Genomic DNA, 70,064 nt, shown 5'->3' with positions numbered 1-70,064 from the left:
GGCTGCAAAGTCCGCTTGAACCAGGAGGCCTGCGATTCAAGTTCATAAGCTGCTCCTCAGAAACCCTATACAGGGTCACTATGGGTCAGAGCCCGAATCGACGACACTTAACAACAATTTTATTTTCCTAATATAGAAGTTCCCGAAGAATGCCCTATAGATTAGTTCCTTAAAATGGTTAGTTGCCATTAAAAATTAATATTGTTATCAGGACTGATTGTGAGGGTTGGAAATGTAAAGGTAAGACATTTTGTAGCAAGGAGGGAAGTGATTAACTTTTTAGTCTAGGAGCGGAGGTCCCTGGGACCATCAAGGGAGAAGAGTGGAGAGCGGGACCCTACCCAGAGAAGCAGTGATGCCTGAGATGGAGGCAGAGACGATGATGTGGAGAGATGGAGCAGCTGGAGACTCTAGACACAGAGAGGGAGAGGGGCTGTGTGCTGACGATGAGGGGTGGGGGCAGGCTTGTAGTGTATACCTTTGGTTGGTTAATGATGCATGGAAGGGATTGTAACCATGGCAATGAAATGATATACGATAGGATGAATGCAAAACTAATGTTCTCCCATAATTCACAATAAAACATTTAAAAAAAATTAATAACATCTTAAAGTTGGAAAACAATGAGTTTCTTTGTTATAGGATTTATCAGAACATATGATATACTAATGCATACCTACTCTGTCTTTCCTTTTTATTTATTGATTTGGTCTAGATATCAAGTGTCCACTTTGACCATAAAGAATTCTCTTTATACTTAATAGAGCTACATTCCCAGTGTGAACAAAAGAGAACATGTACACTTGGAAAGAACAAGCTAAGAATTAGAAGATCAAATAGCCACCCAAATAAGTAATATACAGAGCAGCAATGATGCCACCTTACCTGGTTTCCAGAAAGAGGTGAGGTGAAGTGGTGACTATGAAGGTTTCTACCAGTGTTGACATGTGTCAACCGAATCGGTTGGCCACACTTGACAGGAGTTCCTCTTTCACACACTGTGGCTGTCTTCCCACGTATCCTCCAGTAACTGTTGCTGTCATCCACAGAGGTGACACCTGTCACTGACTGCTGGCCACTACCTGTAGTTAAAAAAAAAACAACAACAAAACAGTAATCTCAATCTGATCTTTCTCTTTCCTACAAATAATGTGTTCTGCAACAAAAACAGATAGGTCAAGTGTGGGGAGGAAATTGCATGTTTGGTAATATGCTTTCTTGGAAAACATGAAAATAACTATGAAAAGTATATGGGCTCAAGCATGGCAACAATTGTGAGGTTGACCCAGGACCAGGCAGTATTTTGTTCTGTTGTGCATAGGGTCGCTATGAGTTGGCACTGACTTGATGGCATCTAACAGCAACAAAATTATTATATAAATATGGGGTCCTGGTATGGCACTGTAGGATATGCACTGGACTACTAACCACAAGATAAGTGGTTAAAACCCCCCAGTTGCTCCTCGGAAACCCTGAGTCAGAACCAGCTCGATGACACTTAACAAAATTATTGCATGATATACTACACTTAAAGAGTATGTCATATAAAATTTTAAGAATTTACATTAAAGAGCACTTTGTTATTGCTAAGTTCTGCCAAGTTAATTGTGACTCATTGGTTTCCAAGGAGTAGAAGGTGGGTTTAAAGCACCAACCCTGTGGTCAGTTGTTGTTACGTGCCGTAGAGTCGATTCCAACTCACAGCTACCCAGGTACAGGGTTTCCGAGGCTGTACATCTTTATGGGAGCAGAAAGCCTCATCTTTCTCCCACGGAACAGCTGGTAGTTTCGAACTGCTGACCCTGAGGTTAGAAGCCCGATTGATACCCACTGTACTACGAGAGCTAGTCCAGTGCTTATCTTACAGCACCATACCAGTACTCCTAAAGAGCACTGTGGTGGTGTTGATGTGCCGTGGAGTTGGTTTTGTCTCATGGAGACCCTGTACAGGGTTTCTGAGGCTAGAAATCTTTACGTGAGCAGAAAGCCTCATCTTTCTCCCGCGGAACAGCTGGTAGTTTCGAACTGCTGACCTTGTGGTTCGCAGCCCGATTCGTAACCACTACACTACCAGAGCTCGTTCCTAAAGAGCACTAGACATATAAATATGTTTCTGAAGCACAGGCAGTGCTTACCTGTACATTCTAGCCTGGATTTCACATTTTACAGTCAACTTTTTGCTTAAATCACATTTCACAAAATGGGGTAATTCTTAGCCATCAACTTTAATCCATGCAGTCATTACAGCACCCAAACTCCTGTGAATGGTCTATCAATACATATTGTAAAAATATTCTTCACTTATCTAAATATGGCTAATGCTAAGCGGGAGAAAGATGAGGCGTTCTGCTCCCGTAAAGATTTACAGCCTCGGAAACCCTGTACAGGGTCGCTATGAGTCAGAACCAACTCAACGGCACTTAACAACAACAACAAAACCTTTAAGTGGTCCAATTCTGCAGGTTAAATAATTGCTAGATAGTTGCTTAGTGGGTATTAAGCACCTACATAGTGCCAGGTACTAAGCCAAGCCCTCTGCCTGAATGCTCTTTGATACAAACACCTACCCTGTGAGGTAGCTATTATTATTACTACCCCTATTTTATACTAGTGTTAGACTGAGTAGCATAGCCAAGGTCATGCAGCTCCAACAGATAGGGCTGGAGTTTGAACCTAAGCAGCCTGACTCAAACTCACACTCTTAACCAATCCACCACATGGCCTTCCATAAAGGTTATTATTCCTTCTCCTGTTTTATTTTCTATCAAGTTCCCTCCAAACAGGTGACTTTGATATAAACCTCAGAGAGATTCTTTTCCCTAGACCTCAGCTGCTACCCAATTCTTCAAAGGCACACCATATTTCCCATACACTTTCCTCAGATACTCCTGTCTGTTCCTCTTAGCTTTGCCTTTACTTCCATGGTCCTAATGGCCTTTTCATAGCACTTTACCTCTTAGCATTATATCTAATTACCTAGGTAAATGTTTGTAAGGAGCTCTGTTAGCATAGTGGTTACGAATCGGGCTGCAAACCACAAGGTCAGCAGTTCAAAACTACCAGCTGCTCCGTGGGAGAAAGATGAGGCATTCTGCTCCCATAAAGATTTCTAGCCTCGGAAACCCTGTATAGGGTCACTATGAGTCGGAACCGACTCCACGGCACACAGCCAGCCAGCCAGTTTAATATCTGTAGTCAAACTATCAGTTCCTCCCTACTGACTACTTCGACTCAACTCATAATGACTTTGTTAGCTGTTTTTAAAAAGAAAAAAGCAATCTAACTTTCTTCTCCTTACTTCTAGCTACTGCCTTACAAGTCTCATAGCCCTCACCGTAATGCTTTTACTAAACCATGTTCCATACTTTTTCTCCTTACTTCTAGCTACTGCCTTACAAGTCTCATAGCCCTCACCGTAATGCTTTTACTAAACCATGTTCCATACTTTTTCTCCTTACTTCTAGCTACTGCCTTACAAGTCTCATAGCCCTCACCGTAATGCTTTTACTAAAACCATGTTCCATACTTTTTGCTTCTACTTTTTCGCTTTCCCTTTACCCATCCACCATTTCTCGGCATAACCTAGAGTTCTATGAGGAATCTCAAACTGGTCCATCTTCAGGAATAAAGAAAAAAGGCCCAAGAAATTACTAACTGACCAAAGCACAAATTATTGGCTGATACAGCAACCACAGGAGCCCATGCACCTGAAGTATGTGTGAACAGTATAAACAAGGGAGACAAGGGGGAGGATCTGTTCAAAAAACAGAAACTTTAAAATAAGAATGCAACCATCAAAAGGAAGTATTATTCCAGGAAGATTATTCACCCCATAGTACTTAGCCAAAGAGGAACCAAGTGAGGGACTCTCGAGCTAGGAAATAAAAATACTTGTAAAACAGCCACACAGAGTGTTTGTTTGCTGGGTTTGGTGCCCAATTTTACAAAATTGACTATAAAGCCTCACTCTCACTAAAATGAGTACAGATTGGGAGTTTTTAAGCATTCATCAGTGATAACTCATTAGTGACCTCATATGGGATAGTGACCCTAGTTCTCCCTCTGGAGACCCATCAGGTTAAGGTCCTGGTTGTGAAGTGCTGTAGAGTCATTTCTGACCCATAGTGACCCTTATAGGGTTTCCAAGGAGCAGCTGGTGAGCTTGAACCACTGATCTTGCAATTCAAACAGCTCTGCAGTCTAGTGCATTAAACCACAGCACCACACCAGGACTCCCTATGGGTAAGGTCCTAGTTGGGGGTTTATATCGACCTGCCAATTACCAAGAGGAACCAAGGCAGTATCAAGGTATCAACAATGTTTCTTACAAATTCTATCCTGGGTCCTCATTCTTAAGCACTAAACACAGTAATTCTTAAACATTTGTTGGTATCAGAACAAAAGCATTTGTATTCTTAACAAGTTTCTCAAGTGATTCAAACTGACACTAGATTAAGAACCCATGACATTTCAACCACCAACTATATAATGATGTTGCATTTTCCTCTGTTACCTCAGGCTCAGCACAAATCTCAGATTGAAACTGGTTTCCAAATCAAGTACTGGAAGTATTTTTTAATCCTACAGATTCCTACTGCCAGGTTTTTCTCCACTCCCACTCTGACTCAGTAAATCCAAAATAAGAAACTAGATTAAATAAAAAAAGTAATAAAATGCCTGACACACAGTAGGTGTTCACTGAGTGGTTGACAGAATTAAGACATCCCAACAATGACAACTCAGTTCCTTTTCTAGTCTAACTGGTCTGACAGGTGTGGGGACTATGAACTACAAGGGAGCCAACCTTGAAAGGTACTCCTTCCATTCTCAGCTAATAGCATCATTAGTCACCAAAGGTAGAATCTAGCCATCAGCTTGATGCCTCTCACATCTCACTAGCTGAACAGCTTGTTTTTCTTGTATTTTGCTTAATTGGTTCCCTAAATGTATCTCTTGTATCCAGAAAAAACTAGGAATATGATGTTAATTGCTACTGAGTCTCATAGTGACCCTGTATAGGATTTCCAAGGAGTGACTAGTGGGTCTGAACTGTTCACCTTATGTGCAGTTAGCAGTTTAGTACTTACCCTACAGGACAATGAGAGCTTATTTAATCTATGCTAAATGAGTCGGAAGTGACTCCACTTACTTAACAACAACAACAAATAAATTCATACATAATTGATTACAATGCATTTTCATTCCATATGGTAAAATGCCCTCTAAACAGTTTCTTTTCCAATTCCTGTCACTGTTTCAGCTTAAGCTCATTACAAGACAGCAGGTAACCCACTACCATGGAATCGCTTCCTATTCATAGCTACCCTATAGGACAGAACTGCTCCAGAGGATTTGTGAGACTGGAAACGTTTATGGAAACAGACTGCATCTTTTCACCCACAGACAGACTGATGGGTTCAAACCACCCATCTTTTGGTTAGCAACTCAATATTTAACTAGAAAGAGGGTAGGGTGCCAATAAAAAAGGGGCCATCGGATAGCTGAAGTTCAAACCTAAGATACAAAGGGACTGAAAGGCCAGAACGTGGACTCTTGTTCAGAACTTCATAGATACAGCACTTATTTAATTGTTTGTATATCTTTATCTCCTGCACTGAGTACCACCATGAAAACATGCTTTAGAAGTGGATAGATTTGGACTGAATCCTGTCTCTGTCATTCACTAGCTGTGTGCAAGAAATTCAATCTAAGTGCTTCTTCATCAGTAAAATGAGGATAACCATAATATCTAACTCATAGGGATGTTAAAGATCAAAAAAAGTACTTATGTAACCTGCCTAGCATACGAATACAGCTCACAACAAAGAAGCTGGTATGATGACAATACTTAAAGGCAGTCCGATGGTCCCGACCTTCCTCTGGACCTTAGGAGCCTCCTCCAGACACCCTTTACCCACCCAGACCACACCCCTTAGATTTTCTGTAAGACCCGCCTCCTCCGGAGCCTACTAGGCCCCCCGAGCCTACTAGAACCCGGTCCCCTACAGTACCTGACCCATAGCGCACGTCATGTGAGTGCAGCCGGACGTTGTGGCGCGTATTGAGTAGCTTGACCACAGAACCACATGTAACTACAGCCAGATCAGACGATCTCACAGCGCCCCACAAACCCCCGAACAACAGTAGCTGTACCACAGTCATCCTGCTTAGAAGATCTTGATTCCTAATCTTCGAAGAAAACCCGGCCCCTACCCCGGAACCGGAAGCTGGTAGAGGAACGGCAAAACAGAGGAAGTAAAGAAGCCCAAGTTCTGGACTTTATGGTTCCTTTAGCTAGAGTGGACCGAGGAATAGGCTGGGCCTGATTGCTTCCGATCCCCTTGCTCCGCTCTGAGACTTTGATTACTGTCTTCCTGAACTGTTTCAGCCAACTTTCGCTTCCCCGGACGAAAGCCGCAAGAACCAGGTGAGAGAAGAAAGCAAGGAATGAACCGCCCACACCCAGTGACAGGGGACAGGAAGTGACGTAGCACGTTGACGCGGCTGAGGGGCCGTGCGGTGGGTCCGTACTATCCTTTCCCAGTCTCGGTTCGACGACTCCATTTTCCTCCGTGGAGGTTACCGCACCAGAGAAGGTGACGGATTCTGGCAGGTAAAGCTCTGACGAGAGTTCTGTCCCCTCGCATGGGTTGAGATTGGATACCGGGATCCTAGGGTCTGGTCCGGGAAGGGAAGAGGCATTGGGAAGCCATATGCGAGAAGAAGAGGGGCCCTGGCCTTCCCTGTTCTTTGCGGGGGGAGGGAAAGCGGCGTAGTTACGCAGTCTCAAAGGTTTTCCCAGCCGGATAGCGTTGGAAACTTGAAAATTGGATCAACAGGCTTTCTGGAATCGCATCCTTCTCTCTAGAGCTTCGGAAAACTAGGCCACGCAGAAGGATTGGGAATGGAAGGGAACTGAGGCTTCTGAGCCGCGATCAGGTAATCGAATTGTTTGCCTTGGGGATGTGAATCCCACGGAGCTTTCAGCAACTCGTCCATTAAGCTAGAAGATGATGCCAAATTTCAGCTCTTTTCCTGTTTGATAGTTAAACTAGAACTTCTTGGTTACCTACCTGCATCCTTCAGCAGTTTTTAAAGACCAGAAATGCTCTAGAAGTGCCTGAAGCCCGTCGATTCCCTATTTTATTTCCTGAGACTTTTGCTAGTCGCCTCTATTCTTAATCAGAATGAGCTGTTGAGTCAGAACTTTAACACCTTCTAATTTTTGCCTTTTCCAATCATGTTCAATTCTGCTGGAGCAGTTTGTCTGGGTTGTAGCAAGAGCTGATACTTAGTTTTCTTTTGGGAAGGCCTCATCTCTGAAAATGCTTCATGGAAATTCAGTATATCAGAGGTGGTTGTTAAGTGCCATGGAGTCGCTTCCAACTCTAGCGACCCTGTATAGGGTTTCGATGTAGCAGCTCGTGGGGTTTGAACTACCGATCTTGTGGTTGAGTGCTTATTCCTACAGCACTACACCAGGACTTTAGTAACAGCAACAAGGTAGTATTAGGAGGTTTGGTTTGGCGCTGTAGAATAAGCACTAGCCAGCTAACTACAAGGTAAGCGGTTCAAATCTACCAGCTGCTCTTTGGAAACCTTTTACAGGGTCACTGTAAGTCAGAACCGACTCCACAGTACTTAACAACAAGGTAGTATTAAGCTACACCTCGACTATTAATGAACACAGAGAATGTAAACAATATGTTATTGTTATGTGCCATGGAGTTGGTTCCGACTCATAATGACCCTGTACAGGGTTTCCAAGGCTGTAAATCTTTACGGGAGCAGAAAGCTTCATCTTCCTCTCGCAGAACAGCAGGTAGTTTCAAACTGCTGATTCTGAGGATAGGAGCTGGATTTGTAACCACTACCTACCAGAGCTCATGTAAACAATATGTTCTTAAGTGCCATCAAGTTGGTTCCAACCCACAGTGACCCTACACAGGATTTCTGAGGCAGTAAATCTGTGGGAGCAGAAAGCCTCATCTTTCTCCGCGGAGTGGCTGGTAATTTCAAACTACTGACCTTGCTGTTCGCAGCCCAATTCGTTACCACTAGGCTACCAGAGCTCCTTGTAAACATTTTAGTATCTGGTTAATTTCTTCAGGAAAGTTGTAGTGTCTGAGTCTTGAGTATATTGATTGCAAAAGCATGATTGTTTTCCCTTCAGCTATAAACAGATTCCTTTTCCATGGAGTTCCCAAGGTGGTGCATGTGGTTGACTGCTCAGCTGCTAATCAAAAGGTTGGAGTTTCAAGTCCTCCCAGAGGTGCCTCAGATGAAAAGCCTGGCAATCTACTTCGGAAAAATCAGCCATTAAAACTTGACAGTTCTGCTCAGACAACATGGGGACAGCAACTGTTTGGTTTTTTCCATGACTTGTGTCCCTTCAACCAATATATGTTTTATGAAGTTGGCTTGAATGGTTACTAGACTGAATAGCATAGTATTACTAGTTCTTAATTTATGACTCTACAGTAAGCAGTGAACTACTAACCACAAGGTCAACAGTTTGAGTCCACCAGCCACTGTGTAAGAGAAAGATGAGGCTTTTTGCTCTTGCAAAGATGTACAGCATCAGAATCCCCATACAGGATCACTATGAGTCAGACCAACTTTTGACAACATCATGAAAAGATGAATCACATCAGGAAGTGGTGAAAACTAGAGATACTCAGCCACATTTTCTAGGTCTTCTGGAGGCTTCCTTTACAAGAAAGGAAGCCTACCTAGTATGATGGAAATGTGATCTTTGGAAGCAAATAAATTTGCTTTTACTCCTCTGCTCTTGATTGATTCTTTGGCTTCCTTTTCCATTATTCCCCAAATACAATCATGTTGATTTTTATACCTTTTAAATAGGTGTTCCTATCAGCACACTGATTATATATATTCTCTTATTTCTCACATCCCTTTCCAACTACCATCCCACTTATTAAATTTCCCATCGTTACTAAATTTTTTGACCTGTGCCAACTCAACTTTTCACACCAATTCACTCCTTAGGGTGCTGTACTCTGGCTTCTCTTCTGAAATTGTTTTGTCAGCATCACCAGTTGCCAAATCCAATGAATACTTTATTCTCATATTCTTTAGTCTATAAATATTTGATACAGTAATTCTTCTTGAAACTCTCCTCTCTTGGCTCATTAACACGGCATTCATTCCTGGACATTCTTCATTTCTGTGGCTCCTTAACACATTTGCTCTTTACTTTATGTTTAAATGTTGAAGAATTCTGAATTCTTTTCTCTGTATATATTGTTTAGGTGATCCAACCTCATGACCATGGTTAAGATCTAATAAATAGCAGACAACTCCCAAATTCAAATCTCTAGCCCAGCCCTTTCTCTTCTGTGTTCCAGAACCGTATATCAAAATGCCTTCTTAACATTTGATTCATTTAGATGTCTTTTAGACACTCCAAAGCTGATATAAACCTATTGCTGTTGAGCTGATTTTGACTCGTGGTACCTGGAATCTGATACACATCTAAGTGGGACTCACATCCACATGGTACCCAAACCAGACCTTTGGGAATCATCTATGATCTTCTCCCTTACAATTCCTCCTCCCAACCCCCAGGTTTTTCAAGAAGTCCTATCATTTCTACCTCCAGATCTGTTTCCCAGTCTCCTCCACTACTGCCATCCTACTGCATGCCACCATCTTTTGTTTATGCTACCACAGTGGCATCCTCAGTCTACTCAGATCCCTTCCAGCCTACATTCCAAGCAGCCAGAATCATGTCAGGTCAGATCATGTCATTGTCCTGCCTAAAACCAGTGACTTTCTATGGTTTTTCATAGCCTTCCCAGCTCTACTTGAACAGGCTCTCCCTTCTCTTTCAGTCCTCATTCATCATACTCTAGTCACCTAAGCCTTAGGATGTCACCAACAGTATGCCAAGTTCTAGCTTTTTCTGGTTCCATATGCCATAACCTACCCATTTTTCACATCTTAGCCTAAAGTCACACTCTCTGAGGTGCCCACCCCATCTAATTGTGTGCCGTCAAGTCGGTTCTGACTCATAGTGACCCCATATAGAGTTTCTGAGGATCACCTGGTGGTTTTGAACATTTGCTTTCTCTGTAGCTCTTGTAGTAAGGTTTATTTTATTTGTGGTTTGTCTTCTGTATCAGGTGAGTATCCTAGAGGCAGGGATCACATGCCCGGCATGTAGTAACCAGTTGCTATTGAGTTGGTTCTAACTCATGGCAACCCCACCATGTATGTAGGACTTTGCTCAATAGGGCTTTCAGTGGCTGATTTTTTGGAAGTAGATTGCCAAGCATTTCTTCTGAGGTACCTTTGGGTAGACTCAAACTTCCAAACTTGGTTAGCAGCCAAGTACATTAACTGTTTGCACCACTCAGAGAGTCCTATTGTTGTTTTAAGTGCCGTTGAGTCAGTTCTGACCCATAGCGACCCTGTATAGGGTTTCTGAGGAGCAGCTGCTTAGTTTGAACTGCCACTGCAGTTCAAATCAACTTTCCAGTCCAGCGCATTAACCCATAGCACCACACAAGAAGTCCAGAGAGGCATATGTTGTTGTTGTTAAGTGCTGGCAAGTCAGTTCCGACCCATAGCGACCCTGTATAGGGCTTCCAAGGAGCTGCTGGTGAGCTTGAACCACTAATTGTGGTTCAAACAGCTTTGCAGTCCAGCACATTAGCCCATAGCGCCACACCAGTACTCCGAGAGGTATGTGTTGTTGTAAAGTGCAATCGAGTTGACTCCGGCCCATAGCGACCCTATAAGGATTTCCACGGAGCAGCTGGTGAGCTTGAACCGCCAACCTTGCAGTTCAAACAGCTTTACAGTCTGATGCATTAACCCACAGCACCACACCAGGTGGTTATAAAATATTTATGGACTTAGCAAGTACTTAAGTCTCTTCTCTGATTAAACCCTACAGTGGCTTCCCAGCACCTTTTGGATAGAATCCTAAATCCCCACAAAGTTCATATAGTTTCATTTATGACCCATGAGCCAGTCTTCCTCTCCAAAACTGGGCCTTCCTCTTTCTGCCACAGCATATGGTGGTCTTAATGTTGGAGAAGAATGCTTCCAGCACCACCCCACCCCCACCCCGCCAGCTCTCAGGAAACCAGCTCTTTTATTTTCTCACTCTTTAGGTTTTTGTTTAAAGTCACTTTCTCAAAACCAGGTTAGATGCCTCTGTTATAGGCACCCCTGGTACCCTTATTCTTTAAAGACTCTGTCCTTTGAAATGAGGAGCCCTGATTGCACAATGGTTAAGCATTCGAGTCTAACTGATCAGCCCCTTCATAAGAGAAAGAGGTGGCGTTCTGCTTCTGTAAAGATTCATAGTCTTGGAAACTGTGCAGCAGTTCTCCTCTGTCCTGCAGGGTCACTTCACTCTGAGTCAGAATAGACTGGCAGGAGTGTGCTTTTGTTATATAATGTTTTTTATACTCTGTCATTAAAAAGATTCTAAGACTTATTTCCTATAACTATGTGCATGTTGTATTTCCAGGTGGATGTTATTCGTGAGCATCTTTGAACTAATTCTAGGCCCTGACACATAAATGTAGACTGTCATGTGATTTTAAACTCCACACCAGACTTCTGGTTGCTCCTCAGACCATCAGGCCCTTTCAGGCCTAAGCCTTTGTTCAGATTGCCTTTTTCTGGACTGCCGTCTTGACTCTTACTATCTCACTGACATCAGGAATCCCCTTTTCTGAGGCATTCCCCAGCATCTTGCTTTATGTTGCTCTCATAGTCTGTGTATATTAACAGTAAGGTAACGTTTATTATGCCTTGTCATCACTATTTACCAATTTTTTAAATAAGTTATAGACTTCACCACAACCAGGGATGTTGTTGTTAAGTGCCATCGACTTGGTTCCAACCCATAGCGACCCTGTATAGGGCTTCCGAGGAGCAGCTGATGAGCTTGAACTGTCGACTTTGCAGTTCAAACAGCTTTGCAGTCTGGCGCATTAACCCATAGCGCCACACCAGGACTCTACAACCAGGGTTGGAAGCTTCTTTTAATCAGATCCCAGCCAGAGCTTGACCCTAAAACAAAAACTAAATGTTGATTAAAGCTGCCAAGTGGAGGGAGTTAACTAGCTAGATCTCATTTTACTCTGGTCTCTTAATTGCCTCCTACAGCTAGTTCAAAGGGAGGGACTGCTGTAGGCCTCCCCTGTGGCAATTTGATCCCAGCTTCTTTCCTCTTCCAGAGAATGTCATGGTAACCACCAGCCTCTCCCTGGGAGCCACATCTTTCTTGTACCTCCAGCTGTGCGTCTCCCTGCACGACTTCACTCCCCATCTAAATCTATTTCTGTCGCAAATTGAGTTTACAAATCCGAATATAGAGGAAATCTCTAGAGCCTAAGTACTAAACACAAAATCCACACTACATGGGGTCACATCCCAGATAGCATATGTTAACGATAACCATATGTTGTTGTTGTTGTTGTTGTTATGTGCCGTGGTGTGGGTTCCGACTCATAGCGACCCTGTACAGGGTATCCAAGACTGTAAATCTTTACGGAAGCAGAAAGCCTCATCTTTCTCCCTTGGAACAGCTGGTAGTTTCAAACTGCTGACCCTGAGGTTCGCAGCCCGATTCATAACCACTACGCTTCATAACCACTGTGCATTATTAGGTGCCAGCAAGTCAGTTTTGCCTCATAGCGACCCTGGATAGGGTTTCTGAGGAGTGGCTGTGGTGGGTTTGAACCGCCAACCTTGCAGTTAGCAATCCAGTGGTTATCCTGCAGCACCACGCCACAGGACTCCAGGATAATCATATATTAGTACATGTATGAGTGGTTCTGTTCTGGAGTGGTTGCTTGCTAGTCTCATCCTGCAGTGCTGCTGCAGCACCCTCTATACATCTAACTTCCGCAAGTTGTGGCAAGTCAGGATTGTGCTGGCAGACCTCTTAACTGGAAGTCTTGATAATAAACTAAACTCTAGGCATTCCTCAACTATAGCACAGTGTATGTCTTACTGCTAGTTTAGAGTATGGGAGGGAAGGGAACATTGCTTTGTCTCCCAAAGCTGCATATAACACAGTACCAGCTGCCCCAGGACAGAAGAAAGCTGTTTTCATAAGCTAGGCTGTCGGGTTCTCTATATTAAGTAGGCTGGAAGGTTTCTGATCTGTAGGAGCTGGAATTTAATGCAAAGATGTTGTGGCTGTAAAAGCCTGCATTCGTGGATCTGGTAGCCTGATTAAAATAAGCTGGGGGAGGGGAGGTTTGCTGTACCCAAATCTACTTTTAATGGTTTGGTTTAGGACTGAGGAGGAACAGTGTCAAAATTAAAATTGTTCTTGTTAATTGCCATCAAGTCGGTTCTGACCCTTAGCGACCCTGTATAGGTTTTCCAAGGAGCAACTGGTGATCTTGAACCACTGACCTTGCTGTCCAGCACATTAACCCACCGTGCCATTACCAGGACTCCAAAACTAAAATTAGAGCTCCAAATTTAATTGGCAGATGTTTCAAGATGTTCACTTTTTTGGTAGTACTTAAGTTAGCTGACCTTGAGGATGCTAATTGTTAGTGCAACCCCAAGACTTCTTTTATCTATGCCATAGGGGTACTACAGTGATAGGATACAGTGATTTACAAGGTCTGCAGTTCACTCACCAGCTGCTCCTTGGAAACCCTATACAGGGTTGCTATGAGTTGGAACTGACTCGGTGGCACTTTACAACAATAACAAAAAAAGCTTTTAAAAATGTTTAATTTGGGAAAAATGAAAATATGTTTTAACATTTTGTTGTTGTTAAGTGCTGTCAAGTCTGTTCCAACTCATAGCAACCATGTATAGAGTTTCTGAGGCTTTTAAGTCTTTGCAGAAGCAGAAATTTTCATCCTTCTCCCACGGAGCAGCTAGCTGGTGGACTTGAACCACTGACCTTGTGGTTTACAGTCCAGTGCTTATCATACAGAGTCACTGCACTCTCATGTTTTAACGTAAATAACATTTTTTATTTAAACAACAACATAGTATTCAAAGTAAAAATAAATTTGGCATGGTACTTTTACAAATCTCTTTTATGTCTGACTTGTTGTAGATAGCTGAATTCTGTTATCTGCTTCTGCATTCAATCTGTTGTGGTACTACCCAGCATATAATTTCTGGGAAACTCCAGTGAACACTCAGGAGAGAATGGAGGATGAGGGAGGGGCAAACATGTTGTTGTTGTTGTTAATTGCCATAGAGTCAATTCCGACTCATGATTAACCTGTATAAAGTTTCCGAGGAGCCAGCTAGTGAGCTTGAACCGCCAACCTTGCTGTTCAGACTACTGCAAAATCATTTGGTCTGACCTTGCCAAGGCAAACACAGTTCCAGCCATCACAATAGTGGTCAGTTAATTAAATGTTTGACCAAATAATAGGCTAATTTTTAATTTGATAATTTTGTATGGCCCACAAATTATGTTATCAATTTTGGCTGAAAATGGTACCCCATCCCTGTCATGGACCATAGTTTGAGAGTCAGACCTTAGTTCAGATCTCAGCTTTTGCTGTTGATACTTGGATAGCCTTGAGCACGTGACTTTGCCTCTGAGTCGATTTCCTCCTATTTGAATGGAGAGAGAAGTGTCCTGCATCTCTCTGAACAATGTAAGGATTTTAGAATATTTGTTATATGGAAATTTATAAAATTGCTTTAAGTTCCCAGGAAAGGCCTATATTGGTTTTCGTTGGGTTTTGTGTGTGTGTGTGTATGTAAATGTTTATTTACATATTTGTTTTTTCCAATTCTGTTAATGAAGCTGGTAGTGGTGGTATACCATGGAGTTGGTTCTGATTTGTAGCAACCCTGTATAGGGTTTCTGAGGCTGTAATTCTGCGGGAGCAGAAAGCCTCATCTTTCTCCTGTGGAACGACTCATAGTTTTGAACTGCTGACTTTGAAATGTTTAATTTATTAAAAGGGGATTTTCCTTTTGACTCTTCTAGTGGCCAGATAAGGAGCCTTGGTGCTGCTGTAGTTAAAGCAATGAGGTGTTAACCACAAAGTTAGCAGTTCAAACCACCAGCCACACTTTACAGGAGAAAGATGAGGCTCTCTGCTTCCCTAAAGATTTACAGTCTCAGAAACCCTATATAGGGTTGCCAAGAGTCAGAATCAACTTATTTGACAGTGCATTCGGGGTTTTTTGTTTGTTTCAGTGGTTAAGTATAAGGGTACTTCAAAAAGTTCATGAAGAATGGAATTAAAAGACAGTGGAATTTCTCCACAAACTTTAAACCCCCATCATATAGTGTGAATGGAGCATCTGACATATAGTGTGTATGGAGCATCTGACATATAGTGTGTATGGAGCATCTGACATATAGTGTGTATGGAGCATCTGACATATAGTGTGAATGGAGCATCTGACATATAGTGTGTATGGAGCATCTGACATATAGTGTGAATGGAGCATCTGACATATAGTGTGAATGGAGCATCTGACATATAGTGTGAATGGAGCATCTGACATATTCTCAGTGCTTATTGTTTTCCAGACGTCCTTTGAGTCACTTAATCTCATGAGTGCCATTTTCCCATCTGTGTAATTATCCCTGCATTGGTATCTTTTCTCATCTGCCCATTACTGCCTCCAGTCCCCAAATGGTGAGTGAGATAAAAGTCTGATGGGTAAAGATGATACAGTAAAGTAGCCTTTTTAACGTTTCATATAAGAAGAGCAAGACTTGGAGGGATAGCAAATATAACAGCTGGAGCCCATCTGATTATTAACTCTGCCTTCCCCAAGTGAGTGGGCAAACCATGGCAGGTGGCTGAAAGGCTGTGCATGGGAAGACTAGGGGAAGGTTTCAAAGCCCTCTGTGAAGTTACATGTCTTAATTTTTTATCCTGTCTCTCCCCCTTCCCTAGTCTTCTCCAGGGTAGGAGAAGCTGCAGCAATGTCTGATTTTGTGGAGAGCGAGGCTGAGGAGTCAGAAGAAGAGTACAATGATGAAGGCGAGGTGGTGCCCCGAGTCACCAAGAAGTTTGTGGAAGAGGAAGATGATGGTGAGGAAGCCCGAAGCCCCAGTCTCACACTTATCCCCACTATTGCTACCCTTAAATACTTGGATTCTTGACTGATGATAGGCTCAGATTGAGCACAGAAGTTTTCGCATATGAAGTACCAACTTGAGAACTTTATGTCATTCCTCAGAAAATGTGTACTGGGCACCTGCTGTATGTCAAACCCAATACTCAAAACTAGGTATACAAAACAAAGACCCAACTATCCTTGTTGTAGTTAAATGCCATTGAGTGGTTTTGACCCATTGTGACTCTGTATAGGGTTTCCAAGGAGTGGCTGGTGAGCCTTAACTGTTATCCTTGTGGTTCAAACTGACTTTGTTGTCCAGTGCATTAACCTGGAGGAGACACAGAGAATACCTCTAAATAAGCAAATGTAATTTTTCCACGTAAAAAAAACTTAATCGTGTTGGCATTTTTCCACCCAATTTCCTATCTCTTTGGCCAAGCCCAACCATCAGGAACACCAGCAAAAAAATTCAATTTTATCTAAAGAATTGTGGATGAAAGAAAAAATAAAGTTACTGAGTTTATAAAGTATAAAACCAAAATTTTTGGAGGCTATAGAATCTTCATAGAGTCTGGTGTGGCATTGTGGACTAATGCTCCAGACTCCAAAGCCGTTTGGACTGCAAGGTTGGTGGTTCAAGTTCACCAGCTGCTCCTTGGAAACCCTGTATAGGGTCGCTATGGGTCGGAATTGACTCAAACAGCACTTAACAACAACAACATAGAGTCTTCAATAATTGTTTTGAAGAACGAGAGTAGTTAAGAAAACCTTGTCTAAAGATACATGGTGTATGTAGCACAGAAACAATCCTTTTCAGGTGCTGCTATTCTGAGTAGATGGTCATGTTTTGCTTCTTTAGATGAGGCCAAAGAACTAACATGACACACGGTCATTAGATTCAGAGCAGGTGGGTAGGAGAAGCTGCAGCAATGTCTGAATTTGTGGAGAGCAAGGCTGAGGAGTCAGAAGAGGAGTACAATGATGAAGGCAAGGTGGTGCCCCAAGTCACCAAGAAGTTTGTGGTTCTTAGCACATGGCCCTGCCTCACCAGTCTGTTTTACAGACTCCATGTGTAACACATAATGTGTTTTTCAGATGAGGAGGAAGAGAACCTAGATGATCAGGATGAGCAAGGCAACCTGAAAGACTTTATCAATGATGACGATGATGAAGATGAAGGGGAGGAGGATGAGGGTAGTGACTCTGGTGACTCGGAAGATGATGTTGGACACAAGAAGAGAAAACGCAGTGAGTACTCTGCCCTCAATCAAGTGAGGGGAGGATGGAAGTTGAAGTGAGAAGGGAGTCTTCCCATCACCATGGGTAACGGTACACTTTGTTTTTGCCAGCATCTTTTGATGACCGCCTGGAGGATGATGATTTTGACCTCATTGAGGAGAATTTGGGTGTTAAAGTCAAGCGAGGTGTAAGTGTCATTCTTTACCTTTGTTCCTAGAGGTGAAGGAAAGGTTCCTAATGTTCAGTGGCTCCTGGGTTCCTAATGTTCAGTGCGTGGGTGAAGAGGCACATCCAGTCTAATTGAGGAGCATTACAGAAGAGAAAGCAGCTCAGTATCATCATGCTATGGAACCTAGATTTGAACCCCAGATCTGGTGCCTATTAGAGAAAGGCCTGTCAAGGTTTCCAGGGTGGACCTTGGGACTGAAAAGCATAAACTCATTGTGTTTTTTCCTATCTCCTTTGATCAGTGTAATTGTGGGAAATGGGGGTGAGACTGGAGAGCTGACATCCTTATGCCAACTCTCACAGACCCTGATGAGGCAGGTTTTCCCATCCTTAGCAAAAGTACCGGCGTGTCAAGAAAATGTCTGATGATGAGGACGATGACGAGGAGGAATATGGCAAGGAGGAGCATGAAAAAGAAGCTATAGCAGAGGAAATCTTCCAGGATGGGGAAGGGGAAGAAGGGCAGGAGGCTGTGGAAGCCCCCATCGCTCCTCCAGAGGAAGAAGAAGAAGATGATGAAGAATCAGGTATGTGGTATCAGGCAAGAAAACTAATGCTTGGAGGCATGTTGGGATTTCCTGGTAGGAATCAGGTATGTAGTGTCAAACAGAAAAAACAATGTTTAGATGGGTGTTGGGATTTACTGGCAGGATGGGAGACCATTTTTCAGCTGTAGTTCTTTAGCATTTGACACAAACAAGTTCTTTTTTAGGAGCCCTGGGTCTGTGAGGAACTTCCCTCATTCTCTTCTCTTTGGCTACTCAATAGGAAAGCCATTCAGTCCTGGCTTAAATACCCTACCGCTAAGCACTAACCCTTCCTTCCCTGCCCAGACATTGACGACTTCATTGTGGATGATGATGGACAGCCTCTGAAAAAACCTAGGTGGAGGAAAAAGCTTCCCGGATACACGGATGCGTGAGTAGGGTCTGGTATGAGGTGGTGATGAGGGCACCTGGTGGGACCTAGTCAGGAATGAGGAGGGCAAAGGAGACCTTTTTCACAAATGGAACATTCTTAGCTTGCAGCCATTGAGTTCTGTTCTGTATTTTATCCTATTCTATCAGGATCCATCTGTTGTGGCCCTGATCAGAATGGACAGTAGTGGTAGTTTGGCACCATCTATTCCTTCTGGTCTCGGAGCAGATGAAGCCATGTTTCATGTTGGCCATTAATCCTATAATTTCTTTTGGTTCCTTTCTCTTTTGGTGCAGATGAGTAGAAACTTTTGGTTCCTTTCTCTTTTGGTGCAGCTTAGATGGCCGCTCACAAGCTTTTAAGACTCCAGACACTACTCATCAAACTGGGATGTAAAACAGAGACTTAACAAACTATATTGTACCAGTTGACCAAGTTGTCTTATGAAACTATGGCCGTAAGCTTCAAACTCAGTTAACCTCTCCCACAAGATATTTGAGTGTGTCTCCAAAGTATCTGTAACTGTGCTTCCTGTGTGCTGTATGATACAGTTTTATTGGAAGAAAGCTACCTACAACAATGTTGAAATATTTGAAGGCCTTTCCTCTGAGGGAATACTATAGTATTTGTATCTGTTGTTGCTGTTGTTGTTAGGTGCCGTAGAGTCGGCACCGACTCATAGCGACCCTATGCAAAGCAGAACGAAACAATGTCCGATCCTGGGCCAACCTCACTACTGTTGCCACACTTGAGTCCATCAATGATGCCACCTGGCCGGTCCATCTCCTTAGGGGTCTTCCTCTTTTTCTCTGACCCTCCACCTTACCCAGCATGACATCCTTCTCTAATGACTGTTCCTTCCTGACAATATGTCCAAAGTAGGAGAGACGAAGTTTGGCCGTCTTGGCCTCTAAGGAGCACTCTGGCTGCACTGCTTCCAAAACAGTGCTGTAGCAGACAGTAAACCCACTGAGCAGAATGTGAACCCATCTGCCCTATGGTATTCTTTGATCCCTGTCACTAACAGGTGCTAAAGATGGACTTTTTATCCTCCAGTAAATAGTACTTTACCCAGAGATAATCTCCCAGCTAAGCTTTTATTTCAGTGTATGTTTCTCTGTTTTACCCTTCTTCTAACCTTTTTAGTTCCTTTGGGGGCAAGTAAAGGATCTATGCAGAGACTGCATTTCTCTTCTCTGACCAGAACCTAGGCCAACTTCCCCTTGCTCTGACTCACAGGGCCTTACAAGAAGCCCAGGAGATCTTCGGGGTGGACTTCGATTATGACGAATTTGAGAAGTACAATGAGTATGATGAAGAACTGGAGGAAGAGTATGAGTATGAAGATGATGAGGCTGAAGGTGAAATCCGAGTACGCCCCAAGAAGACCACCAAGAAGCGTGTGAGTCGCAGGAGCATCTTTGAGATGTATGAGCCCAGTGAGCTAGAAAGCAGCCATCTTACAGATCAGGACAATGAAATCCGAGCCACTGACCTACCTGAGAGGTTCCAGGTGAGCAACCAACTCTGTCCTTCTACAGCTCTGTTACCACCTGCCCTGAATCTCCATGCTGTAAGGCTTGTAGCTGAGAAACCATCTAGCAGCAGTCTGACACTGAGCAATATCAGTCTGCTGTTGAGAAGGTTGATCCAGGGGTACAGGGAGTCCAGCTCTTAGAGGAGAGAAGATAGACCCCTGCCATCCTTGAGGTTTTTGAAATGGTACTGTTTTTAACATACATGTGAAGTGCCTACTTCATGCCAGGACGACACTGTGCTGTGTACTGAAAACATGTGCCTCAGGACCACATGCTTGTGTCCAGAAGTGGTGGCCTGTTTTCCCTAAGTGGATACAAGGCAAACTCAGTTTCATCCTGCTGTCTTACTCCATAGCTCCGCTCCATCCCAGTCAAGGGGGCTGAAGATGATGAACTAGAAGAAGAAGCCGACTGGATTTATAGGAATGCCTTTGCCACACCAACTATTTCTTTACAGGTACCCAAAAATAGATCCTTATGCTTTGATATGAACTATCAGCCACTTCGTCAAGATAGTTTCTTCTTCCCCACAAACATCTGTAAGCCTAAGACGTTTCTAGACTTCATCTGATAAGATCACCCTATGTCATGGAGCCATGTTTTGTGTATACTCAGACAAAGCAAATTTACAGGGCTCTGATTTTGTCCTAAAACTCCTTGCAAAAGCTGGTTCACTGCTGACTCTTTTTTCTGCTGTAGGAAAGCTGTGATTACCTGGACCGAGGGCAGCCAACTAGCAGCTTTAGTCGGAAAGGGCCCAGCACAATTCAGAAGATCAAAGAAGCCTTGGGCTTCATGCGAAATCAGCATTTTGAGGTAACACATTAATTCTAATGGCTCTTTGTTGAGAAATTCAGTTAGGGAATGAAGGGAAAAAAGCTGCCTAAATCAAAGGAGATATTCCTTCCCCTTTTTACTCCCCAAAAGTCCCTTGACTCAAAAAGTGTGAGGACCAAAGGACATCCTAGTGATGAAGAGAAAGATGCTTCCTCTGTGGAAAAGAGCACTGTTCCCTGGCTGGGCTGTGAGAGAGGCCTACTTTGCAACTGTTGCACTTCCTAGAGCTATTTATCCCTGTGGCATAGGAGATCCTTACGGGTGTTTTTTCCCTGGGTGACTGCAGTCTCTTTGCTACCCTAGGTGCCTTTTATTGCCTTCTACCGAAAGGAGTATGTAGAACCTGAATTGCACATCAATGATCTTTGGAGGGTGTGGCAATGGGATGAGAAGGTAATGTGGACCTCTGCTCCCTAAGGAGCTGTGGGCTGGGTGGGACACTACTAATATTGAGACCCAGCTCCCTGGGCTGACCCAGGGATAGGCTGCTTCGGGTCTCCTGGTAAGGATTGAAGCAGCTTTCAGTCTTTAACACAGACCACCAGCCCTCACTCTCGTCCTTCTCTGTCATAGTGGACCCAGCTGAGGATCCGCAAAGAGAACCTAACACGGCTGTTTGAGAAGATGCAGGCTTATCAGTATGAGCAAATCTCTGCTGACCCTGACAAGCCTCTTGCTGATGGTATCCGGGCTCTGGACACCACTGACATGGAGAGGTAGCCTACGCAGCGTGTTTTCCATTAGTACTAGGGGACCTGAGATTAAAGTCCAGACCCCTGGGAGCAGCGTTGCCTTGTGAAATTCATAGCACAGGACCCACACCCTCAGAAGCCTGACTTTTTGTCAGGCAAGTAATCTTTTTGACAGGCAAGATGTTAATCAATTAATTCACATTAGTATCTAAAAAGACACATGTCATTTAATTATGCATAAAAAAAATTGTGAAAAGGAATTAAATACTCATGTTTGTCGACCTGTATTTATCCCTTTGTAGGTAAAGCTACATGGGAAACCAATTTATAATCAGAAAGTACCTTGGAGAGTATGGAGTCAGCGTGGGTGGGGAGCATATAAATTTAATAGCCAGCCTGATGAAGCTCAAGGAGCTCTGGTAGTGTAGCGGTTATGAGTCAGGCTGCTAACCTCAAGGTCAGCAGTTTGAAACTACATGGGAGATAGATGAGACTTTCTGCTCCCATAAGGATTTACAGCCTCGGAAATCCTATACAGGGTCGCTATGAGTCGGAACCAACTCCATGGCACACTACCACCACCATCTGATGAAGCTGAGCTATCTATAGGGATAAGGACTAGCCCAACAACTTTGAACTCCTACTAGGGATATGCTGCCTCATCTGCCACTCCCTTTTTAACAGTTATGGTCTTACGTCTCTTTCCCCCAGGCTCAAAGATGTACAGTCAATGGATGAATTGAAAGATGTTTACAACCACTTCCTGCTATATTATGGTCGTGATATCCCCAAGATGCAGAATGCTGCCAAGGCCAGCCGCAAGAAACTGAAGCGTATAAGGGAAGAGGGAGATGAGGAAGGTGAGTCCTGGGATGAAAGTCCAGATGGCTTGATAGCCAAGAAATCTCCAAGGGTACCCCCTTGGTTGGGTGCCTTCTGGGGCCTCTCTACAAGTTTAAATATTTGGGAGTGATCAGAGACTAGAGCGCTAACACTCCCAAGATTTTCTTCCCAGGTGAAGGTGAGGAAGCAGAAGATGAAGAGCAGAGAGGGCCAGAGCTCAAGCAGGCCTCCCGCCGAGACATGTATACCATCTGTCAGAGCGCTGGACTAGGTAAATGGTAGCTTCAGCCAAGGGGAGGCCATGACAGTTACTGGCAATCACCAGTCCAATTCAAAAGCAGCCTATTATGTGGTCCCCGTCAGTGCTTGGCTTCCCCCAAGTACATCTACTTCACAGTAGTGATCCCGCCTCAGCCTGAGTTCCTGAAGTATAGGAAACTCACAGGATCTGAGTAAGAAGAGTCCATGCTACCTTTGGAAAGTTCTGTTATGAATCTGCAGCTTCTATCTTAATGTTGAACCCAGGAGTCAGATAGAAAATAATCTTCTGTTTCCAAACAACTTGTCAGTGGTTTCCTAATAGCCGTTTTTGTTTTTAATGTATATATAAGTAACAAAACATTTGGCATATAAATAATCTTAAAAAGTGTATGGATCAGTTACACTAATTATGTTCATCATGTTGTTCAGTCATTACCCTCATAAGTTCCCCAATTACATCATAAGTGTCTCCCAACTATTAAGTCGTCCTCTTTTCCCCCTCCCTCCCGCCCTGTTGTTGTTGTTGTTGTTAAGTGCCATCGAGTTGATTCCGACCCATAGTGACCCTGTATAGGGTTTCCAAGGAGCAGCTGGTGAGCTTGAACCACTGACCTTGCAGTTCAAATGATTTTGCAGTCTGACGTATTAGCCAGCCCACAGTGCCACACCAGGACTCCCCCACCCTGATAGCCACTAATAAATTTTGGTCTCTTGTCTATACTAGATGTGTCAATTGGTGTTTAAAACCAGTTTTTTTCATTTTGCTCTCTGTTTAACATGGGGCCTTGCTCATCTGTGACCCACTTTAAAGGATGTTGTTCTTCTTAGGTGCCATCAAGTCTATATTGACTCATAGCTAACCTATGCACAACAGAATGAAACACTAACCACTTCTTGTGCCAACCTCACAATCATTGCTACATTTGAACCAATTGCTGCTCCCACTGTTCCAGTCTTGTCTCACTGGAGGTCTTCCTCTTTTTCTCTGACCCTCCACTTTAGCAAATATCATATCCTTCTCCAGAGATTGGTACCTCCTGATAATATGTCCAGAATATGAAAGACAAAATCTGGACATCTTGGCTTCCCAGGAGCATTCTGACAGTACTTCTTCCAACACAGATTGCTTTGTTCTTTTGGTAGTCCATGGTACTTCTCCTCCAACACTATAACTTAAATGCATCAATTCTTCTTCAGTGTTCCTAATTCATTGTCCAACTTTCACATGCATATGACATGGGTCAGGTGCATCTTAGTCCTCAAACTGACATCTTTGCTCTTAAACACTTTTAAGAGGTCTTGTGCAGTAGATTTACCCAGTGCAGTATGTCATTTGATTTCTTGACGGCTGCTTTTATGAGTGTTGATAGTTGATCTGAGCAAAAAGAAGTCTTTGACAACTTTAGTCCTTTCTCCATTTATATGGATGTTGTTTATTTGTCCAGTGGTAAGGATTTTTTGAGGTGCAACCCATACTGAAGACTGTGGCCTTTGATCTTCATCAGTATTTTAAGTCCTCTTCATTATTAGAAAGCAGGTTGTATTCATGGCATATCGTAGTTTGTTAATGAATCTTTCTCCAATCCAGATACCACAATTTTCTTCATATAATCCAATTTATTGGATTATTTGCTCAGCTAACAGATCGAATAGCATAGTGAAAGAATACAACCCTGGTGCACACTTTTCCTAATTTTAAACCATTCAGTGTTCCCCAGTTCTGTTTGAACAACTGCATCTTGGTCTGTGTACAGGTTCCTCATGAGTACAATTAAGTGTTTCAGAATGCCTATACTTCACAGTGTTGTCCATAGCTTGTCATGACCTACACAATCGAAAGCATTTGCATAGTCAGTAAAGCACAGGTAAACATCATTCTGGTTTTTGTGCTTTCAGCCAAGATCTATCTGACATCAACAGTGATATCACTCATTCCACGTCCTCTTTTGAATCTGGCTTGAATCTCTCAAAGTTCTCTTGTCTGTGTATGGGTTGCAGCCATTTTTCTGTTCTCTTTAGTAAAACTTTACTCTCATGGGATATCAGTGATATTGTCCCATGGTTTCCACATTCTGCTGAGTCACCTCTTTGGAATAGGCACAAATAGAATCTCTTCCAGTCATTTGGTTAGGTACCTGTCTTCCAAATTTCTTAGTGTAGATGAGTGAGTGCCTCCAGTGCCTCATCAGTTTGTTGAACAATTTCAATTTGTTTCCATTTCAGTTCATCAATTACCAGAACCTTTTTCTTTGTCAATGCTTTCAGTGCACTTTGGACTTCTTTCTTCAGTATCATTGACTCTTGATCATATGCTACCTGGTGAAATAACTGAACATTGACCATTTCTTTTTGCTGTAGTGACTGTATTCCTTCTTTTGATGCTTTCTACATCATTCAATATTTTGCCCGTAGAATCCTTCAATATTTCAAGTTGAGGCTTGAATTTTTTCTTCAGTTCCCTCAGCTTGAGAAATGCTGAGCATGTTCTTACCTTTCGGTTTTCTAACTCTAGGTATTTGCATATCTCATAATAATATTTTTACTTTGTCTTCTTCAGCTGACCTTTGAAACTTTTTGTTTAGCTCTTCTACCTCCTCATGTTCCAGTTGCTTTAGCATCTGTGCTGGAGAGCAAATTTCAGAATCTCTACTGACATCCATTTTAGTCTTTTCCTTCTTAATGACCTTCTGCTTTACTCCTCTTTGATCTTGGTGTCATCCACAACTCTTCTGGTCTTAGGTCTTTAATGTCTAATAGATGAAATCTGTTCTTCAGAAATTCTCTAAATTCAGGTGGGGTATGTTAAAAGGTAGTGTTCAGAATTGCTGCTGTAAACTCAAAACCTATTGCCTTATTCTTCACTCTTTTGTTTGTTTAGATGGCTTGGCCAAAAAGTTTGGGCTTACTCCTGAGCAATTTGGAGAGAATCTCCGGGACAGCTACCAGCGGCACGAAACAGAGCAGTTCCCTGCAGAGCCCTTGGAGCTGGCCAAGGATTATGTTTGCAGGTAGGCAGGCAGCATGTGGCTGCTGGGGAGTGGCCTGAGATCCAAGATAGACACACATCCCACAACTCCAGTATTTTCTCCACAGTCAATTCCCTACACCAGAAGCTGTGCTGGAAGGGGCTCGCTACATGGTTGCCCTGCAGATTGCGCGTGAGCCCCTTGTCCGGCAAGTGCTCAGACAGACCTTCCAGGAGAGAGCCAAGCTAAATATGACCCCCACCAAAAAAGGTAGAAAGGTGAGTTGGATGAAGGGTTTTGATTCAAGATGTGGCCCCAACTCTCTATTTAACTGGTCTACATGCCCAACTGAGCCACATGCCTGGGAGCAGAGGGAGGCATTCATTCTTTTCTCCCAGGACCAAGCCCAACCTAACTGTGGACTGATGCCTCTTTCTTGATGTGTGCAGGATGTAGATGAGGCCCACTATGCTTATTCCTTCAAATACTTAAAGAACAAACCTGTTAAAGAACTAAGAGATGACCAGTTTCTCAAGATATGCCTGGCTGAAGATGAAGGACTGCTCACCATTGACATCAGCATAGATATGAAGGGAGTAGAAGGGTAAGCAAAGTCCCAGGGTGGGAACTCATTAGGGAGCCTTGGTCTGCTGGAGGGAGGAGTGCTTTGGGAATGGGAACCGCATTTCAGAATTGAGTAAGCCATCATCTCTGCTCACAGCATTCATGGATATTTAGGTATCACCTTTTCCATCCCTGACATGCCAGCTTTTTGTTTCCTTCTCCAGTTATGGCAATGACCAGACATACTTTGAAGAGATCAAGCAATTTTACTACCGAGATGAGTTCAGCCACCAGGTGCAGGAGTGGAACCGGCAGCGCACCATGGCCATCGAGCGAGCTTTGCAGCAGTTCCTCTATGTGCAGATGGCCAAAGAGCTGAAGAACAAACTGTTAGCAGAGGCCAAGGAATATGTCATAAAGGTAAGTGGAGAGTCATGGTCTCTAGTAGTATCCTTTTCTCAAACTGGAGAAAAACTGGAGGTGAGGGGGCCCGTTGTTAGTAGTTCCCTAGCTAATGGAGAAACCTTGCAGGTGGTGAGGGATAGGGGCAAATGGGAGGATAATCTGAGAGTGAGTGCAAACAAGACCAGAGGGATCACCTTTAAGACCTCCCCTTATGTTAGCCTCTTCTCTTCCTCTCCCCCAGCCACCTGTACATTCTTTATGTAGCTGCCCTCTGTCAACTCCTCTGTTTCCACAAGTTCCAAGGCTAGGAACATGTTCACTTGCTGACACACAGCTTTGCACATGAACACACATTCTGTCCATGGCTTCCTGTGTGTCTCTTCCTTAGGCTTGTAGTCGAAAGTTGTACAACTGGCTGAGGGTGGCGCCTTATCGTCCAGATCAGCAGGTAGAGGAAGATGATGACTTTATGGATGAAAACCAAGGAAAGGGCATTCGTGTCCTAGGCATTGCTTTCTCCTCTGCCAGGTAACTGCCCATTCCTGCCTGCCCAGCTCCACCCCTTACACATCTTAATCCCATTCATAGCTTCCTGCTGATGATAATTGCACTTTTTCTGTCTGACAGAGACCACCCTGTGTTCTGTGCCCTGGTCAATGGTGAAGGAGAAGTGACAGACTTCCTCCGGCTGCCGCATTTTACCAAACGGCGAACGGCCTGGAGAGAGGAAGAGCGAGAAAAGAAGGTAAGTGGCTAGGACAGGAGTTTCCATGTACATCTTGACATCATGAGTATATCTTATCATTTAGTGGGAATGAAAGTTTATAATCTAAATAACAGCCTATGCATTGACCCTTGTCTCTTAGGGTAAATCTAGCTTCCATGGGCAGTAGATGGCACTCAAATTATCTGGTATGAAATTGACTTCTGGCTTGAAGCCAGTTCTTAGGCTTTGTGTGTTTCTGGGAGCTGCTGTTATTGACTCTGTTCCTACCAGCATCTGGGTCAGCCTGTTCCAGGAGCTGAAAGCCACTGAGGCGTTAAGCCAATCTTTTCCCTGCTTTAGTCTCTCAGTGTTTCTTTTTCCAAAGAGAGAGATTTAAATTCATCTGATTTGTACACGCACTGGTTTTGCCGTTGTTGTTCTAATGGCATCGTTTTAGTACTATTGAGAAAGCACCTTTCTTAAATAAAGTGGTTTTGGTTTTTGTTTTATGGTAAATATATATAACAGAACATTTAGCATTTCAGTAATCTTCATATGTATGGATCAGTTATACTCATTATGTTCATCATGTTCAACCATTACCCTCATAAGTTCCCAAATTATATCAGTGTCCCCCAAGCATTAAGTCCTCCTTTCCCCCTTCTTCCTGCCCTGATAGTCACTAATAAATTTTGGTCTCTTGTCTATTCTAAATGTGTCATATAAGTGGAGTCATATAATATTTGTTCTTTTGTGGCTGACTTATTTAATTTATTATAATGTTTTTAAGGTTTGTCCGTGTTATAGCATGTGTCAGGACATCATTACTTTATGGCCAAGTAATAGGCTGTTGTCTGTGTGTGCCACATTTTGTTTATCCATTCCTCTGTGGATGAACATTTGGCTGTTTTTAGATCATAGGCAAGCATCCTAATGAATGTCATCAGCTCATTGTAGTTTTGATTTGTATTTCCTTAATGATTAATGATGTTGAACATCATTTCACATACATGTTGATAGTTGCTATATCCTTTGGTGTGAAATGGCTATTTAAGTCCTTTGCCCATTGTTTTGATCCAGTGAAATTTTTTTGTTGTTAAGTTGGGAGAGTTCTTAAAAGAAGTATTCCTTAAAAGCAGCTGTTAAGAAAAAGAAAAATTTGAAACTAGAGATTAGTTCTGACTGCCAGGCAGTAATTCATATAAAAATAGACTTGCTGTGTTTTAGTTAGAAACCCTGGTATCATAATGGGGGTTATGCATTGTACTACTAACGACAAGATCAGCAGTTCAAATCCACCAGCCACTCTTGAGGGAGGGGGGGAATGAGGCTTTCTGCTCCAGTAAAGATTTATAGCCTCAGATCCCTCCATCTGGCCACTATGGGTTGGGATTTTAGTGAGTTGTTTTAGGTGACCACAACCCAATTATCTTAGAAAATATTAACAGATGTATAAAACTCAAACTATAAGTCCCAGTTCGTTTTTATTGTACTCTAGTCAGATAGCATGTAATGCCCTGTGTTTAGCTTTGAGCTTCCTATTTAAAGAAAGTCAAGGAATTTGTTTAGGCGCCTGCTCCATTGGGCATAGGATTATGCAAGAGGCCATCTATACATAGTGCAGCTGGATTGGTGAGATGAGAGAAGTATGTTGAATTCTATTTGAGAAATTAACAGGGTATTTGAAAAATGAGAGTGTCTCAAAGAGAGGAGAGATGTTTGGAGTTCAGGAAGAAGAAAAATAACAGCATTATGGATGGAGACCAAGGAACTTGAAAGGAATGTCAGCAGTGAGAAGCTCCCTGTAGCCCAGATAAGGCTAATAATTAATCTTGCATTCTGTGCCATGTTCTCTTTTGTAATACCTTTTTATTATACTCATAGTTTCAGCATGAATCATACACCAGAAATGAACTAGATATCAACCAACTATACTAGTATATCTAAGTGGGCAGGGTGTTGGAAAGTGAGCATCTTTAAAGTAAAGAAAACTTAGGGAGACATACTTGCTATCCTTTTATTTGAAGCGTTCTCGCCCAGTAGCATGCAGAGATGAGTTCCTAACTCTCCTGCCCAGTGCTTACTAGTAGCACTGGAATAAGGTTTTAGTTCGTGGGTTGATTAAGCCAAAGGAAAGGGGCAGGAATGGATCCTTGGTGGTGGCTTGGACTAGACATACCCTTTAAGGACCCTTTCAACTTTTGCTATTATCTTAAAAGGTTTCAAGCTGCTTAGGGATAAAGAATTGCTTGAGATTTCCCTATCATTAGTGCCTTCATCTCTAATTTCCTTCCAATCCAGGCTCAGGACATTGAAACTCTAAAGAAATTCCTTCTTAACAAGAAGCCTCATGTGGTGACAGTCGCAGGAGAGAACAGGTAGGGCCACCCAAGGATTGAGCCAGATCTGATTTAAGACTGTGACCCAATAATCACTCCCCCATTATTGCTGAGTTTGGAATACATCTGTAATAGTGGGTACCCTGAATTCCGAGACCTGTGGGTATTCTGCTGCTTCATGGTTTCCTATTGTCCGTAAATGTTGTCTATCTTTGGATTCCAAAGCCCTTTCCTTCCTCTCCCTCCCCCACATCCCAGCCTTGAGATGATCTATCCCTCAGAAAATGTCTCTCCAGAGACATCCCTAAACAACACCCTTCATCCTCTAGGGATGCCCAGATGTTGATTGAGGATGTGAAGCGCATCGTACATGAACTGGACCAGGGCCAACAGCTGTCCTCTATTGGAGTAGAGCTGGTTGACAACGAATTGGCCATACTCTATATGAATGGCAAGAAGTCAGAGGTAATGCTGAAACTATCCTTAGGGTCTTCCAGGCAACTACTATCAATCCCAGCAAGATTAACTAAGAAAACAAGTTATTGGGCACGGGGCTACACTTGTTCACTTACCCAAGTAGAGGTTTTCCATTTTGTGAGTCATGGTTCCTATTGGGAAGGAGCAGGTCCCAGATATTAAATTGGACCCAGGAAAAAAGGGTCTTGGATATGAAAAAGTGATTTAAAGTCACGCTGTTTGAATTTCCTCTTGATATTGATGCTGGAGGAACTTTCAGTCCCTGCTGACCCTGATTTGGCTCTAGGCAGAGTTCCGGGATTATCCTCCAGTGCTGAGACAGGCCATCTCCCTGGCCCGGCGCATCCAGGATCCCCTGATTGAATTTGCCCAAGTGTGCAGCTCTGATGAAGACATCCTGTGTCTCAAGTTTCATCCCTTGCAGGTGAGTAGGATTTCATAAGCAGACCCAGGTGGCTGAAAAGACATGCTAACTTTACAAACTATCTGTGCATGTTGACAGGAACATGTGGTAAAAGAGGAGCTGCTCAATGCCTTGTACTGTGAATTTATCAACCGAGTCAATGAGGTTGGGGTTGATGTCAACCGTGCCATTGCCCACCCTTACAGCCAGGCCCTGATCCAGTATGTCTGTGGCCTGGGACCTCGAAAAGGGACACACCTCCTGAAGGTAGGATTGGGTTGAATCTGAAAAAGGAAAAAAATGTATATATTTTTACATGCCTGGAATTTCAAAAGTATGGGTAATATTCTTTGGTTTTTTGTTTTTTTTTTCAATTAGATGGGTGATGGGTACTTGTTTGCATATTTTATTATTAACTGTCTAACCATTAATTATGTATAGTCTTTGATAACTTTTTTTTTTTTTTTTTTCATGAAAAATAAGATGGTATAGTGCTCAGTTAGATACTGGGTTGGAGGAGGGAACATAAAATAGTTGCCATCTTAGTAAATTTCCCAGAGACCTGAAAGCTGGTGGGGTCTGCTTATGCTCTAGCTCATTCCAGGCCTCTCCCCTAGATCCTGAAACAGAACAACACCCGGCTCGAGAGCCGGACACAGCTGGTCACCATGTGCCACATGGGTCCCAAAGTCTTCATGAACTGTGCTGGCTTCCTCAAGATCGACACGGCTTCCCTGGGGGACAGGTGATGCCCTCAGCCTAGGTGGACCAGAAGGAATCCCTTTGGGTTTTATTTTGGGGCTTCAAAATATTAGGACTGTCAAAGGGCCGGGCCACAAGTCATTTAAAAGAAGAAACATCTTCATACAAAGTGAGAAACTTGTCATATTTAGTCAGGAGTCACTGACCTATGGAAAAGATCAGTTTAATTATGTAAAGCTTTTTTTTTTATGTGTATGAGAGAAACATAAAAACCAATTTCGTTAATTAGGAACCTTAAATACAAGTTCGTTATTATAGTTCATTGTGGCCAGATAAGAGTGGGAGTAGCAGGGTGAAGAAAAAGGAGGGTGGGAGAGGAAAAGTCAGTGTGCCTTGAGATGATGTTATTGAGAGAAAGTTCTAGTCACTTGAACTTTGGACTTCACTATTGACCTCTTCCTTTCTAGAAGTTATCAACTTTGTCTTTGGAGGACCTTTTCCATGGGCACATAGCTCCTCATTCAGTAAAGGAAATCAGTGGGGAAATAGGCATTAAGTTCTAAAACTTCATTTTCCACCCAGCTTTGCTGTAACACTCCATGAATAACATAGGTCCATGTGAATGCACGGGCAAGACCAGCCTGGGAAGGCTTTATGGGGGAAAAGAACTATCAGCAAATTTTCAAGTGTCAATTCCCCCTTCTCATTTGATCCTATTGAAAGATTTATATGTTTGCTGTATAAAATTCAGCATATAGAAATATTATAAAGAAAGTGGATAGTTACCAATTTAGAAAAAATATGAGGTCAGATGGTTCAAAGTGGTTTGGTTTGTAGTACATTTTCATGTTTCAATATGTCATGACCATCTCTTCATGTTAGCACACATAGATCTACGTTATTCTCTTTTAATGGCTGTATATTCCATTGTATTGAGGTTCCCTGATTTATTTGAACAGTTCCGTATTGGTGGACATTTGGGTTGTTACCAGAAGCTTTTTGTTCTATATCCTGCCTCTTTTCTACCTTTCATTTAGCACTGACTCATACATTGAAGTACTTGATGGCTCCCGTGTCCACCCTGAGACCTATGAGTGGGCTAGGAAGATGGCAGTGGATGCCTTGGAGTATGATGAATCAGCTGAGGATGCCAACCCTGCAGGAGCCCTGGAAGAGATCTTAGAGAACCCTGAGCGACTCAAGGACCTGGATCTTGATGCCTTTGCAGAAGAACTGGAAAGGCAGGTGGGTGGCAATGTGGAAGGCTTGGCACAGATACTATCCCAAGTGCCTAGTTGGTTGGCCAACAAATCTACAGAGAAACCCTGATACTCGTAGTGTGGAGGACTTGATAGACTTGATCCTTTCATCTTTTTGTCTATGCTCAACTGTGTTTTTCAGCATGTTTTCAGTCCACTTGTTACAGAACCCAGGAAGTACCTCAAAGACTGCTATGGAAATTTTGGGATTAGGGAGCGAGTTGGGAGGTATTAGTAGAGATTTTTTTTCTAGGCCCACTTTCCCCCTTTCTCACAGAACAGCTTTGCATTTATCTATTTTATACATTGGGATTCCATGTTGTTGTTGTGTTCCGTGGAGTTGGTTCCGAATCATAGCGACCCTGTACAGGGTTTCCGAGGCTGTAAATCTTTCTTTACAGGAGCAGAAAACCTCATCTTTCTCCCATGGAACAAAACAGCTGGTAGTTTCGAACTGCTGACCGTGAGATTAGCAGTCCTATTCGTAGCCACATGCTACCAGAGCTCCTTAATGAATTTTAGTTACATAAGAATGTTCCATGACTAAGTTTTAAAAAGTGTTTCAGAGAAGAACTTAAGAAAAGATTCAAAAGGAGCCAATTGACCTACTCTTTTCATTGAAATCCTCCTTTTGCTCAGGTTGCGTTGTGGTTATAAGATTCTTAATGGCCTTCTTCCATAGGGCTATGGTGACAAACACATCACACTGTATGATATCCGGGCAGAGCTGAGCTGTCGGTATAAGGACCTCAGGACAGCTTACCGCTCCCCCAACACAGAGGAGATCTTCAACATGTTAACCAAAGAAACACCAGAGACCTTCTACATTGGTAAGTTTGGGGTCTATTTTATAGTTAAAAAGAGATATAATCAGAGTGGGGGTGGATTTACACATTCAAACCAAGTATCCATTGCAGCAGAATGGGGCAGTTTGTATTATAGGTGTGGTAGACCCAGATGAGCTTTTTAAAAAAGATTATAAAGCTTCTGGGATGCAAGTCAAAGTTAAATTTAATATCTAATCTGCTATGAAGTCATCTTATGATTACTTTCGTAGGCCTTAGTCTCTCTACTGTCATCAAATCAGATCTCTCTTCTCAAGTACATGAAGGAAATCAGGAGAGATAGATGGAGGGTCTGTAAAACAAATGTCTGTCACTAAAGAGTTGGTGGAGTGAATCTACCTGTCTACTTTACTTAGCCTCTTTCCTGTCCTCTTATCTTCCTGTCCTCTGCCCTTCCTCCAGGAAAGCTCATCATCTGCAATGTTACTGGCATTGCCCACAGGCGTCCACAGGGTGAGAGCTATGACCAGGCAATCCGCAATGATGAGACAGGGCTGTGGCAGTGTCCCTTTTGTCAGCAGGACAATTTCCCTGAACTAAGCGAGGTATGTGTTGCAGTGTAATCATGGTCAAACAAATGCACTAAGAAAAGGAGGAGGGACAGGTGTAACAGAGGTTCTGTCTGTGCTGGGTAGAATGTATCTGTGTATGTTACTTAATCTTAGCTCGGTCACCTCAGCCTTTAACCACCCTTTAGAGTTCTGGCTCAACCAGACTAGGAAAATGTGGACATTCATCTCTTACCAAGTAGGTACAGTGGCCCTGTTCATGCTAGCTAAATGTTTTTTCACCCTCCACACATATTTATAATTTTTTCTACATTTCCCTAAGCATCGTTTGCCTTTCTGATGATCAGAAGTAATAAAGCCACACTGATTGATCTTTCTGGGTTAGGCAGAATTCCCAGGCATGCAATTGCAAAAGAAATAATTCTGCACTCTGTCTAATTGAAGATAGATAATTGTCATTTGTCAAGGTTTTATGGAAACCGCAGAGTGCCAGGTGCACTGAAAAGAGTTGTTTTGAGGAGATTAACATATTCCTTATGCCCACTGGGGATTAACAAAATGAGAGGGGACTCAGCTATGGCTTGAGGGCCATACAAGTTAGATAAACCTAAAAGATTTATCTGATGTCCAGTGGCACCAAACACCAGCTATAAATTAAGAAAAGTTTTGGATATTCATCTTCTATCTTGGCAGGTGGCTAAATTGTGCTCTTGGACCAAGATGCCAGGTGTAAATGGTAAAAAAATGCCACCATTCTGGCAGCTTTTTTCAGAATGTAGGATTCCAGAATCTTTATGTGCTTCTCTTCTCTTGCCCTCTTCAGGTCTGGAACCACTTCGACAGCGGTTCTTGCCCAGGCCAAGCCATAGGTGTCAAAACACGATTAGACAATGGTGTCACTGGTTTCATCCCCACCAAATTCCTCAGTGACAAAGTGGTAAAGCGGCCAGAAGAACGAGTGAAGGTAGATGAATGATGGGGCTAAAGGATCCAATGCAATGTTTAGCCACTCAAATTGGGCTATCCTTAACTTCACGATACTTCCCCCAATACACTGGGCTCTGTTCCCAGTAGCTGCTGTGGAGAGAGTTTTGGGGGAGGATTTTTAACTAGTTGGAAGAAGCTATGGCCAGAAGCATCTGAATGAGTGGCTGCTTTTGTTCACTGTCTTTGTGAAACTTCATCAAGTTGCCAAGCCCTTCTTGTATGGGAAGCTGCAGTGTAGTTCCGCCAGCAGGAAACGGCACATTCTTACATGCTGAGAAACAGAAAGGTTCCACGTGTTCTACTGAGGCCAGGAAGTACTATTCTATTGTCTTAAGTGTTATCAAGTCAGTTCGAACCCATAGCGACCCTATATAGGGGCAGCTGGTGAGTTTGAACCACTGACTTTGTGGTTCAAATCAATTTTGCAGTCCAGTGCATTAGCCCACAGTGTCAAACAATTACTACTCTAGAAGATGGAAAAGCTGGCATTGCACAGACCCTTTGCACAGGATGCCTGTCGGGGGTTCTACAAGCAAAACAAGATGACACTTAGAAGGAACATTCAGTAGTTTCCACATGAGCATATTTGGAATAAATCTCTGTTTATTTTGTGATTTGGTATTCTCCTGCCATAGCTGCCATAGAGTCTGTTATGGTAAACACCTAATGTGTGACATTTACGTGTTATCTTTACTGTCAACAACCCAGTGGAGTTTCCCCTGAAGCGTACTGACTCTTAAGTGTTGTAAAATCTTGAGAGCTGGAGAAGGAAGTTTTTAATAAATGAAACTGGGCAGTTTCAAAGGAAGGACAAGCCATGCAGTCTTTTACCAGTGTTTAGCTAGTTTGGGTAAGAGGTGGAGAATGTCCATTATTTAGACTCCCAGGAGCAGTAACTTAACCACTTTGTGGAACAAGGGAATAATGCCAGTGGCGGGGTGAATCCCAGTAAGCGTCAGTTGGTTTGTCTGCCTAGAGTGGGAGTACAGTCAAGTCAACAGATTAGACCAGCCTCACCCTGAACTCCTGGTTTGCCACTCAGGAACTGGGTGACTTTGGGCAAGTCACAACGTGCTTTTCTCATATGTAAATTGGGGCATCAGGCTAGATCATCTGTGTCCCTTCCAACTCACATAATCTGTGGCTCTAGGTGGGAATGACCGTACACTGTCGCATCATGAAGATTGACATTGAGAAGTTCAGTGCAGACCTGACCTGCCGCACCTCAGATCTCATGGACAGAAACAATGAATGGAAACTGCCCAAGGACACCTACTATGACTTCGATGCTGAAGCAGCAGACCACAAGCAGGAGGAGGACAGGAAGCGGAAGCAGCAGCGGACCAGTGAGTGTGCCTCGCATCAATCATCCCTGTGTCCCCTGGATTGGGATGTGGGCTGCAAGAGGCACAGGTCCTTATTATGCCCCTTGTCTCAGCCTCCTTGAGTGAGTGAGTGACTGCTGAGATGCAGAGGAGTCAGGAGGGAAACTGGGGGAAAGACTAGAACCTAGTGTCTCTTGGGTCGCTTTTTCTTTGTTGAGACTGTGTAACTCATAAAGCTTCACTTTCTCAGCATCTTAGGAATCCATGTTAACATATTCACCACATCAGAGTCCAGGCTCAGAGAGTCTCAAAAAGGTTCCGCACCATCTCAGAATCCCATGCTGCTGCTGTTTACACTGTTGAGTCAGTTTCATCTCATAGCAAGCCTGTATAGAGTTTCCAAGAAGCAGGTCGTGGGTTTGAACCACTGACCTTGCAATTCAAAACAATCTTGTGTTCTAGTGCTTATCCTACAGCGTCACACCAAGACGCCCATGTTGTTGTTAAGTGCCATCGAGTTGGTTGCAACCCATAGCGACTCTGTATAAGGTTTCCAAGGAGCAGCTGGTGAGCTTGAACCACTGACCTTGCAGTTCAAATGGCTTTGCAGTCTGGCACATTACCCCACAGCGCCACACCAGGACTCCAAGGCTCCCATTGTTATTGTTGTTGTGAAGTGCTATTGACTGGATTCCAACCCATAGCGACCCTGTATACACAACAGGGTCCAAGGAGCAGCTGGTGAGCTTGAACCGCCAACCTTGCAGTTCAAACAGCTTGGCAATCTGGCGCATTAACACACAGCGCCACAGTGGGTCAGAAATTAAGCCACAGTGTCCCTTTATCACCTACTCCATATGTCTTTTCTGCCCTCTTCAGCATACATCAAGCGAGTGATTGCACACCCATCTTTTCATAATATAAATTTCAAGCAAGCAGAAAAGATGATGGAGACCATGGACCAGGGCGATGTGATAATCCGACCGAGCAGCAAGGGTGAGAATCACCTGACAGTGACCTGGAAGGTCAGTGACGGTATCTACCAGCATGTGGATGTGCGAGAGGAAGGCAAGGAAAATGCCTTCAGCTTGGGAGCTACCCTGTGGATCAACAGTGAGGTGAGAGCCATGTCCCATCCTACTTCTGCCAGAAACAGGCTGTTTGTGACTACTTTCACCTGATATGAGTCCCTTTCACATATTATTTGTGTTTTAGTTATGCAGAGTAATAAAATAGTAAATTGGCATCCATTTTTACATTGAAGTCTATTGGGAGAAGCAGAGATAATATACATATGTGTACACACAGCAGGTATGGTACCAACCACGGGGTCAGTTTGAACCGCGAGGTTGGCAGATCAAAGTCACCAGCTGCTCCTTGGACACCCTATGTGGGGTCACTATGGGTTGGAACCAATGCAACAACTATATGTACATCTGTGTGTGTGTGTGTGTATGTTGTTAAGTGCCATCGAGTCAATTCTGACCCATAGCGACCCTGTATAGGGTTTCCGAGGAGCAGCTGGTGAGCTTGAACTGCCGACCTTGAAGTTCAAATGGCTTTGCAGTCTGGTGCATTAACCCACAGCGCCACACCTATATACATACATACATACAAATATAGTGCTGTCAAATTGGTTCCAGCCCATAGTGACCCTGTGTATAGCGTTTCTGAAGCTATAAATCTTTGAGGGAACAGAAAGTCTCAACTTTCTCCCACAGAGCAGCTGGTGGGTTTGAACTGCTGACCTTGTGGTTTACAGTCAAGTGTTTATACTACAGAGCCCTCTCCTCTTGTGTGTGTGTAGTACTGTGCGCCAGTGGCGCTGGGCTGCAAGGTCAGTTTGAACTGCAAGGTCAGCAGTTTAATCATTCCTCTGAAACCCTGTACAAGTTCACTGTGAGTCGGAACCAACATGATGGCACTTAACAACAACACACATATATCAAGATTCTCTTTCTTGGTTTCAGTGAAGAGAATTCTTTAGTTCCCTATGGCTCCCAAGCACCAGGGGAGAATCCAAGTTACAATTTAAAGGACTTTGTGCCTCCTTCCTGTATGCTAATACGTCTGGGCAAAGTCTAATAGATGGAAGAGACTGAGGGACTGTGCAATGGAGTGGAGCTACAGCAGAGCTAGAAACCCTGGTCTATGGTTTTTCCTCTCCCCTGGTATCTCCTCAGGGTAGATTTGGTCATAGACTAGGAGTCTCAGCTCTGACTCTGACACATAGGGCCTTACCCTCCTTCCCACAGGAGTTTGAAGACTTGGATGAGATAGTTGCCCGCTATGTCCAACCCATGGCATCCTTTGCCCGAGACCTTCTGAACCACAAGTATTATCAGGACTGCAGTGGTGGGGACCGTAAGGTGAGCCCAGAGCCCTCCAAAGGAAAACACATCCCCAATAACATAGGATTTATGGTCTCCTTCAGTATAGGGATGGTCACGTGGTGACGGCGGTGTACGTCATGTATGCACCAGACATTGTGTACCAAGCATGCTACTATCCCAACTTCTCCCCCTCGTTCTACCCCCAGAAATTAGAGGAGCTGCTCATCAAAACTAAGAAGGAGAAGCCCACCTTCATTCCTTATTTCATCTGTGCCTGCAAGGAACTGCCCGGCAAGTTCCTACTGGGATACCAGCCCCGGGGTAAACCCAGGTGAGCACTGGTGCTGAGAAGGTGCTGCCACTGGGGTCCACAGATAAGCTAAAAGGGGAGCTAGGATCTCCCTGGTTCTGCTTGACTGCCTTTCTCCTCTTAGCAAAGAATGGAGGTGGAGGTCGGAGGTGGGAAAAAAGGGTAATGATTAAGAGGCAAAGGCAAAGATTCTCAGAAGATGAGTATTCTCACCAACCCTATAAAAAAGTTCATCTCCTCTCCCTCCAGGGAGTGGAAGTGATCACCAGACTCTTGCTGCCTGATCAGCAAAGACTGGGGACCAACACATTGGTTTCCCCTTTCCACTCTGCTTCACTCATTCAGCACACTGGCTCATATTGCTGTGGTGTGCAAACTCTTCCTGTACTAAAGGGGTGGGTCAGGAGAACATCTCTTCTTACTGTCACCTGTTCTGCTCCCTTCTGGGTATGACCCACAGACAGGAATTCTTAGGATATTCTTTTATCTGTGTCTCTCTAGTACTTGCCCTGGACTTAAAAATTTCTAGGCCAATATCCTGCTTTCTATATGTCGGTTAGAAACACCAGCCTTGTAACACCAGCCTTCTCTCCTTAAGCCTGCCCCCATCCTCCTCTGGGCCCTTGGCCAAAGTGTGTGCATTTCTGCTGCTTTCACTGTATTAAATGTTTCCTGTACAGCTTAGAGGATAAGACTCTAGTCACTGGACCCCGTGCTGTCCAAGGCATATCAGGAATACTGTGATTGTTTTTGGGAATCCCTCTGTAACTGGTTCTTCAGCATCCACCCAGAGAATGCATACCAGGATTGTGTGGGTCCTGATAGCCTGTCCACAAGGAATAGTTGAGGAAATGGGGGGCTTTTAACCAGGAGCAGGAGCACTGTGATAGCTTCCTGTGGAAAGAGAAGCAAATGCTCCTAGTGTTCAGTATTATTTAGTCTGTAAAGCCGTTTGACTGCAAGGTCAGCAGTTCAAGCTCACCAGTTGGTCCTCAGAAACCCTATACAGGGTAACTATGGGTCGGAACTGACTCGACGGCACTTCACAACAACAACAGCAGCTGGTTAATGATAGCCTTTAATACTTTCAAATCAAACCCTATTTTAAGTTTTGATCAGAACTTTACATACACTGTTTCATTGAATTCTTATAGCCCTGCTATGGGCTTACATGCTGTTACATTCAGTTTAGAATTGAGCAGGGTTTAGTAATTTGGTGCAGTCACAGAGCTGGTGAATGGAAGAGCTGAGCCAGGCGTGAGCCAGAGTCCAGCCTCTTAGCCACTCTGCTGCTCTATGAATGTGTTAAAGAAGGGCAGATCCGCCACCTTCCAGGGGTACTACAGATTTTTGCTGTTAGGGAGCTGTACTTTGCTGCTCTGGGAAGCCAACCCTGACGTTCTGTGGCCTAGATCTTTCCCTCACCTGGGGTATGCATCCTTCATGGTGGCCAAGCCTCCAAGCCTTCCTCATCCTGCTGCTGACCACCCTGCTTTGACTATGCTCTCCTGTGCCAGTTGCCTCCCCAACTGGAGTACAGCCAACCTTTACAGGGTCATGGCCTGGTCTTCCGTCTCTCCTTTCTCCCAGCACCTGATCTGTGTCCCATGGTGGAGATTTCTTTTGGCCACTCACACAGCTGCCCCAAAGTGGTATCTGATGCATGTTTCCTTCCCAAACTACAGGATAGAATATATAACGGTGACTCCAGAAGGATTCCGGTACCGGGGCCAAGTCTTCCCAACTGTGAATGGACTTTTCAGATGGTTTAAGGATCATTACCAGGATCCTGTACCAGGCGAGTTCACCTCTCCTCTGACTTCTGGATGTGGTTGGAGGGACACCTGGAGCCTTGCTCAAGTTAATCACTGACCTTTTAGGGGAGGGGCAGAGGCCTGGACAGTCATCACAGTTGCCTTACTCCAAATTTCTAGCATCAGGGAAGTTCTCCATCCAGTTTGTCTATACAGTTTCCCTTTCTCCTGCCAGCAGCCCTCAAATAGTAAAACCAGAAGTAGGTCTCTGGAAGGAGGTATAACTAACTCTAACCATTTCCTACAGGCATCACCCCCAGTAGCAGCAGCAGCAGGACTCGAACACCTGCCTCTATCAATGCTACTCCAGCCAACATCAACCTTGCAGGTGAGGAGCTCATGCTTGGCAGTGAGGGACTGAGGGTCCCTCACTGTGGAGCTAGAGGACTTTTCTCCTCTAACACTCTCATCCCCTACCTCTGTGTGCTTACAGATCTTACACGAGCTGTGAATGCCCTGCCCCAGAACATGACTTCACAGATGTTCAGTGCCATTGCTGCCGTGACAGGCCAAGGACAGAACCCGAATGCCACCCCAGCCCAATGGGCCTCCAGCCAGTATGGCTATGGCGGCAGTGGAGGGGGCAGCAGCGCTTACCATGTATGTGACTCGGGGAGGCGGCTTCTTGCAGGGGTTGGGGAGGCGAAGTCAGAAAGAATGGTCATCCTTCATCAACTTTGACCCCTGGCCGTACCCTCCACAAGAGGCTTCTTATAGAGGGAGGCTTTAAAACAGTTTGTGGCAGAATGGGCTTTTTAAATATTGGAGCATTCTGAAGCCCCCATGTATACAGGTGGGCTGCCACAGCCTTAGGACGGTCTCCAACAGATGCTCCTTTTTCCCTGACACCCATTGGAAGGGAAAGGCTTAACCTTTCCACAGATTTCTCTGAGAACTTGAGGACCTTCAGAGCCCTAGAAACCTAACATAGTCAGAACTTGTGGGCCTCATAGTTGGGCCAGTCTCCTCATAATGGCCAAATCTGCTACCCTGCCTCTACTTTTCAGAACCACATGCTGTCCATGAGGTCACCTGGGAGGTTTTGTGCTGATCCCCACTTCTCAGCTTGCTGGAAATTCCCAACAAGACCTAAGTCCACCACCACTTAATTCTTTACCCATTTCAGGTGTTCCCAACGCCAGCCCAGCAGCCCGTGGCCACACCACTAATGACTCCCAGCTACTCTTACACGACCCCAAGCCAGCCCATCACCACACCGCAGTACCACCAGCTGCAAGCCAGCACCACTCCCCAGTCTGCCCAGGCCCAGCCCCAGCCCTCCTCCAGCTCCCGGCAACGGCAGCAGCAGCCAAAGTGAGTATCAGCTGGTTATTATTAATAGGGATTTGTTGTTGTTGTTAAGTGCCATCGAGTCGGGTCCGACCCATAGCAACCCTGTACAGGGTTTCCGAGGGTGTAAATCTTTATGGGAGTAGAAAGCCTCATCTTTCTCCCGCGGAGCGGCTGGTAGTTTCGAACCGCTGACCTTAAGGTTCGCAGCCCGATTCGTAACCACTACGCTACCAGAGCTCCTTATTAATAGGGATAGTATTGTCAAAAGGCCAAGGTGCTGAGAATAGGCAGGTGCTCTGGATCCTCTGAGAGCCTATGACCCAGGTGTTACCCCAGGGAACGAGTTTCTGGGAAGGACAGGAGGTCATGTGGCAGTGAGCCACTGCTACTACCCAGCTACCCAGAGGTGTAAGGCCCCCTGTCTGTAAGGGTGAGAACTCCCTAGTGATGGGGAGGTAGGAAGACTTCCTTCTAACAAGCCCCCAGAGAGTTCTGATCTCAAAGGTCCTTTCTGCTCCTCCCTGCCTCAGGTCCAACAGCCATGCAGCCATCGACTGGGGGAAGATGGCAGAACAGTGGCTGCAGGAGAAGGAGGCGGAGCGACGGAAACAGAAGCAGAGACTGACACCTCGGCCCTCCCCCAGCCCCATGATCGAAAGCACCCCCATGTCCATTGCTGGCGATGCTACCCCACTCCTGGACGAGATGGATCGGTAGGGGAACTGCTCCCAGGACTCTGGTTATCTTTGAGGCTGGGAAGGCCTGGCTGCCCACTGCCTCACTCCCTGCCTTCTTTTCTGTCCATAAAGTGGCGTGAAGTGACGTTCTCTTTAGTGGTCAGTTGGATGGGTGACAGGCTGGATGGCCTTGCGAACTTGAGCTCAGTGTGTGCTAGGCAACAGTTCTCACAGTTCAGGCCCTCACTGACCACCTGTCCTGGGGCCTGACTTGGAGGGGAGTGTGATGGAAAGGAGGAGGAAGATGACAATGAGAGTGGAGCCATTTTGTATTCTACTCCCTACAAGCCATTTTGAGCTTCTGTCCCCACCTGACTGTGGACTGTGATGGGGGCACCAAGCTCAGCACATGAGTCTCCCCTAGCTCTTGTGGGGAAAGGGATGCTATTTATTCAGTTTTGGGCAGGAAGGGAAGTATTTCTGACCCTGCCAGCAGCTCAGGTGGCTACCACAGCAGGGAGCAGGGGACAGAGCGGAGCAGAGCTAGCCTGCCCGGTGCCTGCCTGGCCAGGCCACCCTTTCCACCTGCTGCCACCACCGCTGCTTCCTGCCTGTCATTCGAATAAACAGTGTTTCTACAGAGCACTTGTTGCAGCCTCTCTCTCCAATTCTCTGGCTCTTTGAGGATGGCTTTCGAAACAGTGTTCGGAGCTCTGAGGACTTCCCAACTCCCACTTCCAATCCAGGAGAGAAGCAACAGTCCGTGGTAGTTAAGAGCAGGGAGGTGGCCCCCAGTCTGATCCAAAAGCTGCCTGCCTGGGGTCACATCCCTGCTCAACTTCCTAGTTCTGGGACTTTCCGCCAGCTTCTTCTCAATTTCTCAGTCTGCTGTCTTTTCTGGAGAGTGGTGATGAGAATACCTAGCTGTGGAGACTGAGGCTATGCCTGGAATAGGAAAAGCCCTCAGTGAATGTGAACTGCCATAGTTGCCCTCCCTCCCTCACAGCTACTCTCCCTGTACCTGTAGCCCTCTCTGGCATAGTGGGATAAGCCAATGGAACAGGCTGGGTTGCTTCACGCCAATGGGACTTCCTCTCTGACAATGCCCCCAAGCTAGTCAGGTGTTTCAGACTGGGCAACCTGACACCCACACACACACACACCACCCCCCACCCCCACCACCCCCACACACACACTTGCAAAGGGAGGCAGGCTTTTGGGATCAGTCAATCTCCTGGCCCAGGTCCCTTACCCCACTCTCACTTGCTCATTTGCCGTGGGCTCTGGTCTCCCCTGTGATTCCTCACAGAGCATCAGCCCACAGTGTAGTGAGTCAGTCTGGGAAAGTAAGGCTCCCCCCTCTGAACTGCTGGGCTCTGTAGAGATGTCAGAAGGACCCACTGCTATCCAGACTTGACCATCTTCACTCAACATTCTCCTGCTTTTCCTTTTCTTCATTCAAGATCTTTTTTTTTTGCAAAGGTTCTGGAAACTTCCTTAAGCACCAAAGTCTGCTTAGGGCCTAGCCTAGAGCATGACCACCTCAATGAGCAGATAGAAGCCTTGCAGTGGCCCTGGCCTCACCTTCCCCGTGCCATTTAGAGAAGGAAAGGCCAGGCCCAGAAGCACAGTGTAGGTTAAAAGGTTGATTTTATTGTGGGTTTATCACTGCAGACACTACTATCCCAACAACAGAATCCACACAGGTCAGCAACCCAGTACAGGAAGAACCCTCCAACCTATCCCAACCCACATGGACTCTTCTGTACTAGTCCTAAGATAAAAGAAAAACAAGTCTATGTCCCTCCTCTTCTCCCCAGTATGACCATAAAGGTCGGCCTCCCTCCCACCTTTTCCCTTGGACTTACTCATTGAACGCTGACTTGTCCTTCAGAAACCTTGACTCCAACTCTACCCAGAGCACCCATACACAGAGAAAGCCCAGTTGGAGAGTTGGAGGGAGAGAGAACAGCAGCAGAGGGTCAGCTTACAGGCTTGATTGAATTTATTCTTCACCCTGGTCACCTGGCCTCAACTGAGATTGGGGTTTGATATTGGGGGAGATTTCTGCTTATTTACCTTCCTGACTTGTGAGACCTTCCCCCAGACTTCTTGTTTGGGCTTGTGTTCTTGTCTCTCTTCTTGGGTGAGGAAACCTCCGCAATATCCTCACTGGAGGGTTCCTCCGGTCTGGTGTCGTAGCTGTCCTCACTCTCCAGGTCTTCCCGGCTGTCTAGGCTGGACTCTGACATCCTCGCCAACTCTCTTGGACTTAATGATCGGCCCAAATCTGGAGGTGAGGGTTCCGATTTGACTGGGCTCTTCTTAGTCACCTTGCTCCTCTTGATTTTTTTCTTCAGTTTTCCTTTCTCCTTGTCTGACAACTCCTCAGCTTTGTCTTTCTCCTTCTTCTTCTTTACCTTCTTGACCACCTTGCTGCCCTGGTTTTTACCTGTGGGGCTCTCAGAGCGCCAGATGGTAATGGGAACTGCTGAGTCTGGGGTCCCAGTGGCCGTAACTGTGCCAGTGCTCATGTCAGGTGACTTGGTGATAGGCCCCACCTGGGTCGGGATGGGAGGCTTGCTTTCTTCTTCATCCACTTCTCCATTGAAGTCATCTTCCACAAACTCCTCATGGGGGATGGGATGATGGATCACTGCCACTGAGACAGGCCTGTAGCTTTTACACCTGTAGGGGAAGGATGACCAGGAGAGAGGGCTGACAGGAAGTAGGAGGCAATGCTCACTAGAGCCCCCTTCTCCCCTGTCAGCCTACCAGCACTCACCAGCCATACCAGAACCTTTCCACACATTCTTCCTCTGGGATGAGCTCAAAACAAGGGGTCTGGATGATCTTGACACAGGTTGGGCCCATGTCTCGGGAGCAGGTATGGCCCACGTCTTGGGAGCTGCTGCTATCTGCCTTCTCTGAGCATTCCTTCACCCTGCCACACAAGACTCTCAGCCTGGCTCCCACACCTCCAGAGCTCCCCAAGGGTCCAGAGCCAACAACCTAAAGGACAGTGGGCTCCCCTGGGTTCTGCACCAACTGCCACAATACTTCCTCCAATTGCTCTTGCAGCACTAGGTGAATGATAGGGGCCTTTATGCCCAGGCATTTCTATGGTGCTGTGGGTCCCCAAAGAAGCAGCCCTCACCTAGAATCACAGTCACAGTGGCTGACAGCATGCAGGTGTAGCTGGTGGTGGCCGTAGTCTGAGATGAAGGGGTGGAGGATGTGCCTAGCACACTGCGTGTGTTTCCAGCAGTACCTGTTAGTCTCCTCCTGGAAGTCACCTGAGGGGTAGGGCCTGGGTCATTCAGGGGCAGCTGCAGCAGCATACCTGGGGTCTTCCCATAACTCAATCTAGAGACCATAAATGGACTTCTTGTTAAGTGCCATCAAGTTGGTTCTGACTCAGCAGATTTCCAAGGAGTCGCTGGTGGATTTGAACCACCAACCTTGCAGTTCAAATCAAACTTGCAGTCCAGTTCTCGTCCTACAATGCCATTCCAGGACTCCATCAGTGGTCTTGAGCCTCACCAAATTCACCGGCTACCACCACTATCCCCCTTGAACTATTATATCTAGGAGTCTTAATAGTAACTCCAGGAGTCCTGGTGTGGCGCTGTAGGATAAGCACTCGAACAAAAGGTCAGTTTGATTCGCAAAGTTGCTAGTTCAAACTCAACCAGTCACTCCTGGGAAACCCTATATAGGGCCACTATGAGTCAGAACCGACTCAACAGCACTTAATAACAATAGTAACTCTGGGTCCCTGCAGATTCCCTAAAGAAGGCCTGGCACCAAGTCTGTCATCTGTGACCCCTTCCCCTTTTCTCTACCTCTTCTCAGAAACTGCCCTACTCAGTCATCAGCTACTGCACTAAACAAAGTGCTTGGCTAGGGCAAGACCCTCTTGCCATAGCATATGGTAGAGCCTCAGGAGCCCCACTTTGTAATCCCTGTGATTGGCATCAGCAGTAGCTAGCCCTCTCATTTCTATGCCTACATTGTACATATCAAGAAAGTCACAAGGCCTGCTATGGTGGCCTCAGAACAACTAAGGCTACCCGCACCATCCTGCTCCCTGCCTGTGGCACCTCCTCCTCCACCCTTCACATCAGTTCTACTCTGGCCCTTTCTCTTCCAAGTTCTTTCTCCTGTCACCTTTCTCAGTTCCCTCCCCTTACCCGTGCCCACCTTCTTCTTTACCTCTAGTTCTATCGCCATCCATTTTCTCTCCCTAGTTGTTAGGGCAGGGGTGGGGAAACGCCTGAGGGCCATATAAGGCCTGAAAACCATTTGGTGGCAGTTCCAGCCATCACATTGTTGCTAAGTGCTATCTAGTTGGTTCCGACTCATAGTGACCCTGTATAGGGTTTCTGAAGAGCAGCCAGTAAGCTTAAACTGCAGACCTTGTGGTTCAAACCAACCTTGCAGTTCAGGTCATTAAAACCCACAGCATGTTTGACCAGATATGGCAGGCTAATCTTTAAGTTAAATTTTTTTTTGGCCTGCAAAAGATGTTATAAATATCCAGATGGCCCTTGGCAGGAAAAAAGTTCCTCACCCCTGCCCTAGAGACACAAACTTTTGAACAACCCACCCCCTAGCCTGAGCCCTTCCACCTTTCTTTAGGTATCACCCTTCTCCCAATCCCCAAAGATACCATGTCTGCTTTCCCAGGGCACCGGGAAAAGGCTGCCAATGACAGGTCAGGGTTAAGGAAGTCCTGGAGAAAGGGTCTTGCCTGTTTTGCTCAGATGATTGAACCCACTTTGGCCTTTCTGGTCCTTCACTCCCACTGCCTCACCTCTGACCCTGCCTAAGATTCCAGTCTACTCTTGGCTCTACACTCTCAGGCTACCACCCCAAAGACGAGAACTTCATATGTCCCTCACAGCCAAGAACCCAAGGTCTCAACACAACCAGGCAGAGGGCAAGAAGGTGTCCAGTACATCTCTGTGGGCAGTCTTATTGCCAGTTCCCCTGACACCAGCTCCACCCCACCCCCAGAGGAGGAAGAGGGGCACTGAGGAGTTGCCATGACAGGACAGCCTGACATGTGGTGCTGTGGCAGTGAACTATCTCCAGGACTGTGTCTTTATCTAGCCCCCAGAGGGGTGGAACTGGGTGAGACCTCTTGTTGGCCCCCAGGCTGTGGTGTGTCAGGAGCCCTGCTGGTTAAGAGCACAGCAGTTAGCTGAAAGGCCAGCAATTCAAATCCCCCAGCTGCTCTGCAGGGAAAAGGTAATGACAATTTGCTTCTCTAAAGATGGTTGTTAAGTGCTGATGAGTCACTTCATAGCAACTCTATATAGGGTTTTCAAGGAGCAGCTGGTGAGCTTGAACTTCTAACCTTGCGATTCAGACCAACCTTGCAGTCCAGTGCGTTAACTCACAGCACCACACTAGGACCTTGGAAACCCTATAAGGCAGTTCTGTCCTGTCTTATAGAGTCACTATGAGTTTGTTTGGTTTTAGGGTGTGGGTGTGTTAGTCCAAGTGGCTTTAAAAGTACTTGAAGGATGAGGACACTGCCACTTTGGTCTAAACCTTGCCCCACATCCCTCCACCTCCCCCAGCCAGGCTGTGAGGGTCCTGGGTCCCTGCCACTCCCTGACCACCTTGGTGACTTTCTCTGCTTCATTTCCTTCGGTATCTTTTCTCTATTCCATGGCAAATAAAGGGGTGGGAGGCTGGGCCTGGCTGGGACATCACCACTTCGGTTTGTTCACAGCTGCTGAATTGAAGCAAAGGGCAGCAGAGTGTCAAGTGCCCTGAACTCATCAGACAAATCTGAGTTCTAGTCCTTGCTCTGTCACCTACTAGCAGGGTGATCGAGGGCAAGTTAGCTAACTTCTCTGAGTCTTTCATTTCCTGATATACAAAGTGGAGATGGAGGCAATACCCATTTTTCAGGGTTACTGGGAAGATTCCATCCACATAGGTGAAAGCTACTCATTTGTGCTATACACAGGCAGAGAGTGACTGTGGCCTCAAAAAAGGGGTCTGGCATCAAGAAGTAGGGTGTGGAGGGACTGGGTAACCCTCTCAAATCCAAACACTTCCTCCCTCTGCCTATCACCAAGTCTCAGCTTTCCCAAGTGAGGGGTGAATGGGACCCCAAAGACAGTAATCCTCCAGACCCACCTTCAGAGGAGAAGGTAGATGTGTCAGTGCTGGATGCCACGCTAGCCAGCAGATGTCCTCTCTCCCAGCTGGGCAACCTGTTTATATCTGAGAGAGTACAGAGTGATGATGGCATTCCCCCTCCCCGTCCCCGCCACCTTGTCATTCATTCCCCCAACATTTGAGATGCTCCAGGTGTCAGGCCCCAGCTTCATCCTGAAGAGGTATATATTTTTAAAAGTCCCTTAAGAGGTGGGGTGGGGAGGACACAAGGGAAGTAGAGGAACAGATAATGACAACAGTGTGATAGAGACATCAGGGGTGGGGGGTGGAGAGGAAGGTCTGTGGAATCAGAACAAAGGTGCTTATTGAAACTAGGAAAAGGGAAGAGGATTTTAGAACACTTCTTAAAAGAAGCATCATTGGAGCTGATTCTGGAGTGGTGGCAAGGAGGGACAGTTCCAATGATGCCCAAAGGTGTGTTGGAGGTGGTCAGAGGGTGTCTCCAATGAGTAGACCATTCCCCAGCCATCAGTAACACTGGACTGATTCTGCCATTTCTCCTTTTCCTCCTACAGTTTAGACTTGTCCTTTGGAGCATCAGAGTGGATCCCTGCTTAAGAAAGGGAAGCTAACTGGGGGTTTCAGCCAGGCACAGGTCTTTAGTTATCCCTTTTTGTTTCCCATAGCACAGAAGTGTTCAATATTATGAGTCAGTGATAGATATTTCAAGCATTTCCCTCAAGACTCCTACTTCCCAGTATTAGTCCTCTCAGCAAACATTTTCACCTGCACAATCTGTGGCTGCTTTCACCCTCACTAACACTTCTCTACCTTGGGGACAAGGTATCCCTTCCTCCTGCTCAAAACAAGTTCCAGGTCCCAGCCAGAATTTTCACCTTCTCCCTCTTTACTATTGTTCTGTTGTTTTTTCCCCCAACAAGCTGACTTTCTATAAACAGGCAAAACACTATCAGCCCTGTTTCTCCCTCTACCACTGCCTATTCCTTTTCAACCCAAGTTTATTCATTCAACAAATACGCACCAGAAGAGGCTCAGTCACTACCTTTACTGACCCCTCAGAACCTTTACCTCCTTACCTCATCTACTTTAGTCACGGGCAGCCATTTAAAGACCACCTGTGATTTCCCGATATTCCAACGCAGTCATCTCCTTTTTGTCTCACCTCACTTGACCTTATTGACCAACTGATCTCTTCACATTGTTCCTTTGGCTTCCCAAACAAACTTCTCTCATCTTTCTCTTCCTTCTCTTCCTAGTTCTTTCCTGACTCCTTTGCTGTCTACTCTACCTCTGCTGTACTTCCATACATATTAGTGATTATCAACATCTGTCTTTGATCACCTTCTCAAAAAACTGCAAGCTTGTTCTGGCTAATTTTGTCCTCTCCCATGGTTTTAATACTCATCAACAAAATGACATATCCAGTATCCTCTTGGATGTCCCCAAAAGATCTTAAATCAGTATTTTCTATACAAACCATCTTTTCCCTACCTTCCTATCTTCTCTTATATCCTCCATTTCAGAGAACAATAGACACTTAAGCTAGAAACTTCACGATCATCCAACTTGGTAATCAATTATTGCCATATCCTGGTGTTGGCCCTGTGGGTTAATGTGCTAGACTGCAAAATCGGTTTGAACCACAAAGCCAGTGGTTCAAGCTCACCAGCTGCTCCTTGGAAACCCTACACAGGGTCTCACTATGGGTCAGAACTGACTTGATGGTACTTAACAATAAATAACAATACTTCCCTCAAGGAGCACAGTGGTACGATTACCACTGGACTTCAAATCACAAGTTCAAACCACAAGTTCAAGCCCACCAGGTGCTCTACAGAAAGATGAGGCTTTTTGTTCCCACAAAGATTTACAGCTACAGAAACCCTCTATAGGGTTGCCATGAGTCAACACTTAAAAACAACAACATACCTCTCGCATTACTTCTGTCTTGATTCAGACTTTCATACGCTCTAAGTTAGAAAGCCAAAGTAGCCTCGTGCCTGGCCTCTCTGCCTCCTGTCTGATGACCTGTTGCCATCAATATGATTCTGGCTCTTAACGACTATTGGTCAAAGTAGAACTGTCCCATACGGCTTCCAAGGCTGTAATCTGTACAGAAGCAGATGGCCACATCTCTCTCCCATGGAGCTTGCTGGGGGGTTGGAACTGCCAACTTTTCAGTAATTAGCCAAGCACCCAACCACTGTGCCACCAGGGTGCCTTCTCATTCTTCTCAGCCATTCCTTTGCGTTTTCTGAAATGCCTATTGGACCATATTCCTACTGATAGCATCCCACTGCCTTCAAGATCAAGTGCAAATTTGTAATCTTAATAGTACAGGCCCTCTGAGACCCAGGCCCTGGTTCCTTCCTCGGCTGTCAGTTTCTCTCACCCATCTATCCTTTCTCCTAACCATCACTCCTCCAGTCTTCTATCCTGCCTCCCACTACTCAAAAACACCAATTCACCGTGAAAAGAACAACTCTATCCAAGTAGAATTGACCATGCACCCTTGTATCATGTACCTAGAACCTGTGACATTCACAACATTACTCTGTAGCTCTCCCTGAGAGCTGTTATATTTATGTGTCTGGGATGTGGACGGAGCTGGGAATATTGGTTGAATTCAATGAATGAATAGATAGACTCCCTATTAGAGCCACAAAGAACTGTGGCATTAGAAACTCTGCTTAAGGCTCAAGCCTGGGAGCTCTTCTTTAGGAAAAGAGAATTGGTAAGAATGAACACCTTCTCAATGCCACTGATTTTAATTCTTAATTCCCACCATAGCCCATTCTATGATGGGGACACAGACTCAGAAAGGATAAGTAACTTGTCAAAGTACATAAAGTGGCAGAGTTCCCATTCAAACCCAATCTTCCAGGCTCCATAGCCTGTGATCTTTCACTCTACTTAGAGCTGGCTGAGTAGGCACACATGTAAACAAAGGGTTCCTTTATGAGTATGAGCTCCACAGCCAGGTCTTAAACCAACATCCTTCTCAGCTGTCACCTTCCCACTACACCTACTTTTCAACTCCAGGACACCAACTTTTCATTCACTGAAATCTGGGTCCACGGCCCCCTTTATCTGACTTGGACCCTATAAGGGCAGGCCAGTGGGCCCTGAGCCAGGGTCACCATTCAAACTCTGCCATGTGTCAGTTCACTTCAGGGTCATAGCCAATTCATTTTTCACAGAAGCTCTGACAACCACCAGCTTCGTTTGCAAAGGGGAGGAAGGGAAGACAGCCAATGCGGGATCTGAGGAATGCAATCTGCTCTCAGGTTCCAGAAGGCGGAAAGAGAGCTCCGGGCTGAAACAGCAGTCAGTGCTTTTGGAGCAGGAGCGACTGAGGGCGAACACAGGAGGGACTTCATAATGAATGAGGGTGATCTTATGAAAGGGAGATGGAGGTATTGGGGTCCCTTTTTCGGTAATGGACGCTAGAGCCTGATTTAGAACTCACAGGTGATGCTCATTTGTACAAAACTCTCCGTGCCCCGTGAGCGGAGGAACTACTGCAGCCCTTGTGCTACAGGGACTGGGGTTCTAGGTTGATATCAAAGCAGCCGAATTGGGAAGGGAAGGGGAAAAGGAAGGGAAGGAGCAAGGGAGGGAAAGAGGAAGGAAGGAGAGGAGAGAAGAGGAAGGAAGGAAAGAACAGTGTGCACGCGTCTCCTAGGAAATGCCCCTCCGGCTCCGCCCCCACCTGAAAGCAATTGTGATGTCACGCAAGGAACCTCCAGACTCCGCCCTCCGGAGCAATGGAAACGACCGCTGCAACCCAGGCGAGTGTTTGGGTGTTGGGCCATAGGCTCCAGCCTGGTCTTGCGTTTAATGGGTGGCGGCCGACTAACACCCAGCAGGGCCTTCAAGTTCTACAGCAGAAGCTGCAACTTTGGTTTCTGAGGTACAGCCCAGCCAAAGCGGCAAGCGATCCTCCCAGCGTCTTCAGAACCCTGGCCCTCAATCATTGGTCCACGGCTCCGCGTAGACCCGTCCCCAAACTAACTCCGCCCCATTCTGAACGTTAGCCCCGCCTCCTCTCTTGAATACTAGTCTTCGGTTCCACACCCTCCAGGTGTCTCTAAGCCACGTCCCCGGTCCGAAGCCCACCCTCAATCTTCCGCACCGTCCCCTGCTTACCTCTGCTCTTTCTCTCATCACAGATGTTGGTCTTGAGCCTAGGTCTTTCCCTAGTCCATCTTTCAATCGTTAGTGTCGTCCTGACCCACATATTTCTCAGCCCAATTCTTCGTTCTTAACGGGGCTCTCTTGTCACAGAAGTCCAATCCTGAACTTCAGCTAGGCCAAGCTCTCAGTCCAACCGTAAACCCGTCTGTTTCACCCTAGTACCCTGATTCTGCCTCATGCTTGCCCAGCCTCCCTCCCAGCTCTATCTAGACTTGGTGGTCTTCCCAACCCAGTTCTGACCTTTAGCCACGTTCTTCATTAGGGACCTCCCTGCTTCTCTCAGGCTCCTCTTTATCCCACCTTTAACCCTAGCACCTCCCCTTTCTTCTTTCTGGCCAAAACCTTAGCTCGGCCGCTCAGGGCCAGCCCTCATTCCCATCCCGTTCCTCTCCAGCTCTTAGTCCGACCCCCCGGCCTTAGCCCCGCCCCCGCCCCACCCAAGTCCTTCCCTTAGCCCCTCCCCAGTTCACGCTCAACCCTACGCTTTGGCTTTCCTCCCCGCCTCCCCTCAAACCCTTCGAAATCTAGTTTGGGCTTCAAGCCTACCCTAACCTCTGTAACCGCACTCAGTCCGCGAGATCGACCTCTGCAGCCCTCCTGGTCACCCTCTGGGTTGCCCTAGATCCTTCTGGCTCAGGCAGGAGCTCTCACGGTCTCCACCGTTGGCTCAAAACTCTTGGATGAGGTCGTGGTGTTGGCCTAGGTCCGGGGCCAGCAGGGGCAACCGCCCCCCAGCGTTTCTTCCTAGGCCAGGTGGGAGACCAGAGACTCTACCCAATAAAGCGCTTTATAAACTTGACTTGTCGGGTGGGCGGGCGTTACCATGGCTGCATTCATTCATGGTAACCTACTACACACACCTCTCAGACCGTATACATCACTGCACATGCTATTCACACACTGTTGTTAAGTACCGTCAGTCGATTCCAACTCATAATGACCCTGAATAGGGTTTCTGAGGAGTGGTTGGTGAGCTTGCACGTGAAAAACCTACTTACCACAGACTAATACAAATACATATATATGCGCTGCAGGTTTGCTCTGGACAGCAAGGTACCAAAAAGCAAGGTCGGAGGTTCAAACTCACCAACCGCTCCTCAGAAACCCTATATAGACAGGGTCGCTATGAGTTGGAACCGACTCAATGACTCTTAACACACAACATAGACTCATACCCCCGATCCCTACACATCCCACAGCACAAACACCCCACTCCATTATTGTGGTACAAAGTTCACATACACACATTATTAACAGGCTCGGTGCAAAGCAAAAGAAGTTCTGGTGGTACAGTGAGCTAAGTACTGAGCTATTTACCACCAAGACTTCGTGTGATTCAAACCCACCAGCCACCACGTGGGGAAAAAATGAGGCAAACTGCTCCCTGTAAAGTCTTAGAAACCCTAGGAAACAGTTCCTCTTAGTCCTGTAGGGTCACCATGAGTGGGAATAAACTGATGGCAGTAGTGGATGCAAGGCAATCTAGTAAGGAAACAGATGAAAAAGAATAATTACAGAAGAATGGGAAAATCTTAGAACAGCATCTTTAGCATTCCTCAAATTACACCCCTGCATTTTTCTTGGCAGAAAACTTCAGTCAGGTTATGCCTCAAAGCAAAGCGAGGAGAAAGGATGGTAGTTAATTTGCGCTTTTTTCAGGGTCATCAAGGGCCCCTCCTGCTATTCCATCTATGCCTGTACTTTCCTCCAGAGGAGGAGCCCAGCTCCCCCTACTCAGCATAGCTGTAGGGAGGTCCAGCACAAGCAGAGGAGAAAAAGTTAGGAGCAAGTTTGGGAATGGGCAATGTATTTGTAAGTGGAGGGAAAAAAATTCTTTTTGAGTGGAACCTGACTCATAGTGAACCTATCGGACTGAGTAGAACTGCCCCATCTGCTCTGCAAGGAATCCTGGTGTGGCACTGTAGGTTAATGCACTGAACTGCAAAGTTGGTTTGAATTGCAAGGTCAGCGGTTCAAGCTCACCAGAATGCTCCTCGGAAACCCTATACAGGGTCACTATGGGTCGTAAACGACTGAACAGCACTTAACAATAACAATCTTCACAGGATCACACTGTCACATCTTTCTCCTGTAGAGTGGCTGGTGGATTCAATCCACTGACCTTTCAGTTAGCAGGTGAATGCTTAACCACTATGCCAGCTGGGCTTTTTAAGTGGAGAAAAGGTATATAGAAAAGCCAACCCTTCCAGGATAGAGATGCTAGGTGAAAATAGAGTCAGGGACGGGATGAACAGAGCACTCACTGACTGGGAGCTGGGATCTATGTTCTAGGCTTGGCTCTCCATGACCTTCCAAGATGACGCCAGGCTCTGGATCAGATGTCAGTAGTCACTTTTCCCCCAAATGGTTATTGTATTAGAGTTCTGAACTCTCATTCTTTATTAGTACTTTATCTTATTTCATTTACACAACCCCATTAATTCATTACTAACAGCCCCATTTTACAGATGAGGAAACTGAGGTACAGAAGATAATTATTTGCCTAAGTTCCTATATTAATAAGGGTGGGCATAAAGATTAAAATATAGGTCCTCCTGACTCAAAGCACATCTTCTGAATAAAGAACTAAGCTCCCACCCTCCCTAAGCCTTCTGGTCAATCCAAAAAGCATCCAAAACTCATTAGCTTCTCAGTGAATTCAGAGAAATATTTTTCAGAATGCAGAAAGAGGGTTAAAAAGAAAGGGAGGGGGATTCCAATGGTAGAAATTTGGGTATATAATTAAAGCATCAACTATGTGGGAGGAAGGACCAGAGGAAAGTTTCCCAGAGCCAGCCATTCAGTTCTCACCCAGTGAGGGTCCCAGAGCCTGATCCCTGAGCTCCCAGTCTGTCTGAGTCCTCCTATCCAAGGACTAAACATAGAATCCTAGCAAGAAACTCTAGTCTCCCAAATGGCCACATGTACCCATTCCACATTCCTCTTTCCCAACGAAGGACTCCAGTCCCCAAAATGTAGTAACACAGAAATTTTAATGCATAAGGCACATGTGAGCAGATACAATTAGGCATTCTCATGCCCAAAGGATCCAGCAGGCTGAGCAAAACAGCAGGGGTTCCCTCCCCTCGCCCAGCCATCTCTACCTGCTGAATACCCTAGAGAGTCCCTGGAGACAGGTTGGGGCATCCAGTCTTTGGCATGATGGTACTTGGGGACAGGGAGTGAATAGCATGGTCCCAGCTACCCCTTTGAGGATACTGCCATCAAAAGGCAGCTCTTTGGTCTTAAAAAAAAACCAATTAGTGCAAATGTCCAGGGGTCAAGTTCTGAGTGAGTCAGGGTAACACAGTACCCAGGGCTGGGCAGTTTCTAGACAGACCCGTCACCCTTCAAGGGCAACATGTAGACTTCTTCTTGCTGGCAGTTAGGTAGAGATTGCTGTCGTCACTCTTGATGCCTGAAGAAGGGTGGGCAAGATGTGAATCAGGGAATGGAGGGCCCTCTTACTCTCTGAAATCCTCATCTAGACAGGTACTTACGGACAACATCCCCAATGCGCCGGGTCCCTGACTTCTCCAGCTCAGTCAGCACGTTGGCCTCGAAGGTCAGTGCTGCCACCCGGAAGAAAAACTCCCGAACATTCTCACCTGAACACAGGGCACAAATGGGTACTCAGGGGTAGTGTCAGGCCTAGGGACACTGGGCACAACTTAGAGATGAAGTGAGAAAGAAACATCAGCAGGGAAGGAAGCAGCAGAGATGACTTGAAGCTTCCGACTCACCAGTGAGAGATGAGACTGCCCAGTACTCAGCCTTCATCTCTTGAGCCACTTTGAGTGCATCTTTCTCCATCACCACATACTGAGCAGGAGTCTGAAGGAAGGTCAGAGTCAGATGGGGAAGGAGGGTCTCCCTACCAACATGAGCACTCCCCTCACTGGCACACTTACACTCAGATCCTTCTTGGAACCCACGAGGAAGAGAAGCACGCCAGAAGGATCATTCTCCTTGAGTGCATCAGCTAGCCACTGCCTACAACAGAGGGGCAGGGGTAAGTGAGGCTAAGCAGCTCTTCTCTCAACACTAATACGCCAATCACTTCCTCTCTAGTCCTAGTTGCATTCTTCTTCTTCCCTATCACGTCCTGACCACCCCCATTAATATTTCAACAGGTCCACATACTTGGTATGTTCCAAGGAGGTCACATCATTCAGGTTAAAGACAATGATGATGGCTACACGTGTGGAAGAAACAGTATCAGTTGATGAAAAGGCATTAGTGGCTCACTTTCCCAATTCTCCCAGCTGTAGAAGCCAGGTTACCCTGCTTCACCTCGTCTCTTACCTTGAGCTCCTCGGTAGTAGGTGGATGCAATACATTTGAACCTCTCCTGTCCAGCGGTATCCCAGCTGGGAAGGAGAGGTGAAGCACAGGTGTGTGGGGATAGTGATAGGTAGGTGCTGGGAGAAGAGTAGGCTCTAAGGGGGTGGAAGAAGTACTCACAGCTGCAGACTGAAGGGGACGCCCAACACCTCAAATCGTTCCATCTCAAAGTCTACTCCAATTGTGGCCTTATAATTCTTATCAAAGGTGTCTTTGCAGAATCTGAGGGGAACCAGATGCTCTGACCCTTAGCCCAGCCCACCTGGCTTGGTTTAGCCCCACCTTGCCTAGCCCAGCCCAGTCTAGCACCCCTTACCTATTAATGAGGCAAGTTTTCCCCACAGACAGGTCCCCGACCACAATGACCTTGGAGATCTTAAATCTGCTGGGTACAAGAATGGGCAGGGGGAGTAGGTACCAGTCCCTTCACCGTAGGAAGTTCCAATGCCCCCTACAAGGTTCAGAAAGGTAGCTGCACCCCAGGTTGAGGTTACTGTAGACACCAGGCCTCCCAAGCAGCTGCTTAACAGAGAAATTTGGGGAGAAAGGATGTTTTGTGCTTTAGCATCAGTGACATCAATGTAAATTCCAGCTCTCATACTTTGAACGTGTTACTTGGCCTCTCTGAACCTCACTTTCAACACTACTAAATGAAGATATAAGATATACTTTACTATATAGGGTCGCTATGGGTCAGAACCAACTCAATGGCACTTAACAACAACAACAACAACTAGGATGTTGTAAAGTTGTTAAGTGGATTCCAACTAGTGGGAACCCCATGTGTATCAGAGTAGACCTGTAGGGTTTTCAATGGCTGAATTTTTGGAAGTAGATAGCCAGGCAACTTTGGGTGGATTTGAACTTCCAATCTTTAGGTTAACAGCCAAGTATGGTAACAGTTTGCATCACTCAGGGACTTCTAAAATGAGAACTGTCCTATATTCTACAACACATTTTAACCACATCACATTTTAACATCTCTGTTAAATGTATCTTAAAGTGATGGTGTTTTCCAATTTATAAAATAGACCCAACACACTGTCTGGTACACAGTAAATGCTCATTTAATGATAGCAACCATTACTCCCTTCACAATATACTCCCTCCACCACAATAGAACTCATCCCCATTGGCATAACTCTCTGCTCTGGGACTAAGGGATGGTGTATGGGTACCCTATGTTGGGCAGCTTCTCTTTGTCAGGCATCTGCCACCTTCCTACCTCTTCGCATCTCACAGGATTCTCACAACAACGCTATTGGGAAGAAGGGGGAGAACACAGGAGCTGTGTTATGGCAGGGGCTGAAATGGAGTCCCAGGGGTGGTTATGTATCCTTGCTGTGATTAAAGGGTTTCTTGGGATTCCCATTCTTTGTTATGGGTATTCCCAACTCACCCCACGGTGCCTGTCCGGTGCTCCTGGCAGGCGCTGGTGACCTTGGGTTGGAAGTCTTTGTGCACATGCAAAGCGGCCTCCTTCCTCAGGCACTGAGCGAGAAGGGTGGACAGAGAATGAGACTCACCCACTCCTCGCCCTAATCCTGTTGCCAAACAGCCCCGGGAGACCACCCAGAAGCATCAGGCCTACCGCGGCAGCAGGGCTAACCAAGCCTGTCTGGTGCCGCCTTTTCCCCGCCCACTCCCAGCCGCAAACAGAGGCCCGACGTGGCCCTGGCGCCTACCTGGGGCAGCTCCGACAGAACGCGGTCCCTCCTCACTGGCGCCAAGATGTTCATCGTGTCTGCGGCCTTGCGGGGTGCTCTTAGAAGGCGCGGAGGCCTGATCCGCTCTGGCGACCCGGGCCCGTGTCGACCCAACAATTACCCGCGGCCGGGGTGTCCCGACTACAACTCGAGGCCACTGGTTGCCTACGGGAGCCCGCGGCACTGGCGACGCTACGACCACCGCTGGCCACGGGGATGAGACACTCACCCGAGGCCGAGGCGAGCCCACAATCACCCGGGACCGGGATGTTCCGAAGACGACTCGGGGGCGGGGAGACCCTTCAGCCACAAAACGGGGGCGGGTAATCCCGTCTGGTATAGCCCGGGACTCGGCAGATCCTACAATAACGCGGGGCCGGATAGACCCTACAATAATCCGGGGCCGCGGAGACCCGACGACAACTCGGGATTGAGGTGGCCCTACCATAACCAGGCGACCCCAAGGCGCGGAGCAGCCCAGCCCCACGGGGTCAGTGTAGGCAAAGATGGGCAGTAAAGGCACGAGGGGCCGCTAAGATGCTGGGACCAGGGGCCAGGCCGCTGCACGGCTTCGCATCCCACTCAACTGGCCCTTAGCGGGTGCTGTAACTTGATCCCCGGAAATTCCTGGAGAAGGGCTGCCCCCTCCGCCCCTCTCTCTGCAGCCCGGGCCCTCGGAGCCCGCCCCGGCCTTCCCCCCCTTGTTTTCCCTGAGCTGCCAGAACTCAGGTTTCTCTGTCAGATGCCTTTGATCCAGAGCACCCAGGCCGTCCTTCCCTGTACTCCTTTGCTGTGCTGTGCTTCTGGGACCCTTACCCAGTCGAATTGGTGAGGGGAGTCAGTGGTTACTGCGCAGCATCTGACAAGGCCAGGAACCGGAGGGGAGGGGAAAGGGGGAGAGAAGAGGCCCAAGGAGAGGCGGTGCTTTCCTCATCGATTCCAGGCCCAGGAGGTGACTCATAAGACTCTGCCCCCGCTCGCCCTTCTGCCCAGGTTGGGGGTGGCGGGGTGGGGGGGTGCAGAGGGAGTTGGGGAAGCGCATAAAGGGGGTGTCAGGGTGAGAACGGGATGCTCACAGATGACAAAGACTTCTGAATTCTTCCCCGAGATTGCTGTGTAATTTGGGGATGCCGAAAACCAAGCTGCCCCATTCTAGGGAGGATAAAAAAGGTCCAAATGGACCTGGAACTCTGCCTTTTGGGGAAGTCACTCTGAGTCGTGAGGATCCCTCCTTTAGTATAGGTGTTCTGTTGTTGTTAAGGACCCATAGCGATCCTGTACAGGGTTTCCAAGGCTGTAAATCTTTACGGGAGCAGAAAGCCTCATCTTTCTCCCACGGAGCAACTGGTAGTTTCGAACTGCTGACCTTGCGGTTCGCAGCCCGATTGGTAACCACTACGCTACTGGCCCCTTTGACATCTCCCCCCCATCTCAAGGACAACTTCTTTTTGCAAAATCCTATTGCATTTTGGACAAAGACCTTCTGCTTGACTGGACTTTTACTGCCAACAAGTCCCGGCACAATTGATAAACCATGTCACTTCTCGGCATTTCAGTTTCCACAGGTGTTGTCTTCAAAACTCTGTTCTAACATTCTAGAATTTTGCCTCATTCTCCACGAGTCAACCTAACTGTAATCTTTGCGATGGCAAAGTTGTCTCTTGGCACTGCAGGCCATCTTCCTTGAGACTGGAAGTTGCTCAAAATGGGAAGCTCCGGAGACCAGACTACACCATCCGCTAGCGAGAGCAAATAAACACGTGTCCTTAAGAAAACTACAACTCCCAAAAAGCCCTATTGCCTTACAGGAGGAGCAGAGAAATTAAACCTAACTACCATTCCCGGCGGGCGCTCTGCTACAAATTATCCAATCCGTTTTGAGTGAAAAGCATCGCGAGTCTTCTGCGAGAACTGGTTCTATAAGCCCGTGAGAACGGGTGTTGCAGACCCTTTTTACGAAGATGGCGCCGAAGGCGAAGAAGGAAGGTGTGTGTTGGGGCTCGGGGGCCGCTCTTAGTTATAGAATCCCCTCAGAGCGGACGAATTAAGAGGACAGCTAGTGAGTGGGCTAATCTCGGGGACTTAGCTCCGCAGCCACTGACCACATTTGGACCACGCTGCTGCGTATGCGGGCCGTGTGAGTTCAACCGCATGGGCTGGGCTCCAGTGAAGCAATCCTAGACGCTACCATCCTCTGGGGAGAGCCAGTCGGAAACATAGCTCTTTTGTCACCAAAGCGGAAAGGAATCTGTGCCCTCAGTTTTTTCTCTTTTTTTTTTTTTGGTTAAACGACATAATGTAGCCCCCCGGGTGGTATGTTTGTGTAAAGCTAGTAAACTTTAAGGCACGTATCAAGCGCTCGGTCAATGCTACTTCCATTTTTCTAAATTGTATCCCGGGATTACACCAAGTTGATCTTTTTCGCCCCTAGTGTCGTGCGTATGATGGAAAAATCTTAACCTTCTGAGACTTGTGATGTCTTCAAAGGAACCACTGATGCACGTGTGGGCCAGGAGCGCCCGCCACAGGTGTTGAAAGCAGAATTAATGGCTGTCTGAGTCTTGGGATCTCATTTTCTTTCCTTCTCTCTCAGCCCCTGCCCCTCCCAAAGCTGAAGCCAAAGCAAAGGCGTTGAAGGCCAAGAAGGCAGTGCTGAAAGGCGTCCACAGCCACAAAAAAAAGAAAATCCGCACGTCACCCACCTTCCGGCGGCCCAAGACTCTCAGGCTCCGGAGGCAGCCCAAATATCCTCGGAAGAGCGCCCCCAGGAGAAACAAGTCAGTATTACCCCAGTATTCTTGGAGAAAGTATCCTCCATTGGTAATTTGGAAGTAACATTTGGCCTGCATAAACATGGCTCTCAAAAACATGTTAGTAACCAGTGGCATCCCTAATGAGAGTGAACCTTATGTGAATATTCTAAGTCAACTCGGGGTCACTGTCAAAATTTTGTTAGGATAATTATTTTTATATGTGATCAGGGCTTTAAATTAATTGAAAGTCTACTTTCTTGGGAGAATAAAGTAGGGCTTAGATAGTTGATATCTTGTTTGTTGGGGCTTTTGCTGTTGTGAATTTTAGAGAACAAAGATGTGGGTTAATTCTAGATTGACAAGTGGTGGTTTGCCACAATGTGTAGAAAGCTTTTTTACATAGCTTAAGGAATAGTCGAGTGGGTGGAGATGAACAAGAGGTTGGAGTTCTTGTGTGTTTTGTTAGGGTACTGCAAATAACTGGTTTTGTGGACCAGGGTAGCAGTTGCCAGTGGGTTTCTGTTCACAAAGCTTACAAAGGGAAGTGGGTATGTACATAGAAGAAGGTTGGCCCTACCTCCTTAGCACACCCATTTTTACCTAGAATTTAGTGTAGTGAGAGTTTTATGAGCTGACCTCGACCTTCCAGACAGGAAGTAATGTCTAGGTAAACAGAACTTGGCTTGTCTGAATTTCAGGAAGGAAGCACATGCTAGGTGTGCTCAAATTGCTGTAAATAAAATGTTGCTGTCAAGAATTGGTGGCCTTTAAGCATAGAACCAGTTTTCAGCAACTGAAGATTGCAGAAATGGGCTCAGAATAAAGTACCAACATTCTGTGGAACCCTTGCCTGGGTTTCTTAGTCTAGCCTTGTGCTTTTGGGGTAAGTTGGTTAATATTTCAAGCCTAAACTTTCTTTCACTGTTCTCCTCAAGAATGTTAGATAAAAGATGTGAAACGGTTTGGAACTCAAAAAGTCCCTGGGTTTCATGGTGCAAATGATGACCCATTCAGCGACCAAAGTCTGACAAAAATGATTGTTCCCTTGTTGTCTGATGCACTGGGTTCTTTGGTTTGGGGCACTAAAAGGGAACACCCTTTCTTACCCTGCTGGGCTCTGGCCAGGTGACTTGCCTTTTGTCTCCCCTAGGCTTGACCACTATGCCATCATCAAGTTCCCTCTGACTACTGAATCAGCCATGAAGAAGATTGAAGATAATAATACGCTTGTGTTCATTGTGGATGTCAAGGCCAACAAGCACCAGATCAAACAGGCTGTGAAGAAGCTCTATGACATTGACGTAGCCAAGGTCAACACCTTAATCAGGTGAGTGGGGTCCCATGGAATCAGGAGAGGGCTGGGCCATAAAAGTCAGAAATCCTGAGTGACAGGAGGTTTCTTGATATTACTGCTGACATCAGCAGTGGGCTTGTAAAACTGGAGAAAGGGGCAGCTCCAGCTGTAAATAAATTACTTTGTATTAATGGTGTATAAGGAGACAGACATTGGTTGTCCCGCTTCTAAAATTTGCTTCGTGGGGTTGGTGCTTATTTTCTTGATCTCTGCATCTGTAGGCAGCAGTAACAACATTTGCTGGGCATACAAAATTGCCCGCTTGAAAATTAGCTTACTATGCTTCGTCATGCATTTAACTGACTGACTCCTGGTGTGTGTGACACTATGGGCATGGAACTGCAAGGTTCAAACTCTCCAGCTGTGATGGCTGGAACTGCAGTTGTCTTTTACTGCTGACAGGCCGGACTTTCTGTACCCCTGATCTAGAGTAAGACAGTTTGTGTCAAAATAGGTTTGGCTCTTAAAATGTCCTGTGCTGTTTCTCATAAAAGATAATTGGGAATTAGCTTAACTTGTAGCTCTGCGCAAATGATGGAAAAATCACTATTTGGAAAAGAATGACAAGAACAAAGGAACCACTGATGCGCCCAAACCTGGGTAGGGGAGGAAGTGGGTGGAGGCAATAAGAACATCAGGACTAAGGCTTCCTTCACCCCAGGCCCGATGGAGAAAAGAAGGCATATGTTCGACTGGCTCCTGACTATGATGCTTTGGATGTTGCCAACAAAGTAAGCTTCCTCTTCTATAAACTCCTAACACCTAACTTCTGGGTGAAAATAATGCCTTTGTTAGTGACCAAAACCTGACATTTGGAGATGAGCCTTAACTGGCTGTACCCTAACGGGCCTTACCCTCATTTTCTCTCATTTTATAACCATAACATTTCCAGCTTAGTTTTGACATTTCAGCTTAGTAACAGTGCTCCCTTTTGTTTTTCAGATTGGGATCATCTAAACGGAGTTCAGCTGGCTAATTCTAAATATAAATTTTTTCAATACATATGTTCTTGTCTCTGTTTCTGATTGGGCTGGGAAGAAATCCTGCTATGGCACACACATGCTACTGGGACAAAACACTTTATTTTGTCCCTGTTGGAGCAGTCCACCCTATCACCCCGCCGTATTTGTTGTGAGCCCTGGTGGTAGGAGCTTAAGTACTAGAGAGATTTGAGGCCTTACAAAGAACTGATTTGTTTATCCCTAGAAGTATCTGTTTATGAAGGCAATAATCAGAGTTTGGGATGGAGAGAATAATTTTTCAAAGTTTTCATTTAGCATCTGTTTCAAGGCAGTGTAGTATATGGGTTGGTTGGCTTTCAGGTAGCAACCTGTCCCCACACCCGTCAACCATGTCCAACCGGTCTGTCTGCTGCTCTTTACTCCTTGCCCAAGAAAAGGACAAGGACTTCAGAGGAGTGCTTTCATAGTGCTTTCAATAGTGGGTGCAGGTGCCTGAGGTGAGAGAGAGTTTGGCCACAAAGAACACCCCAGGTTTGGGGTAAAGTCTCAGTTAATGAGAGGCGGTTCTCCTTTGCTGTGCTTTTTTTTGAGTCTCAGCCCTTGTGTCTCACTCAGTCAAGAATTTGTCTTTGTTCTTCTGGCTAGGGACCCGCTCAGGGCAGAAGTCAGAGCGGAGGAGGCGGGAGAAGTAGATGAGGATCATCATATCCAGCATGAGCAGGATGCCCAGTAGAAAAGTGCCCAGGTTCCTCTGGCCGGCATAATGCAGGAAGAAATGGGTGAGGTAGGCCTGTGGGGCCAGGCGGAAGAGAAAGTACATGACCAAGTTGACATACTTGTTGACCCGGTACAGGAGGAGATCCTGGGTATTGGTGATCTTCATCATCATGCGCATCGTAAGGAAGATGTTGCTGACCTCTACCAGTAGTGTTAGGACACCCCCACCAACAAATCTGCTCCAAAAGATTCCTGAAAAGAAGGCACCCATGGCCTGAAAGGCAAGAGAGAACAGGAGTCATGGAGCCCAGATGCCAAACCAGGACCTTTTTTCATTCACCATGATTAAATCTTCCATCTCTGCTGACAACAGGGTCAGGCTTTGGGTTAATTTCCAGGCTATTTAAGGAGGTAGGGTTGTTCTAGTATGGTACTGTAGGATCATCACTGAACTGCTAACCAACCACCAAGTTAGTGGCTCAACCTATCAATCAGCTCCTTGAAAACTACCTGGATCATATGAGTTAGAATCGACTTGAGGGCACTTAAATGTGGGACCAGGAGTCCTGGTATGGAACTGTAGGGGGTAAATCAATGAAATGGAGGAGCCATTCCTTGGAAACTATACAGAGTCACTGTAAGAGCCAATGGCATTTAATGTGGGGCACAACGACAGTGCCAACCCTCAGCCAGCATGAAGAATGATGTGGGGACCCGGGTTAAGACAAGATGGCCTTCTCCCAGGTTTAGATGACTGAGACCGAGTTGTTAGTACCAGGCCTATGCTTCTCACCATGACATGATGGACAAGGTATTCCCAAGAAGCTCTAGCCTGACGGCTCACCACAATGTCCACCGTATCGTGGATAAAATAACCTAGTGGAAGGACGGAGAAGAGAGTCATAAAAAGCTAAAACTTTTCTACAAACTAAAGGCTTCTTGGGAAAGACCTACCTGCAGAGAAACAAACTAGCAGATAGCCAGAAAGCGACCATGCAGTCTCAATCTCCACCAGCAGATCGGGTGTTTGCCATAAACTGGAAAGGAGGGAAGAAAGGACCCTCAAGTTCCCAATTATTCTTGCCAGCCCTAGGGGAGTCTGGACCGGCGTCTCGCGCTATTGGCTGCCTGGGGAACGAGGAGGGGCTTGGCCGAAACCCAGGTGCCTCCGGTTTCCCAGGTGAGATTCCCCCCTCCCCTGGGGCTGCTGGCGCTCCAGGTTAGGATTCCAAAATAGGGAATCAGGTGAGACTGCAGGGCCTCAGCCCGCCCGTGAGTGACGAAAGAAGTAAACTAGTAGTCGGGTCCAGCTTGCCTTGCAGGGATCCCCTAGCCACCTTCACTCCCCCAGTCATTTACTCACCACAGGAGCGCCCAGACCCCTGAAACTATGGAGTGGGCGAAAGAGACGAGCAGATTGTGCCAGCGCCAGGTGCGCAGAGGGTCGGCACGCACGTGCGCCGGCAGGGGCAGGCGACAGAGCGCGCGCCGCAGCGCCCGGAAGGTCAGCGTGGCGCCGAGGAGCAAAGGCAAGGCGGGGTGCAGCAGGGGGGGCATGCTGGCCCTCCCTGCTGTTTGTCTATCGGCCCTCTAGGCGATCGCCTTCGGGCTGTTCGGGGTAATGGACTCCCTCGAAGGCCAGTTCGTTACAGACACCTCTCTAGCCGGCGCCGGCCCTCCCGCCGGTAGCCAGCCTCGCACAGTTTTCACAGAGCCCTCTAGGCCCCTTCGCTCCTCCCGGTCCCTCCCCGCGCAGCCTCTGCCCCCGCCCCCAGCCGCCTGCGCCCCGCCCGTCCGTCCGCCCGCCCGGTTTCTCGGGCGCCAGTGCCGCGCGGAGGGCGCGAGCCCCATTTCCCTCGGGCCTCTTGGCCCAGCTTGGCCCCGAAAGCTTCGGGAGGGGAGGGCCTATCCCGAAGGTGCCTCCCGACTGTCGACGGAGTCCTTGCCTGCTCTCGCTCGCTTGGCCTCATTAACCTGCGCACCCACTTTACCCGAGGCCACTGACTTCCACGCCCAGGGAGGGACTGAGAGAACTCTCTCTCCGCCTTCAACTCCTTTCTAAGTAGAACTGGGCGGGACCTGTCACTACCCACTTCCCCTAAGACTTGGTTGCTCCTGGGGAGGGGTCGGAACTCTGCCTGGGACAATAACCACACAGACCATGTACCTGCATTGGACCACTTAACTTCTTCAGTCCAGAGATGGATATGCTTACCTGCCCCTACTGTTATCCCCCTCGCCCCGCCGTACCAAGTAGGTGCTTAGGAACTATTGAGTAACCCACTCGTCACCTCCCCTCTTCCCAGCTGCTCTTGGGCTTCTGGCGCTGAGCGGCTGTCACAATCCTCCCTCTAACAGTCCCAGCCCTCTTCCGGCTCCCTGGAAGCTGGGGCGGGGATGATAGATGATTTGCTCAGGCTGCTGGGGTGACCCTCACTCTCCACATCAGTGGCCTGAAGCAGTTGCGACTTGCGGGCACTAGGTGTCGGCCTGTCCTCATTGTGGCGAGGGCCTCCCGCCTCCAATGAGCGTTGCAATTGCTTTTGGGGAAAGTTATCCAGACTTAGAGCAAAGTGAAGAGCAGCTGAGAGCGGGAAATGAAGGGAGCAGTGCTGGAGGGGGGTGGGGGGCGGGGTTAGCCCGAGGGCGCCAGAGATTATACCGTTGGAAGTTTGTTCTGTCTCTCCTGATGGCTCCAATGTTACACATTAACCACCCTTGTGGATCTCCTGGGTGAACTAAGGCCCGATTTCTAGGTGACAACATGAGTGTCCTGGGTGAGCGGCTTTTCGTTTTTGTATTCCGTTTTGTTTACAGGGCAGCTTAGTCTGTCAGCCAACAACGGCCTGAGCCAGCAACCTAGGGTCCTCTCATGTGGGTGGTTTGGGTTTTGAGGGTCAGAGACAAGAGGATAAAAACCTCTTTGCTCAAAATTCCTCACCCACTCAGAAATAGACGCTAACCTTTAGCTAATCACCATTCTCCTCCCTATTACTGAGATTTTATGGAGTTTCCTCAGCAGGAGGTGCCAGGAAGAACCTGGAATTAAACTCACTTCCCGTCAAGACCCTAGACTAGCTAGCACCCCCTGTCTCTGAGCTAAACCTTGAACCCATCCCAGCCAAACGGAAGTCTTCCGTCTCCTCCCCAGGAAGTTGAACACTGAGGGTAGAGAACCTTATTGCAGCGTTGTGTGGAGTGATCAGCTGAAGGATGCTGACGAGTACAGTGCTCACTACTCGAGAGAAACTGTAAACCGAGTTACATCCTCCCCAGGTGAATCAACCTGCACAGCTCGGGATTTCCCCGGTCCCTCCCTAGGCAAACACGAAACTAACCCTGTTGCCTGACCCGCAAACCGAGACTCTCGGTTCAGTTTTGGTTTAATGTTTATCGTTTCCGTGCCAGTGAAATTCCACTCTCTTCTTCCAAAATAACGTTACTGGTGAGCAGTGAGGGGTCTGCCCTAGTTTCCCACTTCCACCTAGTCTGCGGAGGGGCAATGCTATTCCGGTTTGTCTAGCCTCTGCAAGGGAAGACTGGATCCCGCCAACAGTGTGACACGAAGTAGCATATCGCCCCATTCCCTGGACCATACGAGGAGTGGGTGCGAGAGACAGAAGCGCTCACGTGCCAGGGTTGGCTGGACAGAGCAAATCTGTGGATTCACGTTGGGCTAAACTAAGGCTGTAGCTCCACTTGCTCCTCCCCACAAATAGCTCACTGGGTTGTGGGAGTCGGGAAAGCAGGCGGATCCGCGCATGCGCCATGTCCTGATGTGGAGGGGTTCCGGAAATTTGACTCCAAGAGATGGAGAAGTACGAGCGGATTCGAGTGGTGGGAAGAGGTGCATTCGGGTGAGCCAGGGCTCTAGGGGATGAAAGTGTTCGGGAAGAGGGAAAAGAAACCCCAGCTCTAGCCTTGCAATAAGCCCCACCCAGGGCACGAAAGCCCATTCTAGAATGCTCCGCCCAGACTTCCGGTCTCGATGTAGTGAGAAGCTCTGCCCCACCCCCCACCCCCCCTCGCGTGGATACACCCTCTGAGAAGCCTTTTCGTCTTGGCAGAGTGCTTTTCTTGACTCACTCATTCAATATTGAGCACTGACTGTATAAAACCAAACCCTCTGTTATCAGTCGACTCCGACTCATACCAACCTTATATAGGGTTTCCGGGGCTGTTAGTCTTTACAGGAGCAAACAGCCTCATCTATTATTATCTGGAGTGGCTGGTGGGTTTTAACTGCTGATCTAGTTAGCGTTCAGGTGGTTATCATGCAGCACCGGTGACCAGGGCTCATTCATTCTACGTATTGTTAAGTACCATCTAGTTGATTCCATTCATAGCGACCCAATATAGGGTTTCGAGGAGCGGCTGGTGAGTTTTGAGTTCGCTGGTCTTGCAAAAAGGCTTCAAAAAGTTTGTGGAAAAATGGAATTGAAAGATAATGGAATTTTTCAACAAATTTTTTTGAATCCTCTTCATGTCAGGTACTGGGACTAGATGTATATATAGTTTATTACAAAAAGATGCATGGTCTTCCTTGGTAGAGCTTACAGACGACAGGATCAAATCCAGGTGTGGCGCTGTAGGACAAGTACTAGACTGTTAACTACAAGGTCGGCAGTACAAACCCACCAGCTGTTTCTTAGAAACCCTATACAGGGTCGCTAATGAGTCGGAAATGACAGTACTTAACCACAGCATACAATAAACAAGAAATTGTTGAAGAAGCGAGGAGGAAAATTATTAACAGGATGCAAAGAAGGTACATCAAAGAGAGTATATGTTTGTGGGTCAAGGAAGGCTTTTCCTAGCAATGAGGTTTAAAGCCAAGACTTGAGGAATGAACATCGGTAGTAGGAAAGTGGAGGCCTTTTCAGACAGGAAACCATGTATATGAAGATCCTAAGGAGGGAAAAAATTCAGAGCCTTCAAGGAACTGAGAAAAAGACTAGTGTAGTTGGGTTATAGTAGGCAGGATAGAGGATGGTATAAAATAAGATGGTCAGAGTTGACAAGGACCAGACCATGGCTTTGTGGGATGAGTTAAAGGGTTGAAGACTTTTATGCAGAGGAATGGTTTGCTCTTACCTGTGTTTTTAAAACAACACTCTGGCTGCTCTGTGGACTTAGGAGAATGACAAGAGTGAAAGGAACCATTTCAGAGGCCAGTGTGCAATTTAGGCAAGAGATGATTTGATAAAAGGTTATTTATAGCAGAGGGTATGGTGGGAAGTGAAGGGGTTTGTTGTATTTTGCTGAGGAAAGGTTCTGGGGTGACTCTTAGGTGTCAAACTTTAATGACTAGTGGATGGTAGTCCCATTTCACTGAGATGAAAAAAA

General features: G+C 46.3%; 6 protein-coding genes across 6 annotated transcripts in view; 2 read left to right on the top strand and 4 right to left on the bottom strand.

Annotated features, from left to right (window-relative positions):
- SDF2 (stromal cell-derived factor 2) overlaps positions 1–6,162 on the bottom strand; it is a 9,981-nt gene extending 3,819 nt beyond the window's left edge. The window contains exons 1-2 of the mRNA XM_006874202.1: positions 6,012–6,162; positions 886–1,082 (exon numbers count right to left, since the gene is read on the bottom strand). Coding sequence (XP_006874264.1) covers positions 886–1,082; positions 6,012–6,162 — 348 coding nt within the window. The remainder of the gene's footprint in view (positions 1–885; positions 1,083–6,011) is intronic.
- A 9,751-nt stretch (positions 6,163–15,913) lies between these two features.
- SUPT6H (suppressor of Ty 6 homolog (S. cerevisiae)) lies at positions 15,914–43,164 on the top strand. Its single transcript, XM_006874201.1, has 36 exons — positions 15,914–16,049; positions 17,152–17,304; positions 17,406–17,482; positions 17,858–18,050; positions 18,357–18,441; positions 19,681–19,954; positions 20,335–20,436; positions 20,679–20,795; positions 21,120–21,209; positions 21,390–21,532; positions 22,220–22,368; positions 22,524–22,622; positions 25,491–25,620; positions 25,706–25,856; positions 26,028–26,182; positions 26,367–26,562; positions 26,936–27,075; positions 27,175–27,292; positions 29,555–29,631; positions 29,922–30,057; positions 30,356–30,493; positions 30,572–30,739; positions 31,090–31,217; positions 32,212–32,419; positions 33,116–33,263; positions 33,681–33,823; positions 34,611–34,751; positions 35,925–36,120; positions 36,979–37,217; positions 38,355–38,468; positions 38,639–38,763; positions 40,428–40,540; positions 40,804–40,884; positions 40,990–41,156; positions 41,683–41,870; positions 42,380–43,164. The coding sequence occupies exons 1-36, from the start codon at positions 15,920–15,922 to the stop codon at positions 42,564–42,566; spliced, it is 5,199 nt and encodes a 1,732-aa protein (XP_006874263.1). The 5' UTR covers positions 15,914–15,919; the 3' UTR covers positions 42,567–43,164.
- Positions 43,165–44,557: 1,393 nt separating this feature from the next.
- PROCA1 (protein interacting with cyclin A1) lies at positions 44,558–52,167 on the bottom strand. The gene is given in 6 exon segments (XM_006874200.1): positions 44,558–44,628; positions 44,631–45,214; positions 45,312–45,470; positions 45,684–45,822; positions 48,683–48,769; positions 52,155–52,167. Coding segments are annotated over 6 exon segments (1,053 nt in total).
- A 4,065-nt stretch (positions 52,168–56,232) lies between these two features.
- On the bottom strand, positions 56,233–59,893 carry RAB34 (RAB34, member RAS oncogene family). The gene is given in 12 exon segments (XM_006874199.1): positions 56,233–56,300; positions 56,383–56,490; positions 56,626–56,716; positions 56,794–56,875; positions 57,026–57,077; positions 57,188–57,252; positions 57,347–57,448; positions 57,543–57,608; positions 58,626–58,717; positions 58,912–58,990; positions 59,749–59,776; positions 59,779–59,893. Coding segments are annotated over 12 exon segments (948 nt in total).
- Positions 59,894–64,608: 4,715 nt separating this feature from the next.
- TLCD1 (TLC domain containing 1) lies at positions 64,609–66,275 on the bottom strand. Its single transcript, XM_006874198.1, has 4 exons — positions 66,082–66,275; positions 65,673–65,755; positions 65,512–65,594; positions 64,609–64,992 (listed from the first exon to the last, which is right to left on the bottom strand). Exons 1-4 carry the CDS (start codon positions 66,273–66,275, stop codon positions 64,609–64,611), a joined length of 744 nt encoding a protein of 247 aa, XP_006874260.1.
- Positions 66,276–68,528: 2,253 nt separating this feature from the next.
- The window catches only part of NEK8 (NIMA-related kinase 8), a 12,028-nt gene continuing 10,492 nt past the window's right edge, over positions 68,529–70,064 (top strand). Inside the window, exon 1 of the mRNA XM_006874233.1 lies at positions 68,529–68,575. Within this exon, the coding sequence (XP_006874295.1) occupies positions 68,529–68,575 (47 nt within the window). The remainder of the gene's footprint in view (positions 68,576–70,064) is intronic.

Source organism: Chrysochloris asiatica, unplaced genomic scaffold (assembly GCF_000296735.1).
Source record: "Chrysochloris asiatica unplaced genomic scaffold, ChrAsi1.0 scaffold00266, whole genome shotgun sequence".
Classification (NCBI taxonomy): Eukaryota; Metazoa; Chordata; class Mammalia; order Afrosoricida; family Chrysochloridae; genus Chrysochloris; species Chrysochloris asiatica.
This window is presented reverse-complemented; position numbering and strand designations above follow the sequence as displayed.

Coding starts and splice junctions, on each gene's coding strand:
- TLCD1 (XM_006874198.1), bottom strand. CDS start 66,275: ATGCCCCCCCTGCTGCACCCCGCCTTGCCTTTGCTCCTCGGCGCCACG. Junction 65,756..66,081: donor GGGGTCTGGGCGCTCCTGTG/GTGAGTAAATGA, acceptor CCTCCTTTCCAG/TTTATGGCAAACACCCGATC. Junction 64,993..65,511: donor ACCTTGTCCATCATGTCATG/GTGAGAAGCATA, acceptor CTTGCCTTTCAG/GCCATGGGTGCCTTCTTTTC.
- SUPT6H (XM_006874201.1), top strand. CDS start 15,920: ATGTCTGATTTTGTGGAGAGCGAGGCTGAGGAGTCAGAAGAAGAGTAC. Junction 21,533..22,219: donor GACACCACTGACATGGAGAG/GTAGCCTACGCA, acceptor TCTTTCCCCCAG/GCTCAAAGATGTACAGTCAA. Junction 31,218..32,211: donor ACGGCTTCCCTGGGGGACAG/GTGATGCCCTCA, acceptor CCTTTCATTTAG/CACTGACTCATACATTGAAG.